This window comes from Trachurus trachurus (assembly GCF_905171665.1).
Source record: "Trachurus trachurus genome assembly, chromosome: 13".
NCBI classification, from domain to species: domain Eukaryota; kingdom Metazoa; phylum Chordata; class Actinopteri; order Carangiformes; family Carangidae; genus Trachurus; species Trachurus trachurus.
Window position 1 is genome coordinate 31,202,663 of NC_139892.1, and position 72,089 is coordinate 31,274,751.

General features: G+C 42.0%; 5 protein-coding genes across 5 annotated transcripts; all 5 read right to left on the bottom strand.

Annotated features, from left to right (window-relative positions):
- Window positions 1–568: 568 nt before the first annotated feature.
- On the bottom strand, window positions 569–10,318 carry LOC310996349 (uncharacterized protein; the record flags this gene model as incomplete). Its single annotated transcript, XM_083985725.1, has 11 exons — window positions 569–1,482; window positions 1,572–1,695; window positions 1,930–2,124; window positions 2,267–3,079; window positions 3,244–3,532; window positions 3,621–3,840; window positions 7,476–8,384; window positions 8,492–8,618; window positions 8,766–8,990; window positions 9,077–9,889; window positions 10,064–10,318. The coding sequence occupies 11 exons, from the start codon at window positions 10,316–10,318 to the stop codon at window positions 569–571; spliced, it is 4,884 nt and encodes a 1,627-aa protein (XP_083841851.1).
- A 739-nt stretch (window positions 10,319–11,057) lies between these two features.
- Window positions 11,058–14,515, bottom strand: LOC310996350 (extracellular calcium-sensing receptor-like; the record flags this gene model as incomplete). The annotated part of the gene is made up of 6 exons (XM_083985726.1): window positions 11,058–11,971; window positions 12,323–12,446; window positions 12,582–12,809; window positions 12,979–13,773; window positions 13,884–14,181; window positions 14,286–14,515. 6 exons carry the CDS (start codon window positions 14,513–14,515, stop codon window positions 11,058–11,060), a joined length of 2,589 nt encoding a protein of 862 aa, XP_083841852.1.
- A 2,544-nt stretch (window positions 14,516–17,059) lies between these two features.
- LOC310995898 (extracellular calcium-sensing receptor-like) lies at window positions 17,060–21,013 on the bottom strand (the record flags this gene model as incomplete). The annotated part of the gene is made up of 6 exons (XM_083985088.1): window positions 17,060–17,973; window positions 18,729–18,852; window positions 19,011–19,238; window positions 19,326–20,120; window positions 20,277–20,574; window positions 20,781–21,013. 6 exons carry the CDS (start codon window positions 21,011–21,013, stop codon window positions 17,060–17,062), a joined length of 2,592 nt encoding a protein of 863 aa, XP_083841214.1.
- A 1,813-nt stretch (window positions 21,014–22,826) lies between these two features.
- Window positions 22,827–39,161, bottom strand: LOC310996351 (uncharacterized protein; the record flags this gene model as incomplete). Its single annotated transcript, XM_083985727.1, has 17 exons — window positions 22,827–23,996; window positions 24,081–24,311; window positions 24,400–25,224; window positions 25,375–25,660; window positions 25,809–26,016; window positions 26,857–27,753; window positions 31,280–31,403; window positions 32,017–32,244; window positions 32,344–33,141; window positions 33,371–33,659; window positions 33,749–33,969; window positions 36,137–37,029; window positions 37,181–37,304; window positions 37,407–37,634; window positions 37,721–38,476; window positions 38,552–38,840; window positions 38,944–39,161. 17 exons carry the CDS (start codon window positions 39,159–39,161, stop codon window positions 22,827–22,829), a joined length of 7,785 nt encoding a protein of 2,594 aa, XP_083841853.1.
- Window positions 39,162–58,914: 19,753 nt separating this feature from the next.
- Window positions 58,915–61,928, bottom strand: LOC310996352 (extracellular calcium-sensing receptor-like; the record flags this gene model as incomplete). The annotated part of the gene is made up of 6 exons (XM_083985728.1): window positions 58,915–59,813; window positions 59,965–60,088; window positions 60,191–60,418; window positions 60,496–61,251; window positions 61,327–61,615; window positions 61,711–61,928. 6 exons carry the CDS (start codon window positions 61,926–61,928, stop codon window positions 58,915–58,917), a joined length of 2,514 nt encoding a protein of 837 aa, XP_083841854.1.
- Window positions 61,929–72,089: the final 10,161 nt, after the last annotated feature.

Here is a 72,089-nt window from a genome sequence, read left to right on the forward strand (position 1 = left end):
TAGATAGAACTGCCGGTTGTTTTTATGTGATGGCTGTGTCTGTATGTGTGACGGTTGCATGTACAGTAATGGTTTTTAATTTTCTTACACCTACTGCAATCGAATTGCCCAAGTTGGGACAAATAAAATTACTTGACTTGATATCTAAAGATGTATATTTCTCAGCCAAATCAAGACAGAAAAAGCTGACACATTTTTAAAACAAATGATGTAGATTAAAGAAGTACAGCAGCATAAATAATAGTCAATTTATTCAATTAAAAGATACAGAGGAGGTCTATATTTCCCTGAAAAGCTTATTCAACTGTTCAGGGTTTATTAATATACTATATATTAATTAATAAAAAATAAGATGAATAACATGCTTGCACTTGTGAGAAATAGAAAGAAAGTAAATGTAAATTGCTGAAAGGGGATGCTGAAATATTGATTACCTACTATATACCATGTACAACACCTTTAATATTGTATGTAAGGAAGAGTGGCAGATCTCTTGACATAATGGAAACAAAATTGACTTAAGAACATTAACAGACACTGGTTTATCAACAATACATTTATGTTATAATTAATATTGAATCTCTTTTGTTTTGCCCATTATATGCTTTTTGGTATTTTGATCTGGCCTCCTTAAAATAACATAACATTTGGGGAAAAAAATACAAAACAGCATCCCATAACTAGAGGCTAAAATGGCAAATATCTCCACAGCCACAGTGAACTTCCCAGGAGAGCTAACATATGCTGGGATAAAGGTGATCCAGACTGCACAGAAAATCAACATGCTGAAGGTGATCAGTTTAGCCTCGTTGAAGTTGTCAGGCAGCTTTCTGGCTAAAAAAGCAAGTACAAAACATAATACAGCTAAGAGTCCTATGTATCCTAACACAGCCCAGAAGCCTACAGCTGATCCTAAGGAACACTCCAGTATAATCTTCCCCTTATAGTGGCTCATATTTTTGAAGGGAAAGGGAGGGTTGATAGTCAGCCAAAGTATACAAATTATAACCTGTATGAGAGTGAAAGCTAGAACACTGAGTCTCTGCTGTGCAGGCCCAAACCACTTCATCACATTAGTGCCTGGAAGTGTCGCCCTGAAGGCCATTAACACCACTATAGTTTTCCCCAGAACACAAGAGATGCAGAGAACAAAGGTGATGCCGAATGCAGTGTGTCGCAGCATGCAGGACCACTCAGAGGGCTGGCCGATGAAGGTCAGAGAGCACAGGAAACACAGGGTCAAGGAGAAGAGCAGCAGGAAGCTCAGCTCAGAGTTGTTAGCCCTGACGATAGGAGTTTCCCGGAAGTGAAAGAACACTAATGCGATCACAGTTGTCAAAACCACTCCCATCAAACAAAAGAATGTTAAAATTGTTCCCATAATTTCTCCATAGGACAGAAATTCAACTTCCTTCAGGATGCATGTATCTCCTCTGGCATTTGGCCAATAATCAATGGCACATTTGAGGCACTCCAAAGAGTCTGTTTTGGAAAGAGACGATGGAGGTTGATTAGATCATCTGGTAATTTATGTACTGTAATGTGAAAAAATTACTTTTTCAAAATCAAACCTGTGCTGTTGCTAATTTCTCCCTCTGCACACAGTATGCAGTCATAACAGCAAACAGGTTTTCCTTTCTGCAGTACTTTGCGTTTTCCCGGAGGGCAGCTCTCACTGCACACTGACACAGGCACCTGCTGCAGGAATATGAAAGAGTTGCATGTGATCTAAAGTGTGTTCACTTTTTCATTTCCGTGGTGTTCATGCCAATTGAATTTTCACAAACATTAAAAAATATTATCTCATTTTGCTATTGTGGATTATGAGATATTATGCAGTATGCCATTGTGACTAACAACCCAGAAATATGAGAAAAAAGCAATATGAACATGTACCGTTTGACTTTCTCCACCCCAAACTATTTTCACGCCATTCATTACAAATTGACGCTCACGGGGCAGAGTGGCATCAAACACACCAACTGTGGAGACTTGCATGGTCCCTGATGATACATGTTGTAAATTTATGAGCTCATATCTTGCAGGTGAATCTCCATTCTGGTCAAAAGTCACTCTCTCACCCTGACTAGTCGTGAAGTTGATATTCTGCAAATAATGCAGCACCTGTCGGGAAGAGGAGAGATGAGAGCAGGTCAGTCTTTTCTTTGTAACAGTGTATAACACAAGTTACATCTGAGTTTCATGGGACATACCCTGTAAACAAAACAGGGATAACAGATCAATAACCTTTTTTTTCATTCCTTACCTGCCATGGTTGAATGTGTTTGGTATCTGCACAACTGCCGTTATGAAAAGGACCCTTCTTCTCTTCACATGTGACCAGGTTGTGGAGAGCGTGAGCTACTGCATAAACTGATTTGTACACATTGTTAGTGAATCTCAGCTCTGAAACATCCGTGAAATAGGATTCAACATTTCGTAAGCTCTCAAACCCACTGCATGGCTTTCTTTGTGCATTTGCAGCAAAATTGAGAGAGCAATTGAAGGTTTCTTCCCAGAAATCTCTGACAAACTGACTGTCAGGGAACTGTGAGGGGTGGAACTGCCTCAGGTGCTCTTCCAGCCCTGGGATCTGAGCCCGGCTGACAGCGAAGCCCAAGGAGCCCACCAGGATGCTGTGGCCCTCACTGTCAGTCAGAGATTGATCAGTGATCCAGGCGTCGCTGCCAACCCATTGCAGCCCTGTGACATTCTGTAAGTACAACTTAGTTGCCAGAACATTAACTTCTCTGTGGGACATGAAAGCCACGATGACTTTAGAGGTGGAGCGCTTCACCGTTTCAACTACTTTGGTTAAGTCACGAGGAGGACCTGTTTGTTCAAATGCCAGGTAATACTCAATGCACACTCCTTCATCTTTTGCAGCTTGCATAAATGTGTTGATCCCATTGATACCATAGTCATTTTTATTACTTATTGCCCCCACCCAGGTCCAGCCAAAGAGCTTAACTAGCTTGGCTATGGCTCTGCTCTGGTGAAGATCACTGGGAATGGTTCGGAAGAAGGATGGAAACTCCTCCCTGTTGCTCAGACATGCACAGGTTGCAAAGTGGCTGAGCTGTGGCAAAGAAGTTTAACAAATATTTGTTCATTACACATTAGTTGTCCAGTAAAGTAAAGATGATCTTTAGAATCTAGACAGGTTCACAAATGACTCTAGTTTAGAGAAATTCTCCGTCAAAAATGAAATATGTTAACATGTAACAAAAGTGTTATATTCACCACTGGTATCTGAAATCTTCCTATAACCCGAGCAAATGCCATGGTTGGTGCAGAGCCAGAATGGCCCAGTACAGCCTGGGCAGTGTCAGCCTTTGTACAGTTCTTCTCATCTATGATCTCCATCTGACCATTTGCTAAATCTATAGCAGACTTCATAATATTTGTCATTCCACAGGAATTGTATATCTTGTAGCCCAGTTTGTGGTTTGAGAGAATAGCAGGATTTTGATTTATTTCCTCAACTGCAAAGATCAAGGTCTGGGCAAACTTGAATTCTCTCACATTGATGCTAGAAAAAGAGCATTTGAACAAAAAACGATCAATGAAGGCATACAATAGAACAAAATCAATGTTAAACCACAAAAGCGTAAACTTACTGCAGGCATGTCGGATGATTGGGTAGGGTTTGAAACGTGGGCACACTGCCTCTGTACCCAGTGCGAAAGGTGAAAATGCCACCTAAGATGAAGTCTCCACCCTTGATCAGCTCAGGTGGTTGTACCATCCCCTGCAGCCGGCATACAGGAGTCACCCTCTTGATCAGAAGAAGCAGGAGAGCCAGCTTCAGCAGTGGCATGGCTCTGTCCTGCAGGCTGGCTTATAACACCTATCACCCATTGCACACTTTATACCCTGCCAATGCATGTTCAGTCTAGTTCATGCCCACACTTACTGTACGATCATGGACTTGTTGTTTTGGGGTGTAACATCCCCCAGGGAAAAAGAAACAGAGGTGTGGCATGTACATTATACAGAATGTATGAATATATTTTTCTGTTTATGTATCTTATTTCATTGTTGTTTTGATAGATGGTATCTGAGTCAGCCCCAAAAACTAGAGAGGTCACAGACATAATAACACAGTGCTGAAGCTTTACATCTCAAATCTATGTTGAGCAGCTTCTGTTTCTTCAGGTCTCAATACTATACTTCAGTTAATCTGGCGCTGACACTGTGGTACATCAGCAATCTTCATCATGTAGTAAAAAAAACATATGACAATATTTGTACTTTCTATAATAATTTTTCAATTGATTTTATTATCCATGTGAATTAATTTCACTGCTAACATCCAAGACTCATCAATTCTCTTTTGTTTATTTGTATCTACTCAAAGTCGGGAGCGTCTGTCGGAGGAGGATTAGAGCCGTCGGGTACGGTGATTGGCTATGTGCTAGCTATGACAATTCTGATTAGTTAAGTTAGAATATGGCCACTGAAAACAGGTGAAAAATGGAGTTTGAGGGCAAAAACGTTTCTGAGGACATGGATTTTTCTGTTTTTTTTGGGGACTCCAGCTTAGCAGTGGATACACGCACTGAGGGCACTGGAGCGTCAGGCCGATAGCTGACTGCCACCGGCAACAGGAGCCTTGAGGGCTATGCCGTGATGACTATGAGGGCTGCCGCCGTCAGCACGGGAGTCTCCGCTAGTCCTGGTTGCGTGGCTCAGCCGCTATCAGGGCTAGCTGAGACTCCCGTGCTGATGCCGGCGGCTCCAGCGCCTCACCCTGACTGTATTTACTACTTTTCTTTGCTGCCAAGTGCATGTATCTGAAATATTCAGAATCAGGGCTGGACTCAGACTCTGAGGCTCAAACCCATAGCTGCTCAGGTATGACAGTTAGCATCCATTAACATCGTTGGATGGTATTTGATTGACAGGCGAAATTTGACGAAGCTCAGCGAGTGGGCGTGGCTTCAGTGCTTGCAGCAGACACACACCCCCAGCTTCCAAAGCTGAGAGAACTGCTTGATGTTGTCATTATTTTAATATCTAATTTCACCTACTACTGTAAATAAATTTTTCTAGTATTCAAATTTGGCATGGGTAATAATACATATGTTATGTGGCTAACTCAGAAAACAAATCTTATTTCACTTTACACTGACCTTAATTAGCTGGAAGTTCAGGAAAAGTAGGTGGTAAGTGAACAGGTACACTCTAAGGCAGGGCTGTCTTATGAAGTTCAGTTCAACTCTTAAACAGGATATTTCATTTTTGGCAGAACATTAGGCCTTGATTTATTTTTGAGTAAACCTTTTTTTTGTAAACTGAAATTATTTGAATTAAAACCATACATGTAGACAGGCGATTTCAATGGTTGTATATATTAGTGTTAGCAGTCTGATGTCATTCCGGATAAGGCCCACTAAAAGGCCCACTTTGTGAATAGGGTTTTTAGTCTCAAAACTATGGCTGAATGAGGCCTAAAGGTTAGATAAATAAACTTGTAACAAGTAGGGTTAATCTGGGAGAGAAAAGTGCCACACAGATCGAACCTTCCATCAATGTGGTGTCCTTAATCAAGACTGGCCAGCAGCTAAGACTGTGGTTGTACGGAGATGCTTCTGGCTGTGAGTGTTTGAAACTATGTGAGTTTTATCAGGAAAATACACTGAAATTTGCATTTAGAGTTTTTAACACTCAATTATGTTTGGACCTATATCCTTATGGGCAGAAACTACACGTTTTACAGAAAAGACAAGCAGTAAGCTAAAGTAGCCTAAGGACCCCTACTCAAACCCCCACCCCCACCCCTAATTAATCAAATTAAATTAAATTAAATAATTACAGTTAGCCAAACTTTTTAAGTTACAATGTTAGTTTAGATTGTTAATAAGACAAACAGTGGCATGATAAAGTTGACCTAAGCTATGGGGAAAACACAAACATGGAAGGTATGAGACATCAAAACAATCCCTTAATTGATTTAAATTTAACATTTACATGTTGTGACAAAGGTGTTGATTAGTTAACCCTGTTTGTCAGCTTGAAGCAACATGCCACCTGTTGTTCCACTTCAAGCAATCAGTTGTGTTTGTGTTATGGGGCCCTGTGGCAGTTTTCCCACGAGACTCAAGCCACTGGGTAATTTAGCCATGTGCAAAACAGATGGGGACTTATCTGTCTTGTTCTGTTTTTTCTCCAGTGTTGTTTTTATCTAAACATGTAACCTATTCTGTCATGTTGCATCATATATCTGATGTTGAGAGAAACAGTGTCGGAACAAATATTTTTTAGTATACATGTCAGGGGAATTCAGGGTGTTGACTGCAGCCCTTTTGTTTTGGTGACCCTTATCAGAACTTTATTCCAGTATAGTGCTAGATTAAACTAAAAACTTAAAAACTATTTTTATACCACAGGTATTATTTTTCCATGCCAAGCACAGTGTACACCTTTTCATCATCTTATCAGATAAAGTTACTATTGTTTCAGTTTTCAGATTCCCTATGGATGTTTAAGAAAACTGAAAATGACACTTATGTATGTTGATCATTAGGTGAATGTAAGATCTGCACATTTATTAGTAATATCTCCGTTGGTCATCGCCATATCATCATCATTACAATGAATGTGCTAATCCCAACAATGATTTGGGTCAAGAAGGATTAATCTCTGTATCACCCGTTCAATACTTTCAATACTCTCAGACCAAAAATACAAAATGCCACAGTACTCAATTTTTTTTAAATATATTTAATTGGTCGGGTTTATGTGACCCAGAATCTGTTCTGCATGTGACAGTTTGGGTAATGTAGGGACACCACATGGATCTTTTATTTTATTTGTTTTTGACCAATCTTCAGACCAAGTAAAGGTCATCAGATTGATTTTTGATATAAATCACAGCCAGTCATAAATGTTGAACTTCCAGACAGGAGAAGTCATATCTCAGTAACAGCTTTTTATTTATTTATTTTGTATTAATCCAGACCTTATGGTCCTGGATACCCATTCCAAATAAAATCAGAATAATTGGTGTCAGGTAACCTCTAGGGGGCATTGCAATAAATATGGTTCGGTTTATGTGCTTGTCTTAAAAACATAGTTATTGTTTATAATACCGTCAGAGGTCAGTTTTGGACTCTTAATTTTTGAAATAGGCAACAAAAGATACCAACCAAGAAATTCAAGTCATACTGTATCTCAGCCAACACTTAATCAAGTGACTTGATATGTGATGTTTCAAATGGAGGTGTATTTCTGGACATATGGAAATATTTCACTTATATTTACAATGTCAGAAGATGCTTAGGCAATTTTCTCAGATTTTCCAACTTACTTTAGATGCAGCATAAATGTATGAATAACATCAGAGCCATTTTAATACATTCAAAGATTTATTCAACAACACACAAAAGAGCACAGAGGTGTTTTTTTCACAAGGCGAACACTGTAGCAATAAAGAAAATTTAATTAAATATGAAATGACAGTGCTTAATAACGTATATCGTTAGATGTCTTTCCCATTATGTGTTTCTTTGTGTTCTGCTCAGGTCTAAACAGAATTATAAAACATTTTGGGAGAAAAATGCAGAAGAGCAAACCATAGCTCGAGGAAAGAATAGCAAATATCTCCACAGCCACAGTGAACTTCCCAGGAGAGCTGACATATGCTGGGATAAAGGTGATCCAGACTGCACAGAAGATCAACATGCTGAAGGTGATAAATTTAGCTTCGTTGAAATTATCAGGCAGCTTTCGAGCTAAAAAGGCAAGGACAAAACATAATACCGCTAAGAGTCCTATGTATCCTAACACAGCCCAGAAGCCTACAGCTGAGCCAAGAGCACACTCTAAGATAATTCTGTCCTGATAGAGCATCAGATTTTTGAAGGGAAAGGGAGGGTTGATAGTCAGCCAAAGTATACAAATTAAAACCTGTATAAGAGTGAAAGCCAGAACACTGAGTCTCTGATGTACAGGCCCAAACCACTTCATCACATTAGTGCCTGGAAGTGTCGCCCTGAAGGCCATTAACACCACTATAGTTTTCCCCAGAACACAAGAGATGCAGAGAACAAAGGTGATGCCGAACGCAGTGTGTCGCAGCATGCAGGACCACTCAGAGGGCCGGCCGATGAAGGTCAGAGAGCACAGGAAACACAGGGTCAAGGAGAAGAGCAGCAGGAAGCTCAGCTCAGAGTTGTTGGCTCTTACAAGTGGGGTTTCTTTGTGACAGTAAAAGACTAATGTTGTGATCATAGTTACAAAAACTCCCAGCAAAGAAAAGAAGGCCAACAGCGTCCCCAGGATTTCATCATATGCAAAAAATTCTATTGCTTTGGGGATGCAGGCGTCTCTTCGGCTATTGGACCAGTATTCTGGTGGACATTTCATACAGTCTATTGAATCTGAAAAGTGAAAAAAACAATATTGATAATTATGGACTAAATGGACGTTAAACTGCATTTGGTTTTATTCAAACAGGAGATTATACAATGATATGTTGTCTGTTTACCTGTTACATTACTGATCTCGCCTGCTGGACAGGGTATGCAATCATAACAGCACACTGGCCTTCCTTTCTGGAGAACCTTACGAGTTCCTTGGGAACAGCTCTCGCTGCAGACTGACGCAGGCACTTCCTAAAAAGTTCATAAACACAATATGTATGAAATATGTACTATATGTAAAGTTTAATATACAGAATTATGAAACCCAAGAATCATAGTTATTAGCAATTTTCAGTAAATCATATAACAGATAAGTTCATACTTCACTCTCTGCCTCACCTCAGTCAGCCCATTTCCCCAGACAACTTGGATGTTACTCATTATAAACTGATGACTTTCTGGAAGAGAGGCGTCATAAATGCCAACGGTCACTCCATCCATGGTTCCGTTGTTGTTTTGTAAATTAACAAGTTCATATCTTGCCGGTGAGTCCCCATTGCTGTCAAAATAAACTCTTTCCCCCTCCACAGTGGTGAAATTCACAGTGCTGAGATAGTGTAGAACCTAGTAAGGAAGTTAAAGTATATAGAGATGTAATGATTTCTGCTGTCACAAACTGCCACTGTCACAGTTGACTGATGGTTCCTCACCTGCCATGGTTGAATGTGTTTAATATCAGCACAGCTTCCATTTAAAAATGGTCCTTGACCGTCCTCACATTTGAACAGGTTGTCAAGAGTGTGAGCCACTGCATAAACTGACTTGTACACATTGTTAGTGAATCTCAGCTCAGACACGTCTGTGAACTGTGATTCAACATTTTGTAGGCTCTCAAATCCACTGCATGGCTGTCCTGGTGTGTTTGCAGTGTCACCGAGAGAGCAGTTGAAGTTTTCTTCCCAGAAATCCCTGACAAACTCACTGTCAGGGAACTGTGAGGGGTGGAGCTGCCTCAGGTGCTCCTCCAGCCCTGGGATCTGAGCCCGGCTGACAGCGAAGCCTAGTGAACCCACCAGGATGCTGTGACCCTCACTGTCAGTGATGGAGTGATCTGTGATCCAGGCATCGCTGCCAACCCACTGTATAGCTGTAACATTGTGTTTGTACAACTCTGCTGACAGTAACTTAATTTCTCTATGAGACATGAAAGCTGTAATAACTTTGGAGGTGCCACGTTTAATAATCTCTACTATTCTCAGCAGACGGTCAGGTGGATCTGATGATGAAAATGCTTCAGAATACTCAATGCACACTCCATATTCTTGAGCAGCATGGATAAATGCAGCTATGCCACTGAGGCCGTATTGATTATTTACAGCTAGAGCCCCAATCCAGGTCCATCCAAAGTGCCTGACCAACTTAGCCAAGGCTCTGCTCTGGTAGTGGTCACTGGGTATAGTTCTGAAGAAGGTGGGATACTTTTTTCTGTTGCTCAGACAGGCACAGGTGGCAAAATGACTAATCTGCAATGAAATATAAAAATATATTATTGGCAGAGGCAGAGAATGCTTTTAACAATCATGTATAATCACAATTCAAATTGATCCCATAGTGACAATTTTGCAAAACAGAGTGATGTACAGTAAGTATAGATCAGGTCAATAAACACATTAATGTCCTATAGCTCTTTTACTTACCACAGGTATCTGAAACCTTCCAACAACCTGTTCAAATGCAATAGTTGGTCTTGATCCTGAATGTCCCAAGATAGCTTGGGCTGTCTCAGCTTTCGTGCAATTGTCATCAGTGACTTCTCTGTTTAGTCCACTCACCAGTGCCAGTGCAGCTCTCAGTATGTCCATAGTTCCACAGTTGTCATAAATCTTGTAGCCAAGTTTAACATTAGGCAGTATTGCAGGATTTTTGTTGATTTCACTTATGGCAAAAATCATTGTTTGAGCAAATTTGAACTCTCTAAAATTGAAGCTGGGGTGGTGAAAAACAGCGTTAAATAATATATCAGTATGTTAATGTATCAAATTCAGTACAAAAATACACATACAGTACAGAAGCCATTTAAAACATACATACTTTTTGCACTTTCGTATTTCCGGTACTGTCTGAAATGAGTTAGTTACATAATCCTGCCCTGTGCGGAATGAAAAAATGCCCCCAATAATAAGGTCACCATCCTGGGCCAGTTCAGGTGGTTGTACTGAGCCTTGCAGTTGGCACACAGAGTCTACCTTGCCTATTAGCAGAGCCAAGAGGAGCAGTCTCCACAAAGGCATAGCTCTGCCCTGCAGGCCTAACCAACACACTGAGAATCTCACAATAGAGCTTTATACACCTTCACCAAGGAGGGGTTGAACTCATCCCTTGGGATATGAAACCAAACAAGTAGCCAAATGTGTTTTTGACCATGACAATAGGTTTTATTCTTTCTTTACATTTTAGAAATTGTTTAATTGTGTGAAGTTTATATGCGTATACTGGTACATAGGCATATTGGTTGACATGATTATATAAAATACTATGACCTCCATATGCTATGTGTCTAATTATTTAAAAATAAAAAGTAAAACATATTTCAGTTACACAATATGATTAATTATTTCAATGAAATGTCTACTTGAGACGTAACAAATTATTATGACATGGAGTGCCTTTCTCATCACAAATAAGAACTTTTCAGAATGATTTTGGTGCCACCTTCCCCATCATATTCTTTTTTGTGTTCTTCTCTGGCTTCAGTAAGATGATGTAACATTTTGGAATAAAAATACAAATTAGAAGTCCAAAACTGGAGGCCAGAATGGCAAATATTTCTACAGCAACACTGAACTTTCCAGGAGAGCTGACATAAGCTGGAATAAAAGTGAGCCAGACTGCACAGAATATCAACATGCTGAAGGTGATAAATTTGGCTTCATTAAAATTATCAGGAAGTTTCCGAGCCAGGAATGCAAGAAAGAAACATAACATGGCCAGAAGTCCTATGTATCCAAGCACAGCCCAGAAGCCAACAGGTGAGCCCAGATCACACTCTAAGATGATTTTGTCCTTGAATTCATTAAAATTCTTCAATGGAAAAGGAGGAGAAATGGTCAACCATAAGATACATATAAGAACCTGTATGAGTGTGAAAGCCAGAACACTGAGTCGTTGCTGTACAGGTCCAAACCACTTCATCACATTACTGCCTGGAAGTGTCGCCCTGAAGGCCATTAACACCACTATAGTTTTCCCCAGAACACAAGAGATACAGAGGACAAAGGTGATGCCGAATGCAGTGTGTCGCAGCATGCAGGACCATTCAGAGGGCCGGCCGATGAAGGTCAGAGAGCACAGGAAACACAGGGTCAAGGAGAAGAGCAGAAGGAAGCTCAGCTCAGAGTTGTTAGCCCTGACAATAGGAGTTTTCCTGTATCTGAAAAAAATGAATGCCACAACAGCAGTCATACACGATCCAAACAGGGAGGCAGCAGTGAGCAATGCTCCCATAATTTCTTCATACATGAGAAACTCTGCCTCCTTCTTTACGCAGGCATCTCTTCTTTCATTTGACCAAAACTCTGGGTGGCAACGCACACAGGTGATAGAATCTGAAAAGTGAAAGCAGGTGTTATGCTCAGTTCTGTTTTGTTTATGTTGAATCTTTTTCAGTACAGAAAGTAGGCTACATGATCACCAGGTAATAGATACTTCACTGCATGCTAAAACAGTGTCTTAAATACAAATGAAGGTTGTTTAAGGTCCCAACCTTAAAGAAACTTTATGGACATTTCCATACATTGATGGATTTCTTAATACTTGTGTATCACAGTTTAGGACATAACATTTGACGTAGTGACATGGATACAGAATGCTCAAAACTGCATGTGAACCTGACAACTTCTACACCTTTGTTTTATTGTAAATTCAGTACAAAAGCCTCACATAAAATAGTACTACACCTGTTTTGTTGCTTATTTCGCCCTCTGCACATCTTATACAATCATAGCAGCAGACAGGCTTTCCTTTCTGGAGAACCTTGCGAGTTCCTGAGGGACATTTCTCACTGCAAACTGACACAGGCACCTGCATGAAAAAAACATGAGAGGTCTGCATTGACATTCGCCATGGCAAATTCTTGTCAATGCAAATGTCCATTTTGAAGCACTTAAACAAAGCAGTATGTTCAATATAACAAAAATTATACTATAATTAATTTACCAGTTTTGAGTTCTGTGTCCAAATTAAAGATATATTTTGAAGATTCAGTTGTTTGTCTGCAGGTAAAGATGCATCATGAAGGCCGACTGTGACAAAGTTCACAATGCTATTTTCTGTTGGCTGCCAGTTTATAATTTCATACTTTGCTGCTGGGTCTCCATACTCATTAAAGTAAACTTCATCTCCTTCCTTTGTTTTGAACTGAATGCCTTTTATGTGCTGTAAAATCTAAGAGAACAAGGTTTAATTTAGTCAATTATCTGATAAACAAATTGTAGGCCTGTAGGCTCAACAGCCTCATAGACAGAGTGCAATACTCATTTTTAAAAACACTAGATCTGCTTTTCTTGTGACCTCATGTAAAAATTAGGTTTCATGTAGTTTATGTTTAACTCACCTTGAATGGATCGAGCTGCACCTTCTTGTCACATGCTTCATTACAGCCAATCATACTGTGAAGTGCGTGGGCCACAGCATACACTCCTTTGTAGACATTGTTGAATATTGGCATGAGTGACATATCAGTGAAGCTGTTATGCACCCCAGTCAGATCCTCATTTCCAGTACATTCTCTCTGATTCCCTGCAGATGACTTAAACTGCTTAAACTTACAGCCAAATAATGTCTCCCAGAACTCTGTAAATATTTCATTACTAGATGAATTTAGCGGCTTCACATCAAGTATAAACTCTCTCATGCCGCTGACATGTGCTTGAGGGATGGACAGGCCTATTGCACCATCTAGAATGTGATGTTTATCCATTTCTGCAATTTGGGAATCAAAGATCCAGCTCTCACTTCCGACCCACTGGTATCCAGTCAAGTTGTGGTTGGACAACTCATGTATTAACACATCCATATCCATGTGGGAGAGGAAAGCTACGATCACCTTTGAGGTGGAAGCCTTGATAATGTCAATTATCTTTTGTATTTTCTTTGGCGGATCTGTTCTAAAGAAAGACACTGAGTACTCGAGACAGATACCCAGCTGCTCTGCGGTCTCTGTGAATATAGCCATGCCATTATTACCATAATCATCATTAGTTCTAATGGCTCCAACCCATGACCAACCAAAGTGCTTGACCAACTGGGCCAGGGCTCTGCTCTGGTAGTAGTCACTGGGTATTGTTCTGAGGAAGGATGGGTACTTGGTTTTGTCACTGAGACAAGCACAGGTGGCAAAGTGGCTGATCTAAAAAAAAATATATTCACACAATCATATTTGTTCCAAACAGCTGATTTGAATTACACAATAGGCTACAAACTTTTTACAAACATAACATATTTACCAAATCTACCCACCATTGGGATATGAAAAGGTCCAATGACAGTAGCTATAGCCATGCAGGGAGAGGAAGAGGTTTCTCCCATAATGGCCAGTACTTGTGCAGGTCTGGTACAGGGTGCATCAGAAGGTGCAGAATCATTTTCATTACCATTGGCCAAGGCCAATGCAACCCTCACACTTCTGGCAATAGAGCCACATGTATCATACATTTTATAGCCCAGAGAAAAACCAGGCAGTAGGTCTGTGCTGTTATTAATCTCTTCAATTGCAAAAATCATAGCCTGGGCAAACTGGAACTCTCTGAAATTCAAACTTGATAATGCCAATTTAAACAGCTGCATTAGTGGTGGCCCATATCATACTGTAACAAAAGCATTAATGAACACAACTGGGAATATTTCTCATTTATAATTTACCTGGTGCATTCCAGTGGTAGTGGTTTGTGCATGTAGCTATCCTTCCTGTCTTTCCAGCTGCTGTGGAAAGAGAAGATCCCCCCCAATATAGTGTCTCCTTCCTTAGATAGCTGAGGAGTCTCAGAATCTCCTCTCTGCCTGCAGACTGGCTCTTCAGCCTGAGAGAAAACCACTACCAACAAGAGCTGTAAAAATGCCCAACCCTGTTCTGACCACACCTGTGTGGACATCTTACTGACTGGGAGATCTAAACAGCTGAGTCTGATCACATCTACCTTATTGTAAGTCTTGCACTGGTATTTATGCATTTTGGAGCAGCATAAAAAAAAAAATTATAGATAAGCAATGTTTCACCTCTGTTGACCCTGACACTGGGACAAGAGGAGGGAGGTGCCTAAACAGAAAAAGGGTTTGCGATACTAGCCATGTTCAAGTATCTTTGGTATGTGTGTTGTGTTACTGTATAGGACAATAATTTTCAATTGAGCCACATTTCTTTTCAACTTTTAAAGATCATTTTCAAATTTTGAAAATGTACTTTACACTTGATGTGTGATGGACGTTACTGTAATTAAAATGGAAAACAATGGGCTTTATGCACAGCTCCACTACTTCCTGAAATAAGCCATCTCGTTTATTTCCTGTCTTACATTATTGGACCAATTGATTAATCCAGGTGTGTCTGACCTCACAACAATGGTCAGACACACCTGGATTAATCAGTTGGTCCAATAATGTAAGACAGGAAATAAACGAGCTGGCTTATTTCAGGAAGTAGTAGAGCTGTGCATAAAGCCCATTGACACACTTCCTCCAAAGGTGCAATAATTGGGTCAGTACAAATCAGTACAAATACAGACAGGTTAAGCCTGCATTTGATATTTTCTTGCCATTTGTGGGCAACCCATACAACACCACATGATTCTTGAAGGAGAATTCCAGTCATTTTCTAAATAACGCTCTACAGCTCTATAGGTCCCCGAATGCTACCATAGGAAAAGACCTAAGAAAAATGTGTGCAGCCCGGACCTAGCTCTCCTCCTGCTAGCTGTGCAACATTCCAGTTGTGGCAAGGTGAAGAGGGCCCAGACGGGCCTCGAACCCCGGACTCCCGGGTAAGTCATGCGCGCTAACCACTTGGCCAACGGGACAGCCCCTTGAACAAGTAGCCAGGATGCATGATCAATTGGAGGCATTATGACAGGACCCTCAACTGTCACACAGTTAAACAGCGAAGTAATGGGGGCAGAACTTTAAAACCATGGTTTTGGCCTCTATTATGCTCAAAATATCACGACACATGTTTTGCAATATCCGCAAGTGCCTTACCACACAACACTGACTGTGCATAAACTCCCTTAATATGAGAGAGCAGTGCTACATGTGTGGTTTTGTCACGTAGCCCTGTTCATACTGGCTTTCTTGGTAGACCTTACTAGTTGACTGTCAAGTGCATGCCCAGTCTGCCTCGATGCAGAAAGTGGAAGAAGGAGAATATGTCCGGATCATGTTGAAGAGATGGAAGAACATTTTGAATTTGATGGTTGTGCGGAATATACAGATGAGGAGCACTCTTCATTGATATGGAAACAGTCCTGAGCTTGGAAGCCAGTTTGAACAGAGCTACGTGACAAAAAACACACATTTGCACTGCTCTCTCATATTAACAGTGTTGTGTAGTAAGGCACTGGTGGATGTTGCAAAGCATGTGTAGTGATATTTTGAGCATAATAGAGGCCAAAGTTTTAAATTTCTGCCCCTATTACTTCGCTGTTTAACTGCAATGTTGCGCAGCTAGCAGGAGGAGAGCAAGGTCCGGGCTGCACATATTTTTCTATGGTCTTTTCCTATGGTAGCACTCGGGGACCTAGTCTGTTGAGCGTTATTTAGAAAATGACCAAAATTCTCCTTTAAATTGAGGTTAGTCTAGCTAGCAAACATGGCTTAAATTGACATACAGAAGCCTAACATTGCTTTGGAGTCATATTTGTGTGCCTCTGATGAATGTGTGGCAGGACGGAGGGCCCGGGCGGGGTTTGAGCCCTAGTCTCCCAGGTAAGAGTCATGCGCGCCGACCATTCAACCAAAGGGTGCATGATCAATTGGAGGCATAGCGACAGGACCATCAACTGTCACATCTCTCCCCCCTCTTTTCACAAGCATGCTCCACGCAGGCTGCCACAAATCAGGAATCCATGGACCCACCACTGGTGCTAAATGGCTGTGGGGGGGGGGGGTTCGGAATGGAGGGTTTCCCCAATATCCCCAATAGCCTTTGCTCTCCTCCATGTGTGTCATGTTGAAGATGACGTCATGGTAGTTTTGTGGTTGTTACCATAGCAATAGCCCTGTATTGAGGGGGTACTCTCTGCAGGTATAGTTTGTGCTTTATTGGAGAAAACGACAAATAAGTCATAGATGTTGTTGTTCTTGAAAACATATTTTATTGTTCAATCAACCCTTTATAAATTGTATTAGGCCTAATGTTATGAAGTCAGTACAAATCAGTAAGAAATCAAGTCTAATATCTGATTCGAATAAATCTTATTGATTTCATGACATTAAGGTATATAGTTTATTCATTGTATGTATTGGTTGAAATGATTGTGTATCTGCTTGTGTTAATGTAACAAATGACATGATAATATGAAATGTTAGTGGTACAACATGACTCCTCTCTAAAATGAAATATCGCCTTTACAATCTGGCCAACAAATTATTCTGTGATATTTATAATGGAGTTGTAATGCCTTTGCCACTATTAAAATAACTTTTCAGAAAGATTTTGGTGCCACCTTCCCCATCATATTCTTTTTTGTGTTCTTCTCTGGCTTCAGTAAGATGATGTAACATTTTGGAATAAAAATACAAATTAGAAGTCCAAAACTGGAGGCCAGAATAGCAAATATTTCTACAGCAACACTGAACTTTCCAGGAGAGCTGACATAAGCTGGGATAAAAGTGAGCCAGACTGCGCAGAATATTAACATGCTGAAGGTGATAAATTTGGCTTCATTAAAATTATCAGGAAGTTTCCGAGCCAGAAACGCAAGAAAGAAACATAACATGGCCAGAAGTCCTATGTATCCAAGCACAGCCCAGAAGCCAACAGGTGAGCCCAATGCACACTCTAAGATGATTTTGTCCTTGAATTCATTAAAATTTTTCAGTGGAAAAGGAGGAGAAATGGTCAACCATAAGATACATATAAGAACCTGTATGAGTGTGAAAGCCAGAACACTGAGTCGTTGCTGTACAGGTCCAAACCACTTCATCACATTTCTGCCTGGCAGTGTCGCCCTGAAGGCCATTAACACCACTATAGTTTTCCCTAGGATACAGGAGATACAGAGGACAAAGGTGATGCCGAATGCAGTGTGTCGCAGCATGCAGGACCATTCAGAGGGCTGGCCGATGAAGGTCAGAGAGCACAGGAAACACAGGGTCAAGGAGAAGAGCAGAAGGAAGCTCAGCTCAGAGTTGTTAGCCCTGACAATAGGAGTTTTCCTGTATCTAAAAAAAATGAATGCCACAACAGCAGTCATACACGATCCAAACAGGGAGGCAGCAGTGAGCAATGCTCCCATAATTTCTTCATATGATAGGAACTCCGCCTCCTTCTTTACACAGGCATCTCTTCTCTCATTTGACCAGAACTCTGGGTGGCAACGCACACAGGTGATAGAATCTGAAAAGTATGAAGTATAGAAGAAGTATAAGTATAGAACATTAAAGCATTTTGTTAACATTTGCTGAGTAGATCCGTTTTTAATTTCTTGTTTATATTTGTAACACCTTACTATAGCATACACACTACATGCATACAATATACTGTTCACCTAGATGGCTCCAAGATCTGATCATTACAGTAAGTCATAAGCATAAGATCTTAAAGGGATACTTCACCCAAAATCGATAATTCACAAATTTTCTACTCACCGTCATGCCAAGGAAGGGTTTGGAGAACTTTCTGAGTTATCAAAACGCTTTTGGAGTTACAGGAAGGTCCGGCTGGCAACATATTTTCATATAATGGCGGCGGATAGTGCTCATTTTTGAATCGTCCAAAACACACACACTATGAAAACATTCAAATACTTCCATACTGCACATCCGGAAATTGGTGAATTATTGATTTTGGGTGAAGTATCTCTTTAACTTTATCAAATGGGTTATTTCATACACAGTTTTGTATTTGTAATTGTCCATTGTAGAATTCTAATATTCTTATTGTATGAATTGTATTCATCTCCCGTACATTTGTATACATCTATACATGTATGTTTCATGCACTGATACTAGTTTGATATATTTTGATTAAAAAAAATACAAAACTCTAAAGGATCAGGTTTGGAAATAATAAAAATAAAATCACTATGTGATCAGGACACTTTTTTTTGCTGTACATTGAAATGCAAAGCTTCACATTAATTATTACTAGACCTGTTTTGTTGCTTATTTCTCCCTCTGCACATCTTATACAATCATAGCAGCAGACAGGCTTTCCTTTCTGGAGAACCTTGCGAGTTCCTGAGGGACATTTTTCACTGCAAACTGACACAGGCACCTATATGATCAGAACAACTTTGAGAAAACTGTATTGGCACAACAAGCTCTTATCTTTGAAAACATTTGTTTTAAAATCCAAAGCATTTAAACCAAACATCATGATACAATCACAATTATACTCTATTTCATTAGTACAGTGATGACATGGCGACTCACTTTTTTTGAGTTCTGTGCCCAAATTAAAGATATATTTTGCAGATTCATCTGTTTGTCTGCAGGTAAAGATGCATCATGAAGGCCGACTGTGACAAACTTTACAATGCTCTTTTCTGTTGGTTGCCAGTTTATAATTTCATACTTTGCTGCTGGGTCTCCATCCTCATTAAAGTAAACTTCATCTCCTTCCTTTGTTTTGAACTGAATGTTTTTTATGTGCTGTAAGATCTAAAAAGACGGTATTAATGGTTAATTATCCATCTTGAAGGCCTATATGTAAAACCTGGAATATTAAGTATTTAGTATTTAACTCACCTTAAATGGATCGAGCTGCACCTTCTTGTCACATGTTTCATTACAACCAAGAATACTGTGAAGTGCGTGGGCCACAGCATACACTCCTTTGTAGACATTGTTGAATATTGGCATGAGTGACATATCAGTGAAGCTGTTATGCACCCCAGTCAGATCCTCATTTCCAGTACATTCTCTCTGATTCCCTGCAGATGACTTAAACTGCTTAAACTTACAGGTAAATAATGTCTCCCAGAACTCTGTAAACATTTTGTTACTGGATGAATTAAGCGGCTTCACATCAAGTATAAACTCTCTCATGCCGCTGACATGTGCTTGAGGGATGGACAGGCCTATTGCACCATCTAGAATGTGATGTTTATCCATTTTTGCAGTTTGAGAATCAAAGATCCAGCCCTCACTGCCGACCCACTGGTATCCAGTCAAGTTGTGGTTGGACAACTCATGTATTAACACATCCATATCCATGTGGGAGAGAAAGGCTACGATCACCTTTGAGGTGGAAGCCTTGATAATGTCAATTATCTTTTGTATTTTCTTTGGCGGATCTGTTCTAAAGAAAGACACTGAGTACTCGAGACAGATACCCAGCTGCTCTGCGGTCTCTGTGAATATAGCCATGCCATTATTACCATAATCATCATTAGTTCTAATGGCTCCAACCCATGACCAACCAAAGTGCTTGACCAACTGGGCCAGGGCTCTGCTCTGGTAGTAGTCACTGGGTATTGTTCTGAGGAAGGATGGGTACTTGGTTTTGTCACTGAGACAAGCACAGGTGGCAAAGTGGCTGATCTAAAAAAACAAAACAAGAAATCACTTCCCAAGGTAAAAAACAAACAAATATGTAAATATAAATATACAATATTCACACAACCATAATTTCAATTTGTTTGAGAAAACTATAGTATTACACACTCACAATATTTTACAAATACCAAATATACCCACCATTGGGATATGAAAAGGTCCAATGACAGTAGCTATAGCCATGCAGGGAGAGGAAGAGGTTTCTCCCATAATGGCCTGCACTTGTGCAGGTCTGGTACAGGGTGCATCAAAAGCTATAGATTCATTTTCATTACCATTGGCCAAGGCCAATGCAACCCTCACACTTCTTGCAATAGAGCCACAAGCATCATACATTTTATAGCCCAGAGAAATGCCAGGCAGTAGGTCTGTGCTGTTATTAATCTCCTCAATTGCAAAAAGCATAGCCTGGGCAAACTGGAACCCTCTGAAATTCAAACTAAATGAAAATAGTTATGAATATTTATTGTTAAAGCACTTGAAATAGAAACAATAGCACAGTAAATTAAAGCATTTGTTGCTACACACAAAAAGGAATCTATGTAATTTAAATACTAATTTTCATTACCTGTTTTGTACATGTTTTGTATCTTTACCCACTTCCTCTTAGATATATTAGATCTAAAAATCTAAAATCTAATTTACCTGGTGCATTCCAGTGGCAGTGGTTTGTGCATGTAGCTATCCTGCCTGTCCTTCCACCTGCTGTGGAAAGAGAAGATCCCCCCCAATATAATGTCTCCATCCTTAGATAGCTGAGGATTCTCAGGATCCCCTCTCTGCCTGCAGACTGGCTCCTCAGCCTGAGAGAAAGACGCCACCAGCAACAGTTGTAAAAGAGCCCAACCTTGTTCTGGCCATCTTTGTGTGGACGTCATTTTGTCTAAGACAACTAAACCACTGGGTGGCATCACATACTTTAATGCAAATTAGAATATTGCACCAGTATTTATACATTTTGGAGTAGCATAAAAAATAGTAATAGGTCAATCATGTTGGGGCAATGTAGAGTCGCTGGCACACTCTCAAATTAATTATTTTGGCCTGTAGGCTACTGTGCAACATGTTGTAAAGATAACATTTTCCCTTTCCGAAGTTATTAATTGCTATCAAGTTAGAAATTATACATTCACTCTTTAAGCCAAAACATCCAATATTCAGTCTCTTTTCAGTCTTTGCTTTGGGCTCCATCTCCTAAGGAAAACATCCTCTTATGTTAACCAGCTAACTGCAAACTTTTTCTTTGTCTGTCTGATATTTGCTGGGGGGCCTTCTCTCCAAATGTCTATTTGCTAACAGGACACTACATGCTAATTGTTTTACATGCTAAGTGCTCCTTTTTCCTCCTTAGAGAGCCTTCTCAGACCACTTTTCGTATTTTATGAATGATACATTTGATCTAAGTCTATCTCATGAGCCTTTTTTGGCTTAAGTTTGGTACTGTCCATAGTTGGATTTCTTGGAGTATTCAACAAAAACACTTCCATTAATGATGTCTGTTATTCCGATTTGAAGTGCTGGAAGAAGTTAGAATGAATTCATGTGGTTCATAATTTATATAGGGCATATCCAAGACTGTGTGTATGAGCACATGTCATAATTTTACATTGAAGCCCAACTAACATAGCCTGACTCTCGCCAGACCCTTGTAGTTCCGCAAAGCTACGCTGAGCTCCACACAAGGGTCTGGGACTGCTCCATAGGCGGTTCATTTCAGAAGGCGGGGCCTTGTAAAAAAATCTTGTATGTGATTGGATAAACCACTTGTCCGTTATCTTGAATGACGTGCTACTTCAGCCACTCACTGCGAGCCGCCATTGTTGTTTGACTCAAACAGTCGCTTCAGCGCTACGTCACACCTCAGAAAGTCCCGCCCGGCGATCCTGATTGGTTCATTATTTTTTGCTCCGGGGAAGAAGTTTGCATTGGCCTCGAGTCCAGACCCTTGTGTGAAGCTGAGCGTAGCGCCTCTGGCGGAGCTTTGCGGAACTACAAGGGTCTGGCGAGAGTCAGGCTACAACTAACACTTAACGCAAGAGACACTGTGTGTTTTTAATCAGTTAGACTTTCATGTAACAAAATTTGAAAATTCTATTTTTATAAGGCATTACATATTCTTAACTCTGGCTTAAGTTAGGGTGTTGGGGGGGTAAGTAATTCAATCATATTCATATTTAATCAGTAGTTTGTACCTTCCTGTTTTTTAAATATCTGTGTCTATAATGTTATGCCTTCTCCTGTCTTTATATGCTTTAATGTAGTGCAAATGCACCAACTGTGCTGAGGGAATACACATTTTTCATGGCAGTGAAGAAAACAACACACACACAAAACAACACTTTACATATTCATCTGAATTGTATGTCATTTTTATTAATCGATATTAATAAATGCAAATATTCCCCAAAAAAGAAAAAAACAACAGATGTAATCCACTCACATGAGGAAAAATAGCCACACTTCAGGTGGTCATATATCCAGGTTTTAACTCATGAAAATAATTTCAAGGTCATGAAGGTTTTTGATGTGACAACACTAATTTTTTTTTTTTTTTTCCATTAATCATTTTATTAGGTTTTATAGCTGGAAACACATTTGTTTCTTTAGGTATTACGTAATTATAAGTAGGTCATACTGTATCTATGTTTAAACTATGCAGAATGTATACAATTTAATCATATAACAAGAAACTCAAAGGGCTCTTGATGTCACTTTACCCATCAAATGCTTCTTTGTATTGTTCTCAGGTTTCAATAAAATTATGTAACACTTTGGCAAAAAAATACAAAACAACATGCCATAACTGGAGGCCAGAATAGCAAATATCTCCACAGCCACAGTGAACTTCCCGGGAGAGCTGACATAAGCTGGGATAAAGGTGATCCAAACAGCACAGAAGATCAACATGCTGAAAGTGATAAATTTAGCCTCGTTGAAATTATCAGGCAGCTTTCTTGCTAAAAAAGCAAGTACAAAACATAATACAGCTAAGAGTCCTATGTATCCTAACACAGCCCAGAAGCCTACAGCTGATCCTAAAGAACACTCCAGTATAATCTTCTCCTTATAGTGGCTCATATTTTTGAAGGGAAAGGGAGGGTTGATAGTCAGCCAAAGTATACAAATTATAACCTGTATGAGAGTGAAAGCCAGAACACTGAGTCTCTGCTGTGCAGGCCCAAACCACTTCATCACATTACTGCCTGGAAGTGTCGCCCTGAAGGCCATTAACACCACTATAGTTTTCCCCAGAACACAAGAGATGCAGAGGACAAAGGTGATGCCGAATGCAGTGTGTCGCAGCATGCAGGACCACTCAGAGGGCCGGCCGATGAAGGTCAGAGAGCACAGGAAACACAGGGTCAAGGAGAAGAGCAGCAGGAAGCTCAGCTCAGAGTTGTTAGCCCTGACAATAGGAGTTTGTCTGTAGTGGAAAAATATCAGGGCTATAGTAATGGCAAGACAGGCCCCAAAGACAGAAAAGGTGACCAACAGTATGCCCATCAATTCCCTGAAGGTGAGAAACTCAAAGGCTTTCAAGTCACAGCTGTTCCTCTCCTCGTTGGACTTGTACTCGGGGGGACATTTGTCACATTTCACTGCATCTGAAAAAATAAATATCTTTAGGCTGTACAGCACATACATCTTCAGATACACTAGTAAAGTGCTGGCAGTGATTTTGCCCAACAGAAACACGGTGAGTGCTAGAGTAACAGCTAGGAATCCTGCTGTCTCACTTGTACTGTTGCTGAACTCCCCGTCAGCACACGTGATGCAATCAAAACAGCAGATAGGCTTGCCCTTAACAAAGGCCCGACGGGTTCCAGGCAAACAGCTCTCACTGCAAATGGATCTTGGCACCTGCATCACATAAAAAAAAAAGTGTTCAACAAACATTAAGGCCCAAATAAAAAAAATGTAAAAAGCATCATTACATCAACTTACGTCAAGATTCTCTCCTGCCCAGATGGCTTTTACATCTGTTTTCATCTCAAACTGCTGGCCCTCAGGCTGAGAGGCATCATAGTAACCAATTGTCTCAAAAAGTATGTAACCTGTCTCATCCATCTGCCAGTTTACCAGTGCATAACGTGCCACGGGGTCACCCAACTTATCAAAGAACACATTCTCACCAATCTTTGTGGTGAAATTGACTTGGGTCAGATAATGCAGCACCTGCAGAGAAACAGTAAAATTGCTTAGTTACTGCATCGTTATGACTGTGCACAGTGGTTTTTATGGGAACATTGCATGCTATATTCACCTGCCATGGGTCAATATTTTTTCTATCAGCACAAGTGTTGTTCTCAAAAGGCCCCTGTCCATCTTTGCAAGTAAACAGCATGTGCAGCGCATGACCAACAGCATATGTGGCCTTGTAAACATTATTCAGCAGACTGGCATCTGAAACATCTGTGAAGCGTGTGCTTGTGTCCCACAGAGACTCCTTCCCAGTGCAGGCTGCGGCTGTGCCCTGAGTGTGAGTCTTTGTTTGGGGAATCAGAGTGCAGCTGAACACTGTCTCCCATAACTCCACTAGTCCCTGGTTACCTGGCGTCATTGAAGGCCTGCTGTAAGCCAGGAACTCCTGCAGCCCAGGGATGTGAGCATTGAGGGCTGCAAAGCCCACTGCACCCTGGACCACAGCGTAATTTACTGGAGAGGCAATATAGCGATAAGTGATCCAGCCCTCACTGCCCACCCACTGCAGGCCTGTCACATTTTGAGCATGGAGCTCTTTGATAAGGATGTCAAGATCTGTGCCATCAGCAAAAGCCACTATTACCTTAGAGGTGGATTTCTTTATAATGTCCACCACCTGTAAGAACCACTTCCTTGGGTCTGTCCTATAAATAGCCAGTGAGTACTCAACACATACACCTTCCTTTTCAGCTGCTTCTAGGAAAGTAGCCATGCCACCATTCCCATAGTCACTGTTAGTTCTAATAGCCCCCACCCAGGTCCAGCCAAAGTGTTTCACCAGCTTTGCCAGTGCTTTGCTCTGGTAAAGGTCACTAGGTATGGTTCTGAAGAAAGAAGGATAGTCTCTTCTGTTACTAAGACATGCGCAAGTAGCTGAATGACTGATCTGAAACACAAGTAATAGAGAGAAATAGCATCAAGTTTTTGCACTTTATAAATGCATAGATGTCTTAGATATTGATCACACATAATAATACAGTTTCTCATTATAATACCCATAATAGGACAACACAGTTTGCTTGTCCGTAGAACTCACCACAGGTATATGGAAGGGTCCCATGGTGCGTGCAATACCTATTGTAGAGGTGGATGTGGTTTCCCCTATGACAGCATGCACACTGGAGAGTTTGTTACAGCTGCCTTCCCTACTCTCATACCTATTCATCAGGTTTAGCGATGCCCTGATGGACAGAGGGATACTAGGGCAGGAGTCAAAGATCCTGTAGCCCAGTGTGACTCCTGGCAGCAGCTCTGAGCTGTTGTTAATCTCCTCTATGGCAAACATCATAGTGTACGCATACTGGAGTTCTCCAGGGTCGAGTCTAAAAAGAAGAGAGGGGGAAAGCAAATAGTACAATTTGTGATAAGAGAAAAAATGAGAAACATACATAACAATACTCAAGGATTTACATGAATAACCAATATATATTGTAATACAATTTACAACTGAATTGTTTTGTTTTTTCTTACCCTTCACACAGGATTGTTCCTGGGTTGACTTGTAGCGAGGGGTTGACACTAACTGGGTTCTGATGGAAGGAGAAAATGCCTCCAATGTTGATGTCTCCCTCCATAGAAAACTGAGACAGTTCTTTTGTGCCATATGTTCGACACACAGGCTTCTCTCCTCTGACAGCCAGGAGAGAAATAAGCAGCAGCTCTGCTATCAGCAGCATAACTGTTCAACTCAGTATTACCACCCAAGGCCCATCATAAAACCACCTAACTGTGAGCATTTTATAGCTTTTTCTTTTAACTATCACAAAGCCACAGGGGCTTGAGTGCAGTGTGTGTGTACATTGTGTTTCTTTCCACCAATGACAGCGCCTGTTTTGTGATTGACAGATGGACCAGCCTATGAGATCAGCCCCCATATTTGCTCGTCATCTTTGTTTTTAGCATAACCAATTCCTTATAATAATAATTTCAGAAAGCCAAGCATGCCTTTGGGAATATCAGAGCTATTGTTGTGTCGTCTATATTTATTACAATTTTGACTTTTAATTTCAAGTTAAATCATGAAAGTACGGGGAAATCAAATTTCTGTCCAATATCCCCAAGGACACCAGAATCTACAGTGTTAATTTCAACAGGAGTGAACTTCATTTTCCAGATTAAATATATCAGAAAAGAGAAAGCATTGAGAACACAATAACTAAGAATGCACTATACAATCCGATATGTTTACTTTTCAAATGCAATATACATTAAAACAAATGCAATGCATTATTCTTAGTTGAACTACATCAGAGCATAAATTGACTGCAGCAGAGAACATTGGAATTCAGATTTGGGGATGGCAATGCATGGAAATTGTTTATAGCCTTTAATAATAAGTGCACATGTATCCAGTTCCTCTGAGAAACTAGTACCAAAGCATAGTGTTTAAATTTAGTAAAGAACTACATGTAAACAAGCCAGCAATTTTTTAGTTTTAAAAAGGCAAAATAAATGTCTTGGGAAAATGTGTTGGGGCTTTCTAGTGTTCTATTGTGCATACTCATTCAGAGTGATTTTGACTGGTTTCTCCCCATCATATTCTTTTTAGTATTTCTCTCTGGTTTCAGTAGCAAAATATAACATTTTGGAGCATATATACAGAAAAGCAAACCAAAGCTAGAGGCCAGAATAGCAAATATTTCCACAGCTACAGTGAACTTCCCAGGAGAGCTGACATATGCTGGGATAAAAGTGACCCATACAGCACAGAATATCAACATGCTGAAGGTAATAAATTTGGCTTCATTGAAATTGTCAGGCAGCTTTCGAGCCAAAAAGGCGAGGATGAAGCATAGCACAGCCAGGAGTCCTATATAGCCCAGCACAGCCCAGAACCCTATAGGTGAACCTAAATCACACTCCAGAATAATCCTCTCCGTGGCATGAGCTGTGTTTTTGTAGGGATATGGTGGAGCAAGAGTTAACCACAACACACAAACTAAAACCTGTAGCAATGTACAGCTGAGAACACTTGTTCTTTGAAGTGGCACAGAACACTGGGGGACCGTGTTTGCTGGCCTTTTAGCCTTAAAGGCCATCACCACTGCTATGGTTTTAGCCAAGATACAAGACATGCACAGGGCAAAGGTGATGCCGAATGCAGTGTGTCGGAGCATGCAGGACCACTCAGTGGGACGGCCAATGAAGGTCAGAGAACACAGGAAACATAGGGTCAAGGAGAAGAGCAGCAGGAAGCTCAGCTCAGAGTTACTGGCTTTGACAAGGGGTGTGTGACGAAACCGAAAGAAAACAAACACCACCACCAACGTTAAGCTAGCTCCAAATAATGAGAAGGCTGTGAGGAGGGCCCCCATCGTTTCTCCAAAAGACAGGAACTCGATCACCTTTGGGACACACTTGCTGTGATCTTCATTTGACCAGTACTCCAGTGGACACCGTGAACACTCCACCGAATCTGAGTGAAAAACACAAAAAAAGCCTCTCTACAAAAACAGAAATGTATTCATATTGTAAGCTAATTTAAATCAGCAGTGGCTGCATTTAATAAAGTATACCGTATTCAAGGTCAAGGTCAAGGTTTCTTTATTAATACCAGCTGGTAAATTTGTTGTGCAGACAGGCACTCAGCAGTCCCAGTACAAAAAACAGCCGCACACACACAAATCACAAATATAAAAGACAACATAATCAAAATACATGGTCAAAGTCATAGGAGTAGAAATAGAAAAGTGCTTCTACATAGAAAAGTGCTTCTACATGTCCCTAGGGTCAACTAAGTTCAATATGAACAAGATCACCTTGTGGCTTTACTATTCAGCATTACAATTGCTGTGGGTATGAAGCTACTTCTGTACCGTTTTGTCCTGCCCTTAGGGGCCACAAAACGACAGCCAGAGCGAAGGAGCTGGAACTCGCCATGCAAGGGATGTGAGCAGTCATTACGAATAGCGCTGGCTTTACGCTGCAGCTGTGTGTCATAGAGGGCTGCCATGGTAGGTTGAGGCTCACCAATTATCCTACCAGCCCATTTGATAATCTGGTTCAGGGAATTTTTGTCCTGCAATGACAGATTACCAAACCAGGACACCAGGGCAAAAGATAACACAGACTCGATAAAAGCTCGATAAAATAGCCTGAGCAAAGTTTTGTCAATGTAAAAACTGGACAATTTCCGAAGATAAAACAGACGCTGGTGTCCCCTCTTACACACTGCTTCACAATTCTTGTTGAAAGACAGTTTAGAATCGATTACAGTCCCCAGATATTTATAGCTTTCCACACATTCCACAGATTGGCCCTTAATGACTGTGGGATCACAATTTGGAGTCTGTGCCCTAAAATCAATAGTCATGTCCTTTGTCTTGGATGTGTTGAGCACCAAAAAAGAAAGATCACACCAACTAATAAAATCCTGCAAGACTGGGCCATGGCTGGATTCATTGTTATGCAACAAACTCACAATGACTGTGTCGTCTGCAAATTTTAAAATGTGCCTGTTTTCATAGACACTCCTGCACATGTTTGTGTAGAGAATAAAAAGTAAAGGGGAGAGAACACATCCCTGAGGTGAGCCAGTAGAGGAACATAGTGACTCAGATAAGATACCATTCACTTTGACTCTTTGTGTTCTATCTGTTAAGAAATCTAAAATCCAACCCACCAAATTCTGGCTCAGCTGAAAGTGCTCGATAAGCCTTGTGGCTAAAATGTGAGGTTGGATGGTGTTAAAAGCTGACGAAAAAATCAATAAAAGTCAGTTTAACATGGGTTTTGTTTCCCTCCAGATGTTTAAATAAAAGATTCAGCAGGGTAAGTATGGCGTCATCAACACCTCTATGGGCCCTGTAAGCAAACTGCATAGGGTCAAGTGCATATGCTGTTCTCCCTAGCAGTTCTGATTTGACAAGTTTTTCGAATACTTTCATTAAAAGAGAGGTGAGGGCGATCGGTCTAAAATCATTCAGAGTTTTAGGTCTGCTGACTTTAGGGACAGGGATAATCTCTGCTTGTTTCCATAACCTGGGCACCTTTTGCTGACTCAATGACACATTGAAAATGTGATGAACAATAGGACTCAATTGTTTTGCACATGACTTCAGTAAAATACCACTGATTTTATCGGGTCCAGGGCTTTTATTGGTTTTTAGAGAGAGGAGACACTTTTCCACTTCTCGCTGTTCTAGTGCAAAGTGTTGATCATTTTTAAGACTATCTCTCAGACTCCTCCCTTCCTCACTGAAGTCGAACTGGTCAAATCTTAGATAGAATTTATTCAGAGCACTGGCCAAGTCACAATTTGACCCAAAACCATCAATAGTAATGTGAGTGCTCTTTGTTTGTTTTATGCCTGCCATTGTCTTAATACCAGACCAGGCCGCAGAAAGGTTATTCTCTGCTAGTTTGCTCTCTACTTTGGCTTTGTATCTCTGTTTAGCCCGTAGGATTTCAGTTCTCAGCTCTCTTTTAGCTACTTGTTGTTCAGCAGGTCCCCCGGAGTTGAAGGAGAGCTTCTTCTGCTGTAGGTGAGCCCTGACTTCCTTGGACATCCATGGCTTGTTATTAGGGTACACCTTGATAGTTTTTGTGGGAATGATCATATTCTCACAGAAAGTCACATAAGAACAAACCACATCAGTGAGTTCATCAATGTCTGTACAAGAGTCTTTAAACATATCCCAATCAGTGCAATCAAAGCACCCTTGGAGACAAGAAGTCGATTCCTCCGACCAAATTCTGACCTCTTTAGTCTGAATTTTTTCACTTTTTAGTACAGTTTTATATGCCGGGAGAAGAAGCACACAGTTGTGGTCAGCAGAGCCTAGTGGAGGCAGCCGAAGTGATTTATAGGCTCCCTTAACTGTACCATAACAGAGGTCTAATGTCTTGTCCTTCCTGGTTGTGCACGTAACATACTGATAAAAGTTCTTTAAGGATTTTTTCAGAGATACGTGGTTAAAATCTCCCAGTATGAAATGTGGTGCTTCAGGTGACATGGACTGCAGTTTCTGCACAACATCAAAAATAGTGCTTGTTGCAGTAGATGGGTTTGCTTTGGGGGGGATATACACCGTTGTGATGAATATCTGGGGGAATTCACGGGGCAGGTAAAATGGGCGGAGCGACACTGACAGGAGTTCCACATCAGAGGAACAGAGGCTTTCTCTCACTGTCACTGAGCTGCAGTAGCGCTTGTTGACGTATATGCACACGCCCCCTCCCCGAGATTTCCCCGTCACCTCTGCATCCCGGTCCTGGCGGAAAGGGACTCCAAATCCATCAATGGAGAGATCGGTATCCGAGTCCTGCTCTGTAAGCCAGGACTCCGTGAAGGCCATGACGCAACAGTCCTTGTAGTCGCGGAGGAAACGAACATTTCCTTGGAGCTCGTCCAATTTATTCCGCAGCGACTGTGCGTTCCCCAGGATCAGGGAGGGCAGTGGGAGGCGCGTCAGCTGCTGCTTCTTCAGGCGCAGCCTGACCCCTCCCCTTTTACCCCTCTTCCTTCTTTTAATTCCCCTCGCGTAATCGCTGCCAAAGTTAACATCGACATCCCGTCGGATCTCATCTGGTAACCCTGTCAGATGAAAGTCTGCTGTCAACTCAGCGATTCGGCTCTGTGTATTCCACTGCAGCAAGAAATCCCGAGCATATTGTATCCTCGGACCAGGAAGTGCACCCTCGCCGAACCCCACCGGCAGGTTGCTTAAGGTCCACAAAGTCCACAATACAACGAGGATAAGCAGCTCCATCACGGCAAATCAATGGAAAAACGTATAAAAGCACTAGTCCATGGCGATCAGCAACATAAAAACATAAGAACCATTCATAAAATCATTCATAACACAGAACATAGGACGCCGAGAGACCCTCTGCCGGTCGCAGCGTGCGCATGCGCCCTCTGGTATTGGTGAATGATTATGAAGAAGTGTGATGTAAAAAAATATGTTAATGATGTTTATGATGTTTACATGTTAACTCACTGTTGTAGTTGCTTATCTCTCCAGCAGCACAGGCGACACAGGAGAAACAGCAGATGGGTTTACCTTTAATCACAGCCTGCCGGAAACCTGGCAGACAACTCTCACTGCAGATAGACTGTGGCCTCTGCAACAACACCACAACTCAACAGTCACTGTTTGTCTGTTCAGATACTTCATTTAAGTGGTTTGACTTATTCGTCATTAGGGATATTAGGCAATATATCAAGTGTGAATGTGAGACCTTGTCTCAACACATTAATCTACATCAGAAATTAAATTTGACAATAATGACTCACTAATTACTCTTTAATGCTTGTTTTGTCAACATTGTTCCACATAATAAAAAGTTTGTTTTTATGACATATGACCCATATGTTTAGTGACTTCACACACTGTGGTTCTTTAATTTTAATTTGGAAGATTTATTTAACAATCTTGTTCGGGCCTTCTTTTTTTTTCCTATACTCTATTATTCATTTTCATGTGAGTATTGCCAGTTATATTTTAGGCCATATCACATCTGTTCCTTAACACTTTTCATCTCCATAATGAGTATTATATATGTGCCCGAAGGAGGGCCCGGGCGGGGTTTGAACCCTAGTCTCCCGGGTAAGAGTCATGTGTGCTGACTATTCAACCAAAGGGATATCCCTGTGGCCAAGTAGCCAGGGCACATGATCAATTGGAGGCATAGTGACAGGACCCTAAACTGTCACACATACTATGTTTTAAGATACCTTAAATGATCCATCAGCCCATATAATGTTTATTCCATTCATGGTAAACTGTTTTCCGTATGGTAGAGAAGCATCGTAGCTGCCCACAGCCACAAACACAGTGTCTCCTGCTTCATTTTTCTGCCAGTTCACCAGCTCATACGTCGCTGCAGGGTCCCCATTAGCATCAAAATACACTCTTTCTCCTGACTGAAGAGTGAAATTCACACCTTGGAGATGTTCCACAACCTACCGATTGAGAAAAGTGATGAATAACTAAAGTACAGAGAATTTGATGTTCTTCCAATTATTTACATAACTAATTTAATAATGAAGACAATTTCTTACCTGTTTTGGCTCTGAATTATCATTCCATACACATGACCCTTCTCCACTTTGTCCACATTTTAACATGTTATGCATGGCATGTGCTACAGCATAAACAGCCTTATAGACATTATTAGATATCCTGAGCTCTGAGACGTCTGTAAAAGGATTGTTTATGTCCTCTAGCCTTTCAGAACCAGAGCACTGGTTGTCTCCATGCAGAGTGGACTGAAAACTGCAGCCAAAGGTTGCTTCCCAGAACTCTCTTAGCACACTACTCTGAGGGTCCTGACGTGGGTTAACCTGTAAAAGAAATTCTTGCAGGCCTGAGATCTTTGTTTTTTTGATGGTGTAGCCCAGAGATCCTGTCAGGATGGCAGAGTACCTTGTATTGGCCAAATGACCTGCTGTAATCCAGGATTCACTGCCCACCCACTGCAACCCAGTCATGTTCTGCTTCACAGCTTCCTCAAGCAGAATGTTCATCTCACCCTGAGCCAGGAAAGCAACTAAGACTTTTGCAGTGCCACTACTAATCACTCTGACCACCCTGGCAATCTGCTCATGGGGGTCGTTTCTTGATATGGCCTCTGAGTACTCGATACAAACTCCTTCCTGACTTGCAGCAGTGATAAATGTTGCCATGCCGTTATTGCCATAGTCATTGTCACTTCTAACTGTTCCGACCCACGTCCAGCCAAGATGTTTTACCAGTTTTGCCAGGGCTCTGCTCTGGTAGTAGTCACTGGGGATGGTTCTGAAGAAGGAGGGATACTCCTTTCTGCTACTCAGACAAGCACATGTGGCAAAGTGGCTGATCTAATAAAAACAAACAAACAAAAAACAGGAAGACAAACAAATCAAAAACATTTGGGCGGTCCGAACCTAAAGTGACATGTAGTTTGCGTCGTGTAAATCCTATCAAAGAAATAGCCCTAAATGTGCTAGATTATCAGCTCTTAAGAATAGAAAAATTGAGATCAAGCCTTTTAGAAAAAAGAAAATGCATGTTCAGATATTCAACATGAATATTACATACAACATTTACCACTGGTATGAGGAAAATCCCTGAAATCTGTAGCATCACAATAGTGGAGGAGGACTCAGAGGCTCCGATGATGGCATGAACAGATGACTGACTGGAGCAGTTTCTCCCCAACGTTTTCTCCTCTCCATTCATCAGACCCATCACTGCACGAGTTGCAGGCAGAGTTGAACCACAGCTGTCAAATACCTTATAACCAACTGAGATATTAGGCAGTAGAGAGCTGCTATTGTTGATCTCCTCAATGGCAAAAATCATTGTTTGGGCAAAACGAAATTCTCTGAAATTTATCCTGCAAAGAGTAAAAATATTTTTAAGACTTTCTGCAGCTTCACTTCTGTTTAGAAACCAGCAAAGGAGAAAGTAGACTACAAACAGTACCTGGAGCATATGAGAGGCTCTGGAGTGTCTGTGAAGGAGAGTGGAGGCTTTGAGATTTGGCTATGGATAGAGAAGGCTCCTCCAATAGTGAAATCACCTCCCTTAGATAACAGAGGAAATTCTGGGCTCCCCAGCATCTCACAGAGCACAGTGTCCTCCTTTTCTCCAAAGGCTCCAATAAAAAACACAAACAATAACATTACATAGACACTGTCACTCATCTGGTACAACAACAGACACATATCTACACAAACCTGTACATAGTGACGGCTTCTATAATTGACCAAAAAACATGAAGCTCCTGGGTAGAGCTTTATACTTGTACAGAAAAAATGATTGAGGTCCTCCTATCAAATCACAGTGTGATGATGTCAGACCACTGTGCTGTTCGTTCACTAATCGTATGCCACAGTGTATTAGTACAAAGGTACCTGGTTGTGAATTAGTATTAACTGAACTAAATCCCTCCAACTGCCATTGACTGTGAGGTTGCAAACAAGTTTGTTGTTTGTGTATTGCAAATAGAGTGGCATGTTTTGTGTAATAAAAAAAAAACTAAATACAGGAAAATTAAGCCACATTAGCTCAGTATTCATACAAATCATGTTCACTGTTAACCTTTTTCTTGCTGTTTTACATAGCCCCGAGGCGGTGCTGCTCTTCTGTCCAATAAACACAATTTCACTTTTCATTCAAACAAACTAATGTGGCTGTGGTTGTTATATTTCATCAATGAGACCAACATTTATCTCGTAAAAAAGAATTAGTACCAGTAACCAGCCGGCGGTAAACCTCTAAAAACCTGTGGATAAGTTACTTGCTCGCGGTGGCTCTGCACTTCTCTGAAAACGTTGGAGTGGAGTAAACTTCCAAACAGGTGTCATTTGGATAAACCGCCCACAGATTGGGGATCTAAACTGTAACTTTCTCGCATTAAAAAATATTAAAACGTAGTAAAGTGACATTATTTCTTTATTCGCCATTCACTGTTTACTGCAGATGTGCATACCTATGTGGTATAAAGTTGGTAAACTACAACTGCAAACAGCATCGTGTCAAGCAACTAAGTAAATAAACTAAGAATGAATTTAACCAGTCGGCGGTAAACCTCTAAAAGGGGGGCAACCATCATTCCGACATCCCACCAGTGTGACATAGGCCTCTAATTGTCTAAATGGCAACACTTAATTTTCTATCAAGTGTCCCATCATTCCGACAATTCTTGCCTCCTATGAAGAGGTCTTCGGAAAAACCCGACAGCCCAAAACCCGGAGGTTCCAACCCGACCCGGCTCGGGTCCATTCACAAGAAGTGACTCCGCACTTACACAAATTACCATACAAGAATTCAATCACTTTCAATATCCCATATCTATTTATGTTTATTTACTTTCAAAAGTACCTTGATCCTTCTGCCACAAATTCTCTCAAACTTTCCAGGTTTTCAAATACCCAAGGGAACCCTGAATTTGGTTGTCCTATATTGATCAAATGCCTACCTTTGAGGTAGGGGTTTACACTGCAGAATAAACTGCGATTTGTTTCTTTCTTTCTTTTTTTGTTTTACTAGGCTACTGCCTAATAAAGAATATGTCATATGAGCTAATCACTTTCTAATAAGCATACTGCACATAACCAAAATACCTGGAAATATTGTAGTGCTCATATTTCTCAAAAAGAAGATGCAATCAGTGTGTTGAGACTCAAACATGCAGGCACTGGCTAAAGAAGAGCCGACATTGTAGCATGCTAACATGTGTTATGCTAAATATGCAACATGTGTTACTCAAGTGTCCACACTTATTTTCATCTACACATTATTTCTGCATCTTTTCTGTCTGGCGTCTACTGTACTGTGTGGGAATGAAACCCTGGAATTATGTTCACTGATATCTGATGATATCCTGTGATACTTGTGACTCATAGCTTATCAATTTGATCCTCAGACAACTGATGTGTCCTTGAGCGAGGCCATTAATCCTCAGCCTATTTCTGTTGAGCTATGCAGTGATCTACAGTTCACACTATGGTTGTACTGACCAGGTTTGAAGTGTGAATGTCTGTAGGAGGTTTAATATTACTAAAAAAGAGAACCTGGATCATACTAAAACTTCTGTGAATGATAAGATTAAGATCTTTATTAGTGATGTTTTCAGCTGTGGTATGACGGTAGAGACAACAAATAGTGTCAACCAGAGCTACAGAATGTGTAATTATTAAAAGTAATGAATTATGGTATACACAACTCACTGACAGAAATTATGAAACTTTTTAATTTGGATACATTTAGGTCAAGAAAAAGGGGATCATGTTTTAATTAACATAACAAAGTTTAAGGAAATCTAAGATATAATGCCTTTTTCGGAGATATACATGATGCTCATCAGGCTTTTCCCATCAGGTGTTTCTTTGTGTTCAGTTCAGGTTTGAATACAATGATGAAACATTTTGGTGCAAATATACAGAAAAGTATCCCATAACTAGAGGCTAAAATGGCAAATATCTCCACAGTCACAGTGAACTTCCCAGGAGAGCTGACATATGCTGGGATAAAGGTGATCCAGACTGCACAGAAGATCAACATGCTGAAGGTGATAAATTTAGCCTCGTTGAAATTGTCAGGCAGCTTTCTGGCTAAAAAAGCAAGTACAAAACATAATACAGCTAAGAGTCCTATGTATCCTAACACAGCCCAGAAACCAACAGCTGATTCTAAGGAACACTCCAGTATAATCTTCTCCTTATACTGGCTCATATTTTTGAAAGGGAAAGGCGGAGAAATGGTCAGCCAAAGTATACAAATTATAACCTGTATGAGAGTGAAAGCCAGAACACTGAGTCTCTGCTGTACAGGTCCAAACCTCTTCATCACATTACTGCCTGGAAGTGTTGCCCTGAAGGCCATTAACACCACTATAGTTTTCCCTAGGATACAAGAGATACAGAGGACAAAGGTGATGCCGAATGCAGTGTGTCGCAGCATGCAGGACCACTCAGAGGGCCGGCCGATGAAGGTCAGAGAGCACAGGAAACACAGGGTCAAGGAGAAGAGCAGCAGGAAGCTCAGCTCAGAGTTGTTAGCCTTTACCAAGGGAGTGTCCTTATTGATCAAGAATAGAGTGGCCACTATAATAGTAAGGAGTGAGCCAAACAAAGTGAAAAAAACAAGTATTTTACCCATAACCTCAGTGAAGGAGAGGAACTCAACATTTTTCACAACACATGCATCTCTGTTTTGATTGGACCAATACTCTTCAGGACACTTTTTGCATCCATTAGAATCTGCAATAGAAATGATGTTACTATTAATGCTGCTTGATATATTACATTTTTAAAACATTAATAAGAGACTGTACCATAGCAATTTTTAACATGATGCAGAGTGAGCAAGTAAACAGTGTAACCAAACTGCCATATTTCAGGCTTGTGGCACCTGTGGTGTTGCTGATTTCTCCCTCTGCACAAGGTATACAGTCGTAGCAGCAGACAGGTCTTCCTTTTTGAAGGACTTTACGAGTTCCTGGGCGACAGCTCTCACTGCATACTGACACAGGCAACTTTGAATCAAAGAAAAAGAAGTATGTTAATTCACTCATTAAAAATAAGTTACTGTCAGTTTATTGGCAATGGTCATAACCATCTGTTGAACAGTTATTTGCCTCTGTCTTTCCTCCGGACCACATTATGGCTTCAGACTTGACGAAAAACTTCTGTCCCGGAGGCAGAGAGGCATCATAGTATCCGACCGGTTTGAAGTGGACTGAGCCGGATAGTCCACGCTGCCAGTTCACTACTTCATAACGGGCCACAGCAGCTCCGGTGCTGTCAAACCACACCTGGTCCCCGTACTTAACTGTGAAGTTCACTCCTTTTAGAGACTCCACCACCTATAAAAGCAGTGAGAAAAAGCTGTCTGTCAGTGTATTAATTTATAATACTTAATAAATAAATAGTTTAGTCATCATCATTTTACCTGCTGGGGTGTAACCTTCACTGTCTTGTCACATCCCTGACTTTGTGAGCAATTAAGTATGCTGTGCAGAGAATAGGCCACAGCATAGATGGCCTTGTAGATGTTACTGGAGTATCTCAACTCTGTCACATCATCATTGTAATCTTTTAGCTCAATTATATCATGATTCTCTTTGCAGGGTGCTGTTTCAGTCATGCTGTCACTGTTTTCCTCTTTGCACTTGAAATTTCTCTCCCAGAAATCTTTGATTAAGAAATCATTCAGGCCACTGATGTTGGCCTTTTGCACAGCAAAGCCCAGTGAACCTCCCAGCACTCTAAAGCTGGTAGGAGTCACAAGGCTGTCAGCAGTGATCCAGGCCTCCACACCAATGAACTGTCGGCCAGTTATGTTGTGCAGACTCAACTGCTCTAAGAGGTGGTTCATCTCCACATGGGCCAGGAAACCCACGATCACCCGGGCAGTGCTCTTACGGATCACTTCCACCACCTTCATGAGTTTTTTTGGTTCAGCCCTGTGAAATTTCTCTGTATACTCCACACATACGCCTTCCTCTTGGGCTGCAGCAAGGAATATTGCCATGCCATTGTTACCGTAGTCACTGTCGCTGTTGACTGCCCCAACCCAGGTCCAACCAAAGTGCTTGACCAGCTGTGCAAGCACTCGACCTTGGTAGAGGTCACTGGCAATGGTTCGAAAAAATGAGGGATACTCCTTCCTGCTGCTCAAACACTCACAAGTAGCTGAATGACTTATCTGAGATAAAGAGAGGGGCAGATTAAGGATAGCTGCATGCAATATACACATTGATTACACAGACACCCCTCTTACCACTGGGATTTGGAATGGTCCTGTAGTGCGTGCCAACACAATGGTTGAAGAGGATTCAGATTCCCCGATAATAGCATGAACAGCTGATTGACCGGTGCAGCTCTTTCCCACAGACCACTCATCACCATTCATCAGGGCCATCACTGCACGCATTGAGGATAATGTTGAGGCACAATTGTCATAAATACGGTATCCAATGGAGACATTGGGAAGAAGAACTTCACTTTTGTTAATTTCATCTATTGCAAAAATCATAATCTGGGCAAATCTAAACTCCCTGAGGTTGACTCTGAGAAGAAAGAACAAAACAAAAAAACAAATAGTAAATAGAGACTTGTGTTCACAGTGACAAAACTCATGTGAAAGCATTGCTATAAAGTACATATAATTACCTGGAACATTTTAAGGGTGTTGGTTTCTCTGTAAAGGAAAGTGAGGGTTGAGTGATTTTGCTGTGGATAGAAAAGGCACCCCCAATCATGACATGTCCTTTTCTAGACAGCAGAGGAAACTCTGGACTCCCTAGTATCTGACAGAAAGGAGCTTCCTCTGCTGCTCCAAATGTCACAAGGAGTCCCACCAAAACCAGCTCTGTTATCACTGGTGACATTCTCTACTCCTAAATCCTGATGGGGCAGAACCACCTAGGTCTGGGTCAATGCAGATTTAAATGTGACGTTTTCTAAATGTTGCTGGGGTGGGGGGGGCGTACTGGACTCTAACCAACCAATCAGAGATAAGTAATAGATGGATTTACATTAAGTATTTCTGTTTTTAGTACTTCCTCCACCACTGACTGTCAACAGAGTTACATTACAAACAGAGTCACATTCCCTACAACAATGGTAAAGTGGTGAAATATGGGGGAAATATATATATATATTTTTATGAATTAAGGAAGTCTTATGGAAATATGACAAGCAAGTATTAGGGTCAGTTATGTAAGACTGAGGTAATCTAAGCAACTCTTTCATGTGCTTCAAAAACGTCCTCATACTTAGAGAAACTCAATTCCTACTTCATATTGATCTTCTCCTCCAGTCACTTTTTGACTGTTGTGGGGACAGCTCTCCATTCCGACACACCTCCACTTCGACACCCCGCTGTTCCGAAATACCCCCACTTCGAAACACCGCTGTCCAATGTCCAAGGTGCTGAACCGCGTGACGTTGTTTACACTCTGTGTTGTGGCTTGTCTGTGAAACGTGCTGCTCAGAGACTGGGCAGATCTGTCCCACTTGCTTTCTCCCCGACTCCGTTGTTGGAGATCTCCCACTTTTTTTCCCCCCCTTGCTCCACTTGAGCGCGGCTGAAGCCGGCTTGAGCTCACAGGGGCGCGAGGCTGCTGCAGCCGCCGCTCGTGCTTACAGCTGACTGAGGGAGATGCTTTGGTTGGGTTTAGGCAATGAAGAAAGGAGTTGGTTAAGTTTAGTAAAAAGACCAGGTAGAGGCTAGACAGATTAGAAGCATAATGGACATTATAAGTCATTAATATGAAGTATTTGCTTGTTTTGCAGTTAATTATGCACATGATCCGTTTGACCCCAAAAAGGAAAAAAGGATCACTGCGCGCTGGGGGTTTCCCCAATAGCCTTTTCGGAATAGCGGGGTCTTTAGAAAAAATAAAAACCCCGCTATTACGATGAATGGAAGTCTATTGTCGGAAAGGCGGGGCTTCGGAAAGGGGTGTAACCTACTTTTGTAAACCCCTATTAATTACAGATGCACACTTGTTATCCTAGAATATATCCAACAACTTAAATTGACCTACTGAAAATACAAAAACTTAGTGTAACTAATATATATATATAAGGAATATAATTAAATAACACAGTATCTTAAAAATAACTGTTATTGATGCCAGAGCCAGTCTATAGAGTGCCGAAGCGGAAGCAGCCCCATGGGTCCTCAATTCGAAATAAGTCTCCATACAAATGAACGGGACTCCAAGATTTATTTCGTGATCCGTTTGAATTGTGCCATGACAAAAAAATATGTCCTCTACCTGTTTAAAACATCACGTTTCATGCCGATAAATCAGCAGTTTATCGTAAAACGGCAACAGAAGAATGTATTTTGTGTGACGACGCTCTGCGGACTACAAATCTGGTGTCCCACAAAAAATACGTCACCAACTGACACGGGAAAGGGCGACATTTGGTGTGTGACGTCACCTACGCGACCTGTAGTCTTTCTGGTTACGGACTCTTCGGAATTTTATTTTACAATAGTTTTACAACAAACTGCTGATTTCTCGGCATGAAACGTGATTGGTAGAGGCCTTTTTTTTTCATGGCACAATTCAAACGGATCACGAAATAAATCTTGGAGTCCCGTTCATTTGTATGGAGACTTTTTTCGAATTGAGGACCCATGGGGCTGCTTCCGCTTCGGCACTCTATTCACCTTATGTAGCCCCGCCCACTTTGTCACTTCCGGTTTGGCCGCGATTGTGTTACGACTTCCGGTCAAATGCGGAAGTGAAAACTGATGTAAACAATCGACTGAATTTGCATTGTACTGCGGGAAAATTACAATACAGACAATCAAGTCAACATGAACAACACTTGAGGGGTGTACTTCGAAGCTAGTTTAGTGGGTTATATTTTTTTATCGAGTCTAAAGCCAGGCTTTCCTGTACTACGAAGGTGCCTCTTTCAACCCAGCTAGATCGCCATGGAAACTTATGGTAACAGATGTTTAGCTCATAACATGGTCCCGACCAGGTTATATTCAGAGTGTAATCCTAAAAAGCCTAGAGGTAGCCTGCAGCTAACCAGGATAGCAATTTTAACACATTAGCACGATGTAGCACTTTATTACCATCACCACGCTACCTGTCCATGTGCCCGTGTGTGTGCGCATGCCAGCGCGAGAGTAGTCTGGAGCCGTTGACTCGCTGTTTCCGGATCCAGGGCGAGAGAGACAGGCCTTTCCATCTAAATAAAAGCACCAAGCTAATGATGGACTTGTTTATTACTGGGCAATTCTGGATGCTCTGGTTGATAAGTTTCGTTTTTACACCCCCACCCCGCCCCGTCGACAGTACGTGCCACTCATTGCCGCCCTAATAAATATTGGATCAGTTTACACTCGGTGGCGCGAGCTGACAGATAGTATCTATCTCTATCTATCTATAGATACTATCTCAACCAGATAGTGGAAGCACTGAGCTGAAACTCTGCAATGTTGCTTTAACATTTGTCACCCACCAAGATCTTATTCAATGCACTTGCCAATGTAAATATTTTTTTCAGCAGCAAACATCAACACAATTGTTCAAATGTCTTAAAATGACTAAATTATGTCATTCATATTTTTTCCAGTTACATTTAATTAACATGTACTGTTTATATCCTCATCTGTTAAATATTCATAAGTGATTGTGGCAAATTTACATTAAATTTCTACTATTGTATCAAACATGTCACAACATTTTTCAGGGAAATCTGCATTTGGATGAGGGAATTAAAGTTACACTTTTGACAAGTGATCAAAATAAACAATTCAGCACACCTGATTTAACAAGCCACTGGGCCATGTGATATTTAATTTGTTGTTATTGTTATTTTTCAGTCAAAGGGGTGATTAATAGTGAGCTCATATGCTTCTTAGGGACTTTTTTAATTAAAAAATGATTGTTGTTTGTGTGTTTGCAGAGATACCAGTTAGTTTATGAAACACTTAAGGGCTCACAAGAGACTTTGCCTTTTGGGAACTGATTTAGGAGAAACACTTGTGGCGAGGTGCAGCTGCCTCATGCCTGATCATGACTTGCAGCTCAGACTCTTCCCACTCAAACACACTTTAACAAACTCCCCCCAGAATTCTCAGAGTCTCCAGCTTGCCACCACAGTTCACACTGGAAACTTTGATTCAGAGCTCTTGCATCATGATCCCCTTAAGACCCTTGTCTGGGTACTTCAGGCGTCAGGACTGTGCCCTGGAGCAAAAACTCTGACACTTGTTTGTCCATGTCTACTTTTGAACTCAACAAACATCAAGAAAGAACATAGACATAGAAGTTTCAAATAAGTTTAAAATCAAAACTCAATGCAACGGTCCAGTAGACAGAAGACATCCATTCAGATCATTAACATCAATTTGTAAAACATACCATGCAAATTATGACAATTATCTCACAATAAATGACACATAAAAATAAGATGTCGAATGTCACAATGTCATATACAATTAAGTGTAGTCATCTGATTTGAAGTAAGTGACCAAAGAACTGTAGGTGACTGCTGTGTTAACACTATTTGGTTAGTTTTGGTTATAGTTTAGTTCAGTTTAAGATCCCCAGTTATGCTTTTAGATGTATTTTTGGCAAATAAACGAGCTTTGCACCAATTTTAGACCAGGTCTAGCTGATTGGATTGATGTAGCCTATAACATTGCCATTCTTTTTGATTAGTGCATTGATGAACACTGTTTTCTCCAGGCTCAAACAGCCCTAATAGCAGACTGAGTCAGAGCAGGACAAACTGTCAATAAGTTAACACAAAGTTTATTCAGTGTTGTCTGAGATGGGCAGGAGCAACTGAAGATAAAGTTATAGCCTACAGATCAAAGACATGGCATGTTTGTAATCTTTTTCTAAGATTCCAACATTTAAAATCGACTGTATGTTAACCTCATTTCAAGTGTAAATCAGATTGTTATATTACAAGATTGTTAAAATCTTCACCTTCAGCTGCTCCTGTGTTTGTCACATTAAACATGAAGAGATTTATTTAAAAGTCAGTCACATTCCACCAAAAATTAAATGTGCACAGTCTGCAAAAACATGCATGAATGTCTACTGAATTAAAATGAAGGCTGCATATTCTACTATAATAACCTGAACTTGCTCAGTTTTTGACCAATTTTCGGTTTGGTTTGTTATGAACATCAGAAATGCAGTTAGAATACTACATACTTAAAATCATGAATAATTTTAACCACATTACACACTACAGTGACATTATGTACTAAGTAATAGCTACAAACAGACAAAATATCTACTGCAACCACAGTCAGAGCAAGTTGCCTGACCCAATATGGCCCCACTCCCTCCCATCACACTGGGAGGCATCTTGGTGGCCTCTGTTGAGTCATGCCGCTTCCTAGGTATGACCGTCAGTCGGGTTACATGCTGCTATTCCGACATGCCGCTATTTCGACATTGACTTCTAATTGTTGGAATAGCGGCATTAATATTATTTTTCAAGCGTCCCACTATTCCGACATTTTTTTTTTCATTGTCGGAGTAGCAGCACTTTACTGTTTTTTCAAACATTCCGCTTTTCCGACATTGATTACGTTATAGTCAGACGTGTCCTTCTGGTTTTTTTTTTTTTGCATCTGAGACACTGTTTCTCATACACAAATACATAGGCCTAGAGAAGAAAAAAACAAACTCTAGTGTGACGTCCGAAAAGGATCAAACCCGCCAAGTTTAAAAACACACCAGCAGCAGCGCACTGATCTGCAGCTACTGAGACTGTTATTATTCTGTCACCTGAGTTAACGAGGTGCACGTGTGTTTGGAGCTGACGAGAGGAGAGAATAAAGAGCGAGACAATGCGGCCCTGAGGAGGAACTCTGAATGACTTGATGATTATTCTTCTTTCTGCTCCCTTTTGTTGAGATTTGGGAGGTTTTTGTTTTTATTGTAGCTTATTAAAATGCAAGATCATTTTTCTGACTGATTTATTGCCCGATGTCGCTGTGTATCTCGCATTAATATGCACATGCTGACCATATATGGTTGTGTCTAGCCGTTCTGGTGGCCGAATATGAGGTGTGTTCACGTGCACACCATTCTTGGGTCCAGTGTGATTTATCAAAGAGGAATTGGAGAGTTGTGCCTACGCACAGTTTGATAGATCTTAAAAAGGTTAATATTTTGGGTGTACGCCATTTTCGTCTTTTCGCTGTAGGCCTAAGCAAAAATTTAGTAACAGTTTTATACTGCTTACTTACAGTTTTGATAAACGAGGCCCCAGGCCATATAAGCCCAGAGCCCAGACGCTCACAGCTGCACTTCTCCGCAGCGCTGTCCGTGGTGCTGAAGGTGACAGGTTAACTTGACGAACAAACTGCAACATAGTTCTGTTTGTTTATCATGTGTGTATCAGTTTTGTGTGTGTTTCGTTGTTGAGATTAAGAACATCACTCCCTCATCAAACCGGTGATAGGCATGCTGAAAAGAAAAAAGAGAGACACACCTGGGTATCGCAGCTGTAAAAAAAAAAAAAAAAGATGACGTGTCGGAATAGCGGTACCAAAAAGTGTCGGAATACCGGCATGTCTAGATAGAGGGAGGTCGGAATAGCGGGATGTCTAAATAGAGACCTGTCGGAATAGCGGGCGGACCCCACACAGGCAGACTGGGTTGAATAGGTACCATGTATTTTTGACACACAGATAATGCCGAGCATTTCAGTGACGGCGACGCTGCTTCATTATCACCGCCGCTGCTTCGGAGTTGGGGCAGATGCACGTTCCAGCGTGACCATGCCTACCTGTGTGAATGTGTGTGTGTGTGTGTGTGTCTGTCTGTGCGCCTGTGTCTGTGTGTGCACGCGAGAGAGAGAGGGACAGAGTCCAGCTGAACAAGGGGCTGACTGACAGAGACGAAAGACGATGACACACTGTTAAAAAAACGTTTGTTTGTTTTTTCTCAGTGAGAAACTGTGGCGCAATGGCGTAGCCACAGGTGTGCCAGTGCCACCCACAGAGGAAGCTGGTACACCCAAAAATTTTATACATTTTTTTTTTGTTATAATATATAGCTACCAAGGGGGCAGTTGTCGGTCTGAGAAGTGAAGCTCACTTCCACGTTCAAAAAACTGCAATCCCCTCGGCTTCCTCTGGGGGCTGGTGTCAGAAGGGAGCATTCTCCATAGACCCCCATGTTAAAATCGCAGATTTTACATCCTCAATAAACATGTTAAAAGCCTGGTGTCAGAACGTTTTTTGGTCTCGATCGACCGCCCACACTCTGAGGGGGGTGAATTTTTTTTAAACTCTGGCCAATTAGGGCGCGGAAACGTTGAGTGACAGGTCCGGAGCGGTCCGGAGACAGGCTGCTTCGAGGCCAGTGGGCGGGTTCTCGGCCGGCCAATCCAACATGGCGCTGTTCAGGCCGCCATATTTGAGTCACAAAAACGACTCCCCAAAACCAATGGGTGACGTCACGGATGCTACGTCCATATATTTTACAATCTATGATGGCTACTAACATGTTATCGATCAGTCAATAAATTTGTAAAAATTGCCGTCAGGTGATGCGTTGCGACACCTGCACCGGCTCGCGGAGAAACTGGACTAATGGAATAATTAACGAGTTCAAGGCCAAGCCACGCCGTCTTGCCCTTTAAATTGAGAGCTGCGCAGTGCGCACAGCAGTGATATAGTTGTCCTCTTCTGCTTTGCAATATAAAACCATCAGGCCAGGCTGTTACATAATCATATGTGATGAATGATGAGCCCAGTAGTTGTGTTCAGATGGTTAAATAGCTTTGTTGATCATGCGATCAAAGTCATTTAAGCGCCGTTACGCACGCCGCACCTCTCTCTTCCAGTGCGCTCCTCTCCTCTCCTCCCTCTTCAGTACCTGGCTGCTCAGCTCTGGGACCGGGGCTGAGAGATGTCACCGCTGCCTTCACTCCGTCCGTGATCCCTCTGGTCAGCGCGTTTAGATCCAAGTGTGGCCTGAGTGTCCCATCTGAGCTCTGTGCCATAAGCGCGCACCTCCAGCTCAATGAATGACAGCAGGTCTCCCAGGGGGACAGCTCTCCATTCCGACACACCTCCACTTCGACACCCCGCTGTTCCGAAATACCCCCACTTCGAAACACCGCTACTCCGACACCCTCCCCCCCGCAGCTGTCCAAGGTGCTGAACCGCGTGACGTTGTTTACATTCTGCTTTGTGGCTTGTCTGTGAAACGTGCGCTGCTCAGAGACTGGGCGGATCTGTCCCACTTGCTTTCTCCCCGACTCCGTTGAGATCTCCACACAGTAAAAGAAATACACTTTTTTTTCTCCCCCCCTGCGCCGCTCCAGCGCGGCTGAACCCGGCTTGAGCTCACAGGGGCGCGAGGCTGCTGCAGCCGCCGCTCGTGCTGACAGCTGACTGAGGGAGATGCTTTGGTTGGGCTTAGGCAATGAAGAAAGGAGTTGGTTAAGTTTAGTAAAAAGACCAGGTAGAGGCTAGACAGGCTAGAAGCATAATGAACATCTTGGGCCCTAGTTTCTTAGACCAGGTGAAGTCTAACCTCGGCGCAGCTTCGCCACGTCAACGGGGTGTGGCCCAGGTCCATTTCGCAAGTCTGGTGGGCCGCGCAGTCAGACTTAGACCAGCGCAGCCCCTCCTCGTCCCTCCTACCGGCGCAAACGGTGAAGAGGGAGGAGAGAGGGCGGGAGGGAGACAGGAGGAGGAGAGAAAGGCGTGGAGTGGGTTTGACACAGCCGAGTCAGATCTTCACCAATCAAAGGAGCTCCTCTCCTCACCTTTAACTGCGCGGCGGGTGAGTTATTTTATACTTGGACATGGACGGAGGAGACAGCGACGCCAGAGGCCGAACCTCTCCCCGGAGGAAACAGCTGTGCGGTCCGGAGGTCCGAGCTCAGAGTGACCAATAATGAGTTTACTAATAATAATACAAATATCCTTAATCAGGTTTGATCTGATACACTGAGAACCCCTGCCCAATGTAAGAAACAACAACTAATAAACTAATAAAGAAACTCACATTTATTCAAACCCTGTGTAAGCAAGATGAGAGGTGTAATCACAACATAAACAAACACCATGTGTAACGGATGAAATCAGCGTAAAGGACGCTCTCTCTCTCTCTCTCTCTGTCCGTCTCTTTTTTTTCTGTGATAGAGATAGTATACTGTAGTAGGCTATATACTGACTATCTGATACCGAGGCTGTGGTGGACTAAGAGAGATGAAGATTTGTGTTTTGTTTTTGCTAATGAATTAATAAGTAAATAAATAAATAAAGCGATCATCACAAGGGCAGAGTGGTATCTCAACACGGCAGAGACATGCAGTCATCCACCCTCAGTCCTGCTTTTGGGACATCCACAGCTGCTTTTCAGTGCCAGTTCGTCCCTGCTGTGTTAATTCAGGTGGAGTTTCCATTACGCGTGCCACAGCCTTTGATCTCTGCTTTGATCTGACGTCAGATGTGACGGGACACAGTGTTTCCCCCAGAAAATGTGTTAGTTAAGGTGGTGTCTGTCCTGTTGGCGGGGGGTGGGGGGGGGGTCGGTGCGCCGTATTAAGTTTCGCTTTCACCATGCGCGCTGCTGTTATGCATGTGTGCTTCTCTGTGGTGTGTAGAGCAGGGGTCTTCAACGTTTTCCAGGCCAAGGACCCCCAAACTGATGGAGAGATGGAGCGGGGACCCCCTACTTATATACAGTATATTGTATAAAATTGTGTTTTATATGTAACTGGTCCTGTAGTGCCATACAGGGCCGTTGTATAGGGGAGAAAGGTGATGATCATTATAGGGGCCCAGCGCCCAGTAGGGCCCACAAAAACCCCAGTAGTCTAATCTTTGTATGACTGAATTATTCTGCATAAGACCCTGACTGATACTCATAGTAATGCTGCATTAGCATCAAAACAAAGTAGGCTAAATAAGAAATGATAATAGATACGTAAAAGTGGAAAAGTCAGGGGGCAGGGTCCCACTTTAGTATACTTTCAGGGGGCCCAGGATTCCTAGCAACGGCCCTGGTGCCATATGCCAAAAGTACCATGTTATGAACTATAAATCACGCTTTTTTTTAGGAGTTTGGCTGGTCATGGGACTTTTCGCAGGGACTTACATAAAAAACATATGCCATGCCATCTATGATCACAACAGGTCACAACTACGCTCGTGGTAACTGAACGCTGCTACTGCACCAATGAAAGAATTACTAAACCATAAAAAGACAGAGAAAACAAAGCAGTGTTTCCCCTACTTAGTTTTTTTCTCTGGCTTTTTATGCATTTATTTTGAAAGGGCAGCTGGAGAGAGACGGGGACGCGGAGAGAAAGTGAGAGGGGGGATTGACACGCAGCGATGGGACTGTCGGAGGGTCGCTGCAGCGGCCGTGCTCTACCAAGACATATGACGCTCGCGACTCACCCCCAATCGTCAGCACCGCGGTCACCGGGGCTGATTCTGAGAACTTTTACACCGGGCCCGCCGTGTCATGTCTCGGTTCCACGGAGCGTTTCAGTGACGGCCTGACGCTGCTGCATTGTTGCTGCGCTATGAGCAGACGTGGCGGCGCGCGTTAATGTCACCGTCGTGTGTGTGTGCTGTGAATATCGCTACATTTTTATTTTTTTAAGACGTTAGTTTAGGCGGCAGCTCTTTGTTGTTAAGGCGGCCGCCTTAACAAGAAAGCGCTGCGGGAAACCCTGGGACAATCTATATAGATATAAATTCACGTGTTGATTCCATTAGTTGCATTAAATAGTGGTTATTGTGGATATTTATTGCATTGAAATGTGTCTGGAACTGTGGAAATCTGCCTGTGAGGTCTTGGTGACGTGTGTGCACTGCAGGTCAGTCAGTCAAACTTCCACTGCACCTGCTGCGCTTCGCCCTGCGCTGAGAGTGGACCTGGTTGGAGGTGGCGAGCTTTCAGCGCAACCTCAGCGAGACATTTTCGCACAAAACTTCCACTGCACCAAGCTGAATCTGTGACGCCTCCCCCTGCTGCGCAGCCACGCCTATCTCAGCGCAGCGCGATCTACAAATCTCCCAATCTGACTTTGCGCTAGGCTGCGCTGGTCGAAACTTGCATTAGACCAGCTGCACTACCTTGCGCCACCTGCGCTGCGCCAGCAAACTAGGGCCCTATATGTCATTGCTTGTTTTGCAGTTAATTATGCACATGATCCGTTTGACCCCAAAAAGGAAAAAAGGATCAATGCGCACTGCGCACTGGGGTTTTCCCCCAATAGCCTTTTCGGAGTAGCGGGGTCTTTAGAAAAAATAGAAAACCCCGCTATTACGATGAATGGAAGTCTATTGTCGGAAAGGCGGGGCTTCGGAAAGGCGGGGTGTAACCGTCTCCCAGTTACCTGCTCAGCTGCAGCTCAACACTGATCAGAGCAGTTCTCCCTCGTTTGCTGAGGTTTTATTATAAACTATATCTTCTTTTGTTCTTTGCAGCATACCTATATCTCCCCATCTTCTCTTCACTTCATCTCTTCTCTTCTTGTTCTACCAACCACATTTTAACTTTCTCATAGATAATCTCCCACGTTTCTTATGCTGCAGCTCCACAATATGTTTATTTGTCCCTCTCTCTATTAATGCGTCGGATCAAATTTTTATTCTGCGTTTGTATCCATCCAGCTCTCTGTCCACACTCTCCATGGCGGAAACGATTACGCGCAAAACCCTAATTTAAATACTGTGGTTTGCGCGTGTTGTCATTTAGCGTGTTACTCTTAGTAGATCACCATTGTGCGTGCGCTAACCAGACACGCAAAAGTGTGTTTTGACTTTGTTATTGATTTATTTGAGCACGTCATATGTGTGAATGTTTAGACCTGTTGTACTGTTGACTATAAGAGCAGTTACTAAGCAGTTTTTTTTACTCAGCGTTGCATAACCTATAGATTAGAAGATATGTATAATCATACAGGCTTGCCATGATGCGACTGTTAAACCCAAGTTATTATGTGCAGTCTGTGTCTGATGCTAGTTAGGCCTATGGCTTGTTGACAGCGAATAACACATGGTTTGTTATTACTGATGAGAACGCACACAACATATAATGTTGGAATTCTTTTGAATATTTATGGAGGTGTAACGCTCAGTTTGTTAAAAATAAATTTGGCACACCCAATGTCTTTTTTCTGGCTACGCCACTGCTGTGGCGGACCCATACAGACTGTTGCGGGCCGCCTTACACCAAGCTCTGTGGCCTTTCACTTTTGAGCCAGATGCAGAGCGGGGCGGGAGCCTAAGTAAGCACTATGCCCCGCCCTTGGGTTATGACGCCGTCAACCCCAGTCTGCCTGAAACTGCCAGTCTGCGTCTGCCGTTGGTTCACAGCAATTAGAAGGCAGAAAAACAAAGAGATGCAATTTTGCACTTCTGCTGACATGTCCTCTAACATCAGAAAAATGCCACAGGAACATGTGAAAAGCACGGAAAACATGATTTTCATCGGAGGGGGTCTTTAAAACGGAGATTTTCAAAAACGCTGTATTTATTTTGATGTGTGGACAAGATAATCTGATATTTACGTATTTGTCATGTCGCACACGACAGCTATTTGTTAGGTTGCTATAGTAACCTAATTTGCTAAGACACACACCGCTACAGTAGCTACAGTCTATGGACGTAACAACAACAATGGCCGGTTACCGTCGGGTTGCTCAGACACTACGGCTGAATTGCGTCTGTTTAATCATCACCAATCATCCTATTTACTCTGACACGACTCCCTGTCAACATTTCATCCCATGTTTGAGTTTGAATACAGCGGGGGACTTCTTCTATTGAATTTCAGCAGGGGACTTTCCGTCTTTCTGTTTTAAGTGAGAATAATAATGTAACCATCATCAAACACAAAATATATTTCTAACAAGAATATAACGCATGGAATAGCCTAATAAATATGATAATAATAAATAGCCTTATAATAAACATAATAATGGCGCATACCATGTCCAGGTTTTCGACACCACCTTCTTCTATTGAATTTCAGCGGGGGACTTTCCGTCTTTCTGTTTTAAGTGAGAATAATAATGTAACCATCATCAAACACAAAATATATTTCTAACAAGAATATAACGCATGGAATAGCCTAATAAATATGATAATAATAAAAATAATAATGGCGCATACCTTGTCCAGGTTTTCGACACCTCCCTTGCAGCGGTTGTAGTACTCTATCATCACCGGCTTCTGCTTTTCTCCCTCGGCCACCGCTGCCTCCCAGTGCCTAGTGCTGATCGGCGCTACATTTCTTCCGCGCTTGGGCACGTAGCTGACTGCCGTTGTTTCCCTGGTGAAGGCAAACCGGGAAGAGAGGATCGCGCACCCCTTGATCAGGAAGCTTATTTTTTCTCATCGTCCCGACCAGGGCCACTTTTCTTTGCAGAAGCTCCTGGCCGAGGGCGAGGGACGTGAAAAAATTGTCGCAGCCCACTGTTACGCCCTGGAGCCCCTCCGTCATCTCCAGGACGACGCGCTTTCCCTGGCCCACCTCAGGCGCAGCGCCGGTCTTCCCCAGATAAACTTGGCACCTCCAAGCATAGGAAATTGCAGCATCTGCTGTCACCCAGACCTTGAGGCCGTATTTGGCAGGCTTCTTGGGCATGTACTGCTTGAACTTACAGCGTCCTTTGAACGGCACCAGCTGCTCATCGATCGTGACTTCCCCCCCGGGGTTGAAGAGGAGGGGGAGGCGACTGTTCCACATTTCCCAGAGGGACCTGATCGGGGCCAGCTTATCCACCTGTAAACCTGCTGGCTGCCGCAGCTTGTCATCGAAGTGGAGTGCGATGCCGATCTGAAGAAACCCCACAGGCTGTGGCTGGACTCCCCTCTCGATTTGAAGACCCCAGCCAGAATCAAAAGGCCGGGGTAGGCATTGTCAGTGGAGTCTACGTCAATCCAGCTCCGGAGCGTTCTGTTGCCGTGGAGATTTGTCATCGCGACAACCAGGTCAATCATCTCCTCTGTGAAGAACAGGCTGAAGGCTGAGTGCACACTGTCAGTTCGCACTACCGCGTAGCACGTCGGCCCCGGAGTCACTCCTTGACCAGGCTGGATGAATAGGACCGTCTCGGCGTTGGTGGGATACCAGACTTGCCCGTTCTTCCCCGTCCACCCAGATTCAACGTCGTCATCGCTCTCGGGGTATGACGACTCAGAGGAGGATGACGGCGGCACAACGAAGTCCGGGTCGGTCTGGTCGGATGAACCGGTGTCCGAGGGAGCGGACTCCGAGGAAGAGGGAGTCAGGCTGCATGACGAGCTCCGCGGCCTCCGTGTCGGAAAATCTTCGTTTCATAGTGCTTGCTCTTCTTGCAATTAGGGCTGCAACTAACGATTATTTTGATAATCGATTAATCTGTCGATTATTTCTTCGATTAATCGAAAGTTGATCATTCACCGGATCAACCGACAACAACCTGACGTTACTCCAACAGTTTTCAGTTTCACTCACAGCCCGTCCTCCCCGACCGGGCCACGTAATCACACCGTGATAGACACCAGTCACCGCGGGGGGACAGGCTGGACCCACAACGTTACACACACACACAGCAGCGATCTGATGTAAACATCGGTATTAACTGTAAGCGCCCATCACCATAAAATAAAACGGGTAAATGATCATCAGATCTCTAATCTGAGTCCTCCACACACCGAGCTCTGAGCAGAGGAACAGCTGATCAAACCTCAAAGAAATATTTCTTACCTTTACTCCAGGTGTCCAAATAGGTCAGCAGCAGCAGCCATCAAACTCCAACAGTTTTATAATCCATATTATTCCCGTTTGCATCGCGTTCCTCGCGGCCAGCGTGCTTCATTCATTTGCATTGTGTGGGGAAAAAAATAAAAAAGTTTTAGCTAACGTTAGCTTTAGCTTTAGCTTCAGTGTTCTGACAGGAGAGGCTGACAGAGGAGACAGTGAAGCCTCTCTGCTGCCGGTACCGAGTCCAGACCACCGGTCCAGAGGTCCAGACAGTCCGTGACACACCGCGTCCGAGCCGCGCGGACCGTGTCCGTGTGGGAGTAACGTTGGACCGGGAGACCAGGAGTAAACAACGCGGTGGAACCGGACAACACAGGTCCGGTTGATCAGAAACACGCCTGTTGCATAGATGTATTATATTAACGGGCTGTTGCCGCCGCTAAAAATACGTCTTTTTTTTTTACATGATGCAAATGAATGAAACAGGCTGGCCGCCAGGAACGCGATGTAAACGGAAATAATATAGTGGATTATTGGAACTGGATGACTGCTGCTGACTGTTTTGGACACTGGTAAAGATAAGAAATATTTTCTTTTTTTCCCTGGCTCTGGGCCAAGTTAATCGCTACCCAACGAATCGATAATCAAATTCGTTGCCAACGAATTTAATAATCGATTTTATAGATTAGTTGTTGCAGCCCTACTTGCAATGAACAGCCAAGTGTGCCAGCAAGCCAGTGCCATCTCTATTTATATCCATATTTTGTTTTTGGTTAAACTATGCAGCCTGTTTGTAGTTCTGAGAGCGGTGCCGTATGTTTACATTTTTTTACCAGGATAAAAAGTCAGTGCGCAGAGCGCGTCCCCACTGTCTCACTGACACAGACAGCACTGAACAAATCAATATCTTCCGTAAAAGCCCATTGAAAAAGCCTGGAAATGTGCAGTTATAGGCCTGGATAGAAGGTAAATGGCTTTGTCTGGTGATGGACAGTAAAATCATGAAATTTGAAGTCTTGTGAAGAGGAGAAGCCGTTGAGATCGCAGAATGCATGTGTTTTTATTGTCACAGCCCCGCAGTCAAAACATGCGGTTTTAATGGAACCCTATGGGGACGAAAACGTCCCTAAGGTACAGAAAGGGAGTTTTTTTGAAAAACTGAAACTACAAAAAAACGAATAATGCATCAAAATCAGTTTTGTTACTAATCTTTGACATATCCAAGGGTCTGATAGCCTGCAAAAAATCGCCCGCTTCCGATCACTTTTTATATTGAAAATCAGCCATTTTCGGTCGATCAGTGGTAAGTCGGAAGGACTTTGTTGCAGTGTCTGTCTGATGTAAATGAAGGAGGGAGTATGACTTCTAGAGTATCTATCACCACGATGGACCGATACAACGCTGCACCGATCCGCCTGTCAATCTCGCGCTCCATTCTTCCCTCACTCGTGAACAAGACCCCAAGATACTTAAACTCCTCCACCTGAGGCAGGAACTCTCCCCCGACCTGGAGGGTGCAAGCCACCTTTTTCCGGTCGAGAACCATGGCCTTGGACTTAGAGGTGCTGATGCTCATCCCAGCTGCTTCACACTCGGCTGCAAACAGTTCCAGTGCATGCTGAAGGTCCTGGCTCAAGGGAGCCAACAAGACAACATCATCCGCAAAAAGCAGAGATGAAATCAAGTGGCTCCCGAACCATACCGCCTAGAAATTCTGTCCATAAAAATAATGAACAGAACTGGTGACAAAGGGCAGCCCTGCCGGAGTCCAACACGCACCTGGAACAGGTCTGACTTATTGTCGACAATGCGAACCATACTCCAGGAGCACCTCCCACAGGATGCCACGTGGGACACGGTCGAAAGCCTTCTCCAAGTCCACAAAACACATGTGGACTGGTTGGGCATTCTCCCATGTGCCCTCGAGCACCCTGCGGAGGTTATAGAGCTGGTCCAGCGTTCCACTGCCAGGACGAAAACCGCATTGTTCCTCCTGAATCCGAGGTTCGACTATCGGCCGAATTCTCCTCTCCAGTACCCTGGAATAGACTTTCCCTGGGAGGCTGAGGAGTGTGATCCCCCGATAAGTGGAACAGACCCTCCGGTCCCCCTTTTAGAAAAGAGGGACCACCACCCCAGTCTGCCAGTCCAGAGGCACTGTCCCTGACTGCCACGCCACGACAGCCCCACAACATCCAGAGACTTGAGGCACTCAGGGCGGATCTCATCCACCCCCAGTGCCTTGCCACTGAGGAGCTTCCGGACTACCTCAGTGACTTCAGCTTGGGTAATGAATGAATCAACCTCTGAGTCCTCAGCCTCTGCTTCCTCGATGGAAGGCGTGTCAGTGGGATTGAGGAGATCCTCGAAGTATTCCTTCCACCGCCCGACAATATCCCCAGTCGAGGTCAACAGCTCCCCTCCTCCACTGTAAACAGTGTTGGCGGAGCACTGCTTCCCCCTCCTGAGGCGTCAGATGGTTTGCCAGAATTTCCTCGAGGCCGACCGGTAGTCCTCCTCCATGGCCTCCCCAAACTTTTCCCAGACCCGAGTTTTTGCTTCCGTGACCGCCCGGGCTGCCGTCCGCTTGGCCTGCCGGTACCCGTCGGCTGCCTCGGGAGTCCCCCGAGCTAGCCAGGCTCGGTAGGACTGCTTCGGCATCCCTTACTTCCGGTGTCCACCAACCGGGTTCGGGGATTGCTGCTGTGACAGGCCACAGCTCCGGACGGCCGCGTCAACAATGGAAGTGCAGAACATAGTCCATTCGGACTCAATGTCTCCAGCCTCCCTCTGGAATCTGGTCAAAGCTCTCCCGGAGGTGGGAGTTGAGGACCTCCCTGACAGGGGATTCTTCCAGACTATATAGCTGGTACCGCTCAACCTCTCGCACGAGCTCAGGCTCTTTCCCCCACAGCGAGGTGACATTCCATGTCCCTAAAACCAGAGTTGTTGTCCAGGGATTGGATCGCCGGGGCCCCCGCCCACGACTGCCACCTTAATCACATGGCACCAGCCCCTTATGGTCCTTCCTGCGGGTGGTGAGCCTACTGGAAGGTGGGCCCACGTCGCTCTTTCGGGCTGGGCCCGGCTGGGTCCTGTGGGCAGAAACCCGGCCACCAGATGCTCACTTGCGAGCCCCAACCCCAGGCCTGGCTCCAGGGTGGGGCCCCGGTGACGCCGATCTGGGCGACGTGGACGTCCTCAATATTGTTCCACTCATAAGGGGTTTTGGAACCGCTTTCAGTCTGACCCATCACCTAGGACCTGTTTGCCTTGGGAGACCCTACCAGGGGCATTAAGCCCCCGACAACATAGCTCCTAGGATCATTCAGGTACTCAAACCCCTCCACCACGGTAAGGTGGCGGTTCAAGGAGGGGACAAACACATACATAAAAAAAGAAAATAAAGAATATACATTAAACTACTGACATCCAAATTGATCCCACATGCCCATCCTTAGTTTGTAACATCTCAGGCTAACTAACATTCATTTTATACATTCTAATTGACCAGAATCTGATGCTCTTAGACAGGCCAGTGCCAGAGGCTCATGGCCAGTCTAAAGGTTCCTTTCTCCCGCCGGGATTTTTCTGGAGCCTGGTACACGCCTGCTTCTCTGTGCCACTTGACTTAAAAATATACACAAATAGAATTTCCAATTTATATTCTTCCTTACACAAAACCTTACAAATCTCTGGTTGGACAGCCCAGCACTGGAGGCTAATGGCCAGCCTCAAGGCCCCTTTCTCTTGCCTGGACTTTCTTGGAGCCTAGTACACACTCCCTTCCTTGCAATGTCATTATCTGCCTCCTGATGTTACAAACAACCAGGCAAACAGATGTATAAAGCAATGTATAGATTTGGCTGCACCACTTAATATACATTTTTACACAAATTACCATACAAGAATTCAATCACTTTCAATATCCCATATCTATTTATTTTTATTCAAAGAAACTTTCAAAAAATACCTTGATCCTTCTGCCACAAATTCTCTCAAACTTTCAAGGATTTCAAAGACCCAAGGGAACCCTGAAATTGGTTCTCCTATGATAAAATGCTTACCTTTGAGGTAGGGGTTTACACTGCAGTATCATAATAAACTACAATGTTTTTTTTAAAATTCTTTTTATTCTTTTTTTTTTTTTACTAAGCTACTGCCTAATAAAGAATGTGCCATATAAGCTAATCACTTTCTAATAAGCATACTGCACATCATCAAAATACCTGGAAATATTGTAGTACTCAAATTTCTGGAAAAGAAGATGCAATCAGTCTCAGACATACTCAGACATGTAGGCATTGGCTAAAAAGGAGCCCACATTGTAGCATGCTAACATGATAAGTGTTATTCTAAATATGCAACATGCGTTACTCAAGTGTACACTATGTATTTGAAATATGTGTAAACCACTGAACAGAGGATAAATTATTTTCATCTACACATTATTTCTGCATCTTTTCTGTCTGCCGTGTACTGTACTGTGTGAGAATGAAACCCTGGAATTATGTTCACTGATATCTGATTATCTGATGATATCATGTGATACTTGTGACTCATAGCTTATCAATTTGATTCTCAGACCACTGATGTGTCCTTGAGCGAGGCCATTAATCCTCACCCTGCTTCGGTGGAGCTATACAGTGATCTATAGTTCACACTGTACTGACCAGGTTTATAATGTGAAAGTCTGTAGGAGGTTTAATATTACTAAAAAAGAGAACCTATACTAATACTAAAACTTCTGTGAATGATGTAGGATTAATTAGTGATGCAAATAATGTATAAAGCTAAATTAAAGTTACTCCCTGTCTGTGTACAAAGGTTTTTCTCAATACATGAGTCAAAATATAATTTGCGTGATGTTTGTAAATGTGTTGTACAAAAAGCTAGAAAAGAGACTAAAAGGAGATGTAGCCTATATCTGTTGTGGGAGTTAAACTATGGAATGACGTTAACCTGGATTTATGAATGTGCAGTTCATTTTTGGTTAAAAAAAATTGGTATGCAGGGCAATTTATTTATTTTATTTTTTCTCTGATATTTAAAAAATTCTTTACTGCTACTATATATATTTAAATGCTGTTAACCTTATTGGTTGGTCCTTTTCTGGTTTAGTTTTGCTTTTATGTTTGTTTGTTTGTTTGTTTGCTTGTTTGTTTTTCATATTGTAACAATGTTGGGTAGCTTAATTTTTTGTTTGTTTGTTGGTTTTGTTTTGTTTGTTTTTTTTCTCTGCTATTTAACTCTCTATATATTTAAATACTGGTAACCTTATTGGTTGCAGTTTTTTTCTGGTTTAGTTTAGTTTGTTCGTTTGCTTGCTTGTTTGTTAGTTTTTTCTTATTGTAAGTTTGTTTGTTTTTCATATTGTAAGAATGCTGGGTAGCTTCATTTGGTATGTACGATAGGCATTAATACAGTATAAGCTTATGCTTCTGCCTGTGCCTTTTCAGTCACTATTTTGTCGATAATATTTGTGTTGATAATGTTTGTAGCTATTATGTGATGTGACTGAATAAAGAATTTCATCATCATCATCATCATCATCATCATCATCATCATCATCATCATCATCATCATCATCATCATCATCATGTTTTCAGCTGTGGTATGAGAGTAGAGACATGAAATAGTGTCAACTTGAGCTACAGAATGTGCTTTTGTAAACTGTGGGGATGTTACTGTAGTATGCAAACAGTCTGCATGATGAGGGCCTCAGAAAACAGTGAATCCTCAGTTTAATTAATTATGGTATAAACAACTCACTGACAGAAATATGAAACTTTTTTATTTTGGATACATTTAGGTCAAGAAAAGGGGGATCATGTTTTAATTAACGTAACAAAGTTTAAGGAAATCTAAGATATAATACCTTTTTTTCAGGGATATATTCATTAGTTATCCATGCTCATCAGGCTTTTCCCAACAGGTGTTTCTTTGTGTTCAGTTCAGGTTTGAATACAATGATGAAACATTTTGGTGCAAATATACAGAAAAGTATCCCATAACTAGAGGCTAAAATGGCAAATATCTCCACAGCCACAGTGAACTTCCCAGGAGAGCTGACATATGCTGGGATAAAGGTGATCCAGACTGCACAGAAGATCAACATGCTGAAGGTGATAAATTTAGCCTCGTTGAAGTTGTCAGGCAGCTTTCTGGCTAAAAAAGCAAGTACAAAACATAATACAGCTAAGAGTCCTATGTATCCTAACACAGCCCAGAAGCCTACAGCTGATCCTAAAGAACACTCCAGTATAATCTTCTCCTTATAGTGGCTCATATTTTTGAAGGGAAAGGGAGGGTTGATAGTCAGCCAAAGTATACAAATTATAACCTGTATGAGAGTGAAAGCCAGAACACTGAGTCTCTGCTGTACAGGCCCAAACCACTTCATCACATTACTGCCTGGAAGTGTTGCCCTGAAGGCCATTAACACCACTATAGTTTTCCCTAGGATACAAGAGATACAGAGGACAAAGGTGATGCCGAATGCAGTGTGTCGCAGCATGCAGGACCATTCAGAGGGCCGGCCGATGAAGGTCAGAGAGCACAGGAAACACAGGGTCAAGGAGAAGAGCAGCAGGAAGCTCAGCTCAGAGTTGTTAGCCTTCACCAATGGAGTGTCCTTATTGATCAAGAATAGAGTGGCCACAATAATAGTAAGGAGTGAGCCAAACAAAGTGAAAAAAACAAGTATTTTACCCATAACCTCAGTGAAGGAGAGGAACTCAACATTTTTCACAACACATGCATCTCTGTTTTGATTGGACCAATACTCTTCAGGACACTTTTTGCATCCATTAGAATCTGCAATAGAAATGATGTTACTATTAATGCTACTTGATATATTACATTTTTAAAACATTAATAAGAGACTGTACCATAGCAATTTTTAACATGATGCAGAGTGAGCAAGTAAACAGTGTAACCAAACTGCCATATTTCAGGCTTGTGGCACCTGTGGTGTTGCTGATTTCTCCCTCTGCACAAGGTATACAGTCGTAGCAGCAGACAGGTCTTCCTTTTTGAAGGACTTTACGAGTTCCTGGGCGACAGCTCTCACTGCATACTGACACAGGCAACTTTGAATCAAAGAAAAAGAAGTATGTTAATTCACTCATTAAAAATAAGTTACTGTCAGTTTATTGGCAACGGTCATAACCATCTGTTGAACAGTTATTTGCCTCTGTCTTTCCTCCAGGCCACATTATGGCTTCAGTCTTGAGGACAAACTTCTGTCCCGGAGGCAGAGAGGCATCATAGTATCCGACCGGTTTGAAGTGGACTGACCCGGATAGTCCACGCTGCCAGTTCACTACTTCATAACGGGCCACAGCAGCTCCGGTGCTGTCAAACCACACCTGGTCCCCGTTCTTAACTGTGAAGTTCACTCCTTTTAGAGACTCCACCACCTATAAAGGCAGTGAGAAAAAGCTGTCTGTCAGTGTATTGACTTAATAAATAAACACTTTAGTCATCGTCATTTTACCTGCTGGGGTGTAACCTTCACTGTCTTGTCACATCCCTGACTTTGTGAGCAATTAAGTATGCTGTGCAGAGAATAGGCCACAGCATAGATGGCCTTGTAGATGTTACTGGAGTATCTCAACTCTGTCACATCATCATTGTAATCTTTTAGCTCAATTATATCATGATTCTCTTTGCAGGGTGCTGTTTCAGTCATGCTGTCACTGTTTTCCTCTTTGCACTTGAAATTTCTCTCCCAGAAATCTTTGATTAAGAAATCATTCAGGCCACTGATGTTGGCCTTTTGCACAGCAAAGCCCAGTGAACCTCCCAGCACTCTAAAGCTGGTAGGAGTCACAAGGCTGTCAGCAGTGATCCAGGCCTCCACACCAATGAACTGTCGGCCAGTTATGTTGTGCAGACTCAACTGCTCTAAGAGGTGGTTCATCTCCACATGGGCCAGGAAACCCACGATCACCCGGGCAGTGCTCTTACGGATCACTTCCACCACCTTCATGAGTTTTTGTGGTTCAGCCCTGTGAAATTTCTCTGTATACTCCACACATACGCCTTCCTCTTGGGCTGCAGCAAGGAATATTGCCATGCCATTGTTACCGTAGTCACTGTCACTGTTGACTGCCCCAACCCAGGTCCAACCAAAGTGCTTGACCAGCTGTGCGAGTGCTCGACTTTGGTAGAGGTCACTGGCAATGGTTCGAAAAAATGAGGGATACTCCTTCCTGCTGCTCAAACACTCACAAGTAGCTGAATGACTTATCTGAGATAAAGAGAGGGGCAGATTAAGGATAGCTGCATGCAATATACACATTGATTACACAGACACCCCTCTTACCACTGGGATTTGGAATGGTCCTGTAGTGCGTGACAACACAATGGTTGAAGAGGATTCAGATTCCCCGATAATAGCATGAACAGCTGATTGACCGGTGCAGCTCTTTCCCACAGACCACTCATCACTGTTCATCAGGGCCATCACTGCACGCATTGAGGATAATGTTGAGCCACAATTGTCATAAATACGGTATCCAATAGAGACATCGGGAAGAAGAACTTCACTTTTGTTAATTTCATCTATTGCAAAGATCATAGTTTGGGCAAATCTAAGCTCCCTGAGGTTGACTCTGAGAAGAAAGAACAAAACAAATAGTAAACAGAGACTTGTGTTCACAGTGACAAAACTCATGTGAAAGCATTGCTATAAAGTACATATAATTACCTGGAACATTTTAAGGGTGTTGGTTTCTCTGTAAAGGAAAGTGAGGGTTGAGTGATTTTGCTGTGGATAGAAAAGGCACCCCCAATCATGACATGTCCTTTTCTAGACAGCAGAGGAAACTCTGGACTCCCTAGTATCTGACAGAAAGGAGCTTCCTCTGCTGCTCCAAATGTCACAAGGAGTCCCACCAAAACCAGCTCTGTTATCACTGGTGACATTCTCTACTCCTAAATCCTGATGGGGCAGAACCACCTAGGTCTGGGTCAATGCAGATTTAAATGTGACGTTTTCTAAATGTCACGGATGGGGGAGGCTCACTGGACTTTTACCAACCAATCAGAGATAAGTAAGAGATGGATTTACATTACGTATTTCTGTTTTTAGTACTCCCTCCACCACTGACTGTCAACAGAGTTACATTAAAAACAGAGTAAATATGGGGAAATATTATTTTGTTCATGAATTTAAGGAAGTCTTATGCAAATATGACAAGCAAGTGGGTCAGTTATGTAAGACTGAGGTAATCTAAGCAACTTTTTCATGCAAACTTCCTCATACTTCCACAGGGAAACTCAATTCCTACTTCATATTGATCTTCTCCTCCAGTCACTTTTTGACTGAAGTGTTTGTAATAAGGACAGTACTGTTGAAAACCCCTAATTTCCCATAGTATGTTAATTACAGATGCACGCTTGTTGTCCTAGAATATATCCAACAACTTCAATGTTCCTACTGAAAATAAAAAAATTAAGTGTAACTAAGTATAAGGAATAAAATCAAATAACACAATATCTTAAAAATAACTGTTATTGATGCAAGTTTATTGTATTGCCACATTTCTTTTGATGCTTTTTAGTACTGTGTTTATTCACTTTAAAATCAATGATTAACTCACACCCAATCTTCGCCATTTCACACGATATATAGACATTGTAACACAGACCACTTATAACTATTAAAAACATCTAATATTGCAATAACTGAAAATCTGAAAAGGAATATACTTCTTCTGAAATCATGTTGCATTGAAAACATTTGTCACCCACCGAGATCTTTTTCAATGCACCTGCCAATGTAAATATTTTTTTTCAGCAGCAAACATCAACACAATTGTTCAGATGTCTTAAAATGACTAAATTATGTTATTCATATTTTTTTCAGTTACATTTAATTAACATGTGCATGCTATACTATGTAAATGTGAAAATTATATTTCACTGTTTATATCCTCATTCATAAATTATTCTTAAGTGATTGCTGCAAATTTGCCACAATTAAATTTCTACTATTGTATCAAACATGTCACAACATTTTTCAGGGAAATCTGCATTTGGATGAGGGAATTAAAGTTACACTTTTGACAAGTGATCAAAATAAACAATTCAGCACACCTGATTTAACAAGCCACTGGGCCATGTGATATTTAATTTGTTGTCATTGTTATTTTTCAGTCAAAGGGGTGATTAATAGTGAGCTGATATGCCTTTTAGGGCATATTTTAATTAAAAAATGATTGTTGTTTGTGTGTTTGCAGAGATACCTGTTAGTTTATGAAACACTTAAGGGCTCACAAGAGGCTTTGCCTTTTGGGAACTGATTTAGGAGAAACACTTGTGGCGAGGTGCAGCTGCCTCATGCCTGATCATGACTTGCAGCTCAGACTCTTCCCACTCAAACACACTTTAACAAACTAACAAACTCCCTCCAGAATTCTCAGAGTCTCCAGCTTGCCACCACAGTTCACACTGGAAACTTTGATTCAGAGCTCTTGCATCATGATCCCCTTAAGACCCTTGTCTGGGTACTTCAGGCGTCAGGACTGTGCCCTGGAGCAAAAACTCTGACAATTGTTTGTCCATGATGTCTACTTTTGAACTCAACAAACATCAAGACAGAAAAAGTTTCAAATAAGTTTAAAATCAAAACTCAATGCAATAGTACAGTAGACATAAGACATCCATTTAGTTCATTTACATCAATTTGTAAAACATTACATACCATGCAAAGTGTGACAATTATCTCACAATAAATGACAATACACAATTCAGTGTAGTCATCTGATTTAAAGCAAGTGATCAAAGTACTGTATGTGACTGCTGTGTTAAGATAAGTTCTGGTTTCAACAAATCTACCTCTTTTCCCAAAGAAAATTGTGTTTTTTAGTAGAACTATACATAACTATAACACATTATTATTCATTTTATATTATCTATTAATCACATGGAGTAGCACAATGGCTGAGGTCAGCATTGTCACCTCACAAAAGAACCAGGATCAAGAAGGAACCAAAGAGCCGTGTTAGGTGTTTGCCTTTTCACACCAACTTGCATCTTGTTTTCCATGTAATGGTGATCCATCTCACAATCTATCTGACATTGCCAATGTGACAGTTGGCGATCCTGTCACTATGCCTCCAATTGATCATGTGCCCTGGCTACTTGGCCACAGAGATATGCCTTTGGTTGAATGGTCAGCGTGCATGACTTTTACCCGGGAGACTAGGGTTCAAACCCTGCCCAGGCCCTCTTTTGTCCTGCCACACCAATATACCCCTGTATAGATGTTGAACATGTCAGCCCTGTGGCAAAGTTTCTCAACCTTTCTTGAATTTCTTGCCACTAGAATTAAGGTTGGGCACTGGTGTTTGGTGCTAAAGCCTGGCTCACAATGTGTTGAAGTGTTCCAAATCATCAAAAAATTGTTTCAGGGGTTGGGATCAGGCCATTTCCATGCACCTGGCTTTATGGGAGACAGCATTATCACTATTATGTAGAAGGAAGGACTGGATTTACTTTTAATGTTGTTGTCTTTAACAGCAATTCCAAATCTGGGGGCTAGTACAACAGGACGGTCTTAAGCATTTTTTTTTTAAGAAATAAACTCTGTTTAGATTAATCATAGATTCACATGTTTCAGGTGTGTAGCAAAATACACATTTAGGGAATAAAAATAACATATATGAATGAATGAATGAAATAATATGAGGCAGATTTTTTTTCATATATTTATGATCATAAGAGCCATTAACTGTTCAGCTACAACAGACTCACTGCACAGGGCAACACTCATATACAGACAGACATAGCATGCAATATAGAAATGAAACAGAAAAGTCAAAATAGAGAGTTACATTTCTGTGGGGGGAAATGAAGAAATGCAAATGGTTAACCTTATTTTAATTCTAATATTTTTTTTTAACTCCTGGTTGTATACACAACTGTGCACTTGTCTTCAGCTCTTTGTATCACGGAGCATAGACAAACCAATGTTGCCATCTCCTGGCACTATGATGCAATAGCTGAAATGCTGTATTAATGATATAAATATTGCTATCACTGTAATGATGGAGATGTTGCTGCTGCTGATGATGATAAAGATTAAGAAACAAATTATAAAGCCCCCATCCTGATTAATTGAGTTAAATGTAAATATGAAAATGGATGATAATAAATAAATGCAAGACACAAGATAAAATAGTGAACAACGAGAACAGAAGCTGATGCCTAAATAAATGACAATCAACACTGGGAAAAAAAATAATAACAAGGCACTGGCTTTTAAGTGTTAAATGTCCATAATGCAATGCATGTATCAGAGCAGCCCCACCAAAGGTTATGGTTTCATATATGAGTTGGTCTAAGGTTATTTTTGGACTTCTTTGTGCCCACTGAGGTGTCAGTCTTTAATAGAATGAGAAAAAACCTTGATTATACTTATGAAAAAGGGTATTTTCAAAAATGTATTAAAACCTGGTTTACAGTGTTAATCACTCTGTAATTTTTAGACTGAGAGTTTTCCTGAATGAAATGCCAAATTAAAGGTCAACCTGCATCAGCAGACAGAAGCCTCTGTGCACAGCCTCACAACTGAACTAGAAACATTCAAAAATCTGACATTGCATCAGAAATCAATGGATGACATTATATGACCTTCCGAATTACAGACAGCCATAATCTTGTGTGAAGTACCACTAGAGATACCCAACAGTTTGTCAAAACCAAGCAGAACCATGAGGACCTGGGTAAGGTCATCTTTTGTAATGGTTCTTTATTCCTCATGCCATATGTGACATTCAGCAGAGGACTGCTTATGATCTGGAGTGCTTTTACAAAGGCTACAACCAGACAGATTTATCTCTGTGAGGGATGTATGTTTCCCAACTTCACTGACAATTTCGTATGGCATATAGGCTACAGCTATAAAATTGCATTCTACACCCAGACTTTGGTAAGTTATGCTATCAGACATTCCACTTACAACTCAGTGTTTGTACACTGAGTAGTTTGAATTTTTGGGCCAGAAATGTGAGAAAGTCACTAGTGAGAGGGGTGGTGGGAAAGTTGGCCAAGGTGAATTAAAGCTGTAAAGAATTAGGTGTTAATTTTAACGTTGAATGATACAGATCCCTTACTTTTAAAACCAAGAGAGCCATGTTGTACTTTCATCAATCAGGTCATTGAACAGCTGATCTGGTCTGGCTGGTAGCCTATGTGTAAACACAACATCTAAATAAATGAGAAATCCAAATTGCAGTTTTTGTTGCAGTCTGTGTGTTAAACAGGCTTTGAAATGCCAGATTTTTCACATTTAAAGATAATGTTTTATTCCCTCCAATATCAAACTAATTAGTGTAGTTGGTACTGAATGATGATTCTACTGCAGGCCTGATAATTAATGTCAGTGGCTTGTTTTGAAAGAGGCGAGATCACCTTCCATTAAAACTCAAAATTAATTAATTTTCAACACAACACCTGCTGAGCTCCTGTTTCATTGCCTCAGGCAAGGATGTCATCAGTCTTGTCGGAAACACTTTCTTGTCTTTGCTTGCCCAGCTGGCCCCCTTGTTCCCCATTCAGCCCCCTGGGTAAAAGGTAAATTGGCAGGTTTAGGATGATGCCATGACTCGACCTCCCTTCAATAATATACACAATAACAAGTTTTAAGTGCTTCCCAAGTGTGTGTTACACATCAGTGCATGTCCTTATTCATAACTGATTAAAATCAAAACACTTATACTGCTGATAGGTGATTTCCCTAGTGTAGTGTCACAAACAAGTCATCTCCCCAAGCACAGCACACACAGGCAGACTTCCCAGTACATGTTACAAACATTTAATCAGACATTTTGTTGTTTTTGTTTTTTGTTGTTTCATATTTTACAGCAAATGCTTTAAATTAAAGATTATATTGTCATATTTAGTTTACATTGAATAATTGTTACATTGGCAATTTGTAGTTATGTTCTAAGATATCTTTTTAAGAAAAATATGCTTTTCTGAGAGAAAGCGTTTAAAAATTGGGTTTTACAATGGAAAGTCCTGTTATTTACACACATAAGAGCTAATTTTCCCCCACTGAAATATATAAATAAATCACTCAGCTAAATATAAAATGGTAATGGACACTCATTTCTAAAAAACAAAACAAAAAAACAATGTTTTTGGTGAAGCTTTTAACTGTGGCCCATTTTGTTCTGACATACAAGCTGTCCAAGTAGGGATGTGTGTGTGTGCCTCTCATTTTTAACCATAACATTATTTTGTGTCATGCTCAGACTTTTAAAAGTGAACATCAACATAAACAATTTTAACAGCACAAAACAATACAATGCTGAAACAAAGATGGAGTGGAACTAACTTCCACTGCACCAAAACCATGAGTGAATGAAACAATGAATGAATGAAACAAATGCACAACTTTTCAGTGATGGGAAAATATTGATCACACAATCAGTTCTATGTGTCACCTTATTTGCTTAGAGATAAGGCTACTTCTTATGTAAGGCCTGAGTTGTGCCATCTGATCAGCAGAGGATAATTTAAACAAATGAAAGGGTCTAGCCCATTTTTTCTGTCAGATCTTGCATTCAATAATCTGTATTTAACATTCTGCACTTTCAACATTTTCAATTTCTATGGACCATGGACTTCCTGTCAGAAAAATAGCTACTTAGAGACAGGAAACACAGGGAGAGTGGGATATGACATACGGTTGTGTTACAGTTATATGGTACGTGTGTGAATCAGAAAATGCCCCTTTGAAAGACATTTTGCAGGAGAAAATGTGGTGCTATTAAACCATTGCTCTGGACCTGTCACAATGGAGAACAATCAAAAATCTGTCACTTTCATTCTGACCATTCAGAAGAGATGCCATGCCAGAATGGTCAGCAGCTGCCACTTCCCACCAGTCATTGTACTAATGAGCAAGCATGCAGACTCCTCTGCCTCTGTACTGCAGACACAGGCCACTGCAAGTGTCTCTCTCCCACTATATTCAAGTGGCTCATTATTTCAGTTTTTGGAAGACACTGGCATGAACTTCAACTCAAGTCTGCAAACACTATAAATCCACAAGAGAACTATTGAACCCGTAAACAAATGCTGAATCATAAAATCACAAAAATATAATAAATAATAAAAATAAAATAATAATAATAATAAAATAAATGTATGTCTCCTTATTGCAGGCTCTTGTTGCTCTCTTTCAATTCCCTTAACCATTTTGCCCCAGCTCCCATGACCAATCTGAGAAGAAACCCCCAAGGGCTGATAGGGCAGCTTCTGTCCTTTAGCCGCCTGCAGCAAAGGTTTCAGGAGATGATGATTGACCACAAGTATGTATGTGTATATATATATATATATATATATATATATATATATATATATATATATATATATATATATATATATATATATATATATATATATATATATTTTATTTTTTTTTACCTCAGTAGAGTTAAACATCATGTCCCTGTTCAGCATAAGTGCAGTGCAGTTTACAGGATATTTTATGGAGTCCCATTCCCTCACATCACATCTAGCAACCAATTTCCTATCCAAATCCCAGGGTGTAAGTGTACAGTACAAATATACAGTATATATAGCCTACTATATTTTCTACATGATGAAATCAAATAAATTAGGGGCTTTGTAATTAATTATTCACATTTTAATCGGATATTGATATTTGACACAAGATTCATACATTTTTTGATTGAAACTGATTTTGGTAGATGACTGAATCAATCAATAGACATACCTACACACAGCATGTAGGCCTGTGTACCTATAGAAAGTCATCATACCCTTCCAAAAGTTTAACCCATGGTCCAACGCACCGTAACACCGAGTTAGACCCCCCGCCCCACTCGAGAGATGAAGTCTGCTAACCGCTAGCTTTTCTAGTTGTAGCAACTTTAGCAATGACCGCACCATAACAAACAGCGCAGTATACATGGATCCACTATCAACCGATCAAAAAGCCACTTGTAACCACAAATCATGCTCAGAACAGCACCAAACGCCATCAACAGTACAAACAGGGTCCCAGCACATAATACGAGGCATCAAACATCTGTTAGCTTAGCCTGGGTTCTATTGAAAAGAGACAAAAGCAACTCACCCACTGTCCTCCAGTTATACGCTATGCAGCAACTTTCCGCGTCCAGCATTGCGTCCAGGCACTGACAACACACGTCCGAGGCCGACTGGCAGCACAGCCATCTGGTTTCAGCGGCCACTGGCAGGCAGTGACCACACTGACTACTCGATTCCCCCAGGTCCAGCACATAGACTCCACCGGCTCTTTCCCTCTTTCACTTTTCTCCTTCATTTCCAGCACATAGACTGCACCGCAGCTGCCCCTCTTTCACTTTTCTCCTCCATTTCCTTCAGCTTGTCTTCAGCTATGCTGGACGTGGAAAGTTGCTGCATAACTTATAACTGGAGGAGAGTGGGTGAGTTGTTTTCGTCTCTTTTCAATAGAAACCAGGCAAAGCTAACAGATGTTTGATGACTCGTATGCTGGGACCCTGTTTGTACTGTTGATGACGTTTGGTGCTGTTCTGAGCAGTAGTGGCATTGGTAGTAGTGGTAGTATCGGTGGATAGTGGATCCATACTGCACTCCATGTTTGTTATGGTGCGGTCATTGCTAAAATGCTACAACTAGAGAAGCTAGCGGTTAGCAGACTTCATCTCTCGAGGGGGGGTCTAACTCTGTGTTACGGTGCGTTGGACTATGGGTTAAACTTACGCCGGAATATCCCTTTAACTGTTTGTCACATTACACCCTGGAAATTAAAATGAATTCATTCTAACATTTTTGAGCTGTATGTGTGCAAATAACCCTCCTTAACAAAGTGAATGTTTGTTATTATTATTTATATTTATTTTTTAAATGTTTGTAGTTTTTATTCCAGGTTGTATGACAAATAATATTGATATGGTAACTTGGTATGATCCCTGTCTGTAACACTTGAAGGTCTTATGTGATATCAGGCCAGATATTTGTAACCCCTCCAATGTGTTAATGATCTGCCCTGTGGCTTCCTCCAAGTTGACTAGATTAACCTTAAATGTAAGTGGCTGAGAAGCATCTAGATCAAATGATCTAAATACCTCACTTGATCAGTAAGTCTACTCTCATCTGGATCTGAGAGACTCACCCCTAAACACCCAGCACAGAAAACTAAATTTGTTCCTGTACAGTCTAGTACAGGTTCAGTTTTATTGCCAGCACAGCTCCAATCTGAGGACTTGTGAGCAAGTTCTCAAGATACTTGAACTCCATGACATTTGGGTAGCGATGCAACCAACCCAAAAGCAATTCATCAAATTCTTGTAGTCCAAGGTTAATCCTTTCATCCATCTATCCATCTATCTATCTGGTCTACCCTGAGGCCTTGTGATTCTGCTAAATATTCTGGATGCAAAACACATACACTAATGTGATGTAATGTTTTTTTTATTATGAGATTGTGTGACATACTTAAGAATATTTGGTCTATTACAGTAAAGCTATGTGCCGAACTTCTGTCGACCCCTAGAGGAATTCAATGTAATTACAAACCACTACCGGTGCTTCTAGGTCATGTCTGGCAGTAGAGGCTGCAGTCACACATACACAAATGTAGGCACTGGCAAGCGAAGGAGAATCACCTCCCAGGTTGGGCCACAGTCCTTTACGTCATAGAAAAACCAGCTTGCCCGGCACACTTTGCAGATTCCTGAAACATATGTCCAACACAACCTGTCGGTCATACTTCTGCACATTCGCACACTTTTCATCCACACACTTTTCTGTCATAGGCCTACCAGTTGTTCTGCTTACACACAAGAGCACTGTATTCTCACAGGGGCCAGCGCAAACATTGGTCACACTGCCATGTTCAATGTTACATCACACTCAAAGCACCATTTCTAAGACAATGCATACCCATCCAATATGGTGGCCACGCTGATACATGCAGCAGCAGTCAATGAAGCATCTATGTCTGTGTTCCAATGTGCCTAACTAAGTACATTGCCCAAAAGGCAGAATGTATATGGAATAGAAAAAAGGACTGATCCCTTAAGGCGGGCTTACACTGCACGACTATTCGTCTGTTCACATCTCAAACTGCACGAGCGTCCCTCTTCAGTCCTACGTCTCAGATCAGTCTCAGACCCCCACTAATTGCACGTCATTCTACGATTGCTCCCCACCACGATTACCCTGCGATGCCGCTGAGATTTGTGCTGCTCTATAATTGCTCGATTGTAAACATCAAATTGACATTGGTTCCTGATGTTGGTTCCTATAGCAGAGACCATGGTGGAAGATCAGACCGACAAACACACAGACAGACTGCGTGCATCATGCTGCTGAGAGAGAGAGAGAGAGAGAGAGAGAGAGAGAGAGAGAGAGAGAGAGAGAGAGAGAGAGAGAGAGAGAACACAGCGCACTCTCTCCAGCCAGCTGACGTGTAGCTCACCTGCGGCTCACCTGCAGCTGTCAGAGGAGCCTCTAGTTCTCTCTCTGGCCTGCACTTTAAAAGTTCAGCTGATCAGGTCAGCTGAGCTGAGCCAGAGCACAGTGGACGTGGCTGGTGTAGGCTCGCTATTTTATACTGTAACGGCAAGAAAAAAAATTATCGTCCTCAATCGCTGATTGTCTGATAGTAGCCTACGTGTGTGTGTATTTGTCGGGCTGATCTTCCACCACGGACTGCGCTGCATTACTGATCATCACCCGGTCACCCTGTCTGTCACAGCTGTGGTCTAACTTCAGCTTGTCACACTCCCCTGTCCCTCCTCTCTCTGTCTGCCCATTTTAACTCCATCTGACGAAGTTCAGCATCACATTCAGGTTCATAAAGGCTCTGTGCTCTGTGCCAAAACAATCTGTCATGGTAAAAACTTGTCGTATGTGCAGAATCGTGACGTAGGACCCCATACATTATCCGTCACGACGATAAATTTTCTGGCATGTCAGAAATTAATCGGGAGGTCGGCGACTCGTCTTTAGGACGTCGGGACGTGACGCAGAGCCTCACTAACCATACATCCCGATTATGCTCACGACCCTGCGATCCCTCTGCGATCCCAATACGCG